General features: G+C 49.7%; 1 protein-coding gene, 5 non-coding genes and 3 pseudogenes across 6 annotated transcripts in view; all 9 read right to left on the bottom strand.

Moving 5' to 3' along the window:
- Positions 1-6,598: 6,598 nt before the first annotated feature.
- LOC146184395 (U1 spliceosomal RNA) lies at positions 6,599-6,762 on the bottom strand. The gene has a single exon (XR_014709028.1). It is a non-coding gene; the product is annotated as a U1 spliceosomal RNA (small nuclear RNA).
- A 5,840-nt stretch (positions 6,763-12,602) lies between these two features.
- Positions 12,603-12,766, bottom strand: LOC146184394 (U1 spliceosomal RNA). Its single transcript, XR_014709027.1, has one exon. It is a non-coding gene; the product is annotated as a U1 spliceosomal RNA (small nuclear RNA).
- Positions 12,767-18,603: 5,837 nt separating this feature from the next.
- LOC146184393 (U1 spliceosomal RNA) lies at positions 18,604-18,767 on the bottom strand. The gene has a single exon (XR_014709026.1). It is a non-coding gene; the product is annotated as a U1 spliceosomal RNA (small nuclear RNA).
- Positions 18,768-24,590: 5,823 nt separating this feature from the next.
- On the bottom strand, positions 24,591-24,770 carry LOC146184392 (U1 spliceosomal RNA; annotated as a pseudogene).
- Positions 24,771-35,702: 10,932 nt separating this feature from the next.
- Positions 35,703-35,842, bottom strand: LOC146184391 (U1 spliceosomal RNA; annotated as a pseudogene).
- Positions 35,843-46,818: 10,976 nt separating this feature from the next.
- Positions 46,819-46,982, bottom strand: LOC146184390 (U1 spliceosomal RNA). Its single transcript, XR_014709025.1, has one exon. It is a non-coding gene; the product is annotated as a U1 spliceosomal RNA (small nuclear RNA).
- A 5,841-nt stretch (positions 46,983-52,823) lies between these two features.
- On the bottom strand, positions 52,824-52,987 carry LOC146184389 (U1 spliceosomal RNA). Its single transcript, XR_014709024.1, has one exon. It is a non-coding gene; the product is annotated as a U1 spliceosomal RNA (small nuclear RNA).
- A 5,836-nt stretch (positions 52,988-58,823) lies between these two features.
- Positions 58,824-58,963, bottom strand: LOC146184388 (U1 spliceosomal RNA; annotated as a pseudogene).
- Positions 58,964-62,654: 3,691 nt separating this feature from the next.
- The window catches only part of LOC146184387 (uncharacterized), a 1,345-nt gene continuing 994 nt past the window's right edge, over positions 62,655-63,005 (bottom strand). The window contains exon 1 of the mRNA XM_084608531.1: positions 62,655-63,005. This exon is cut by the window's right edge and continues 994 nt beyond it. Coding sequence (XP_084464657.1) covers positions 62,655-63,005 — 351 coding nt within the window.

Below are 63,005 nucleotides of genomic sequence, written 5' to 3'. Positions count from 1 at the left end.
AGCAGCAGCAGCAGCAGCAGCAGCAGCAGCAGCAGCAGCAGCAGCAGCAGCAGCAGCAGCAGCAGCAGCAGCAGCAGCAGCAGCAGCAGCAGCAGCAGCAGCAGCAGCAGCAGCAGCAGCAGCAGCAGCAGCAGCAGCAGCAGCAGCAGCAGCAGCAGCAGCAGCAGCAGCAGCAGCAGCAGCAGCAGCAGCAGCAGCAGCAGCAGCAGCAGCAGCAGCAGCAGCAGCAGCAGCAGCAGCAGCAGCAGCAGCAGCAGCAGCAGCAGCAGCAGCAGCAGCAGCAGCAGCAGCAGCAGCAGCAGCAGCAGCAGCAGCAGCAGCAGCAGCAGCAGCAGCAGCAGCAGCAGCAGCAGCAGCAGCAGCAGCAGCAGCAGCAGCAGCAGCAGCAGCAGCAGCAGCAGCAGCAGCAGCAGCAGCAGCAGCAGCAGCAGCAGCAGCAGCAGCAGCAGCAGCAGCAGCAGCAGCAGCAGCAGCAGCAGCAGCAGCAGCAGCAGCAGCAGCAGCAGCAGCAGCAGCAGCAGCAGCAGCAGCAGCAGCAGCAGCAGCAGCAGCAGCAGCAGCAGCAGCAGCAGCAGCAGCAGCAGCAGCAGCAGCAGCAGCAGCAGCAGCAGCAGCAGCAGCAGCAGCAGCAGCAGCAGCAGCAGCAGCAGCAGCAGCAGCAGCAGCAGCAGCAGCAGCAGCAGCAGCAGCAGCAGCAGCAGCAGCAGCAGCAGCAGCAGCAGCAGCAGCAGCAGCAGCAGCAGCAGCAGCAGCAGCAGCAGCAGCAGCAGCAGCAGCAGCAGCAGCAGCAGCAGCAGCAGCAGCAGCAGCAGCAGCAGCAGCAGCAGCAGCAGCAGCAGCAGCAGCAGCAGCAGCAGCAGCAGCAGCAGCAGCAGCAGCAGCAGCAGCAGCAGCAGCAGCAGCAGCAGCAGCAGCAGCAGCAGCAGCAGCAGCAGCAGCAGCAGCAGCAGCAGCAGCAGCAGCAGCAGCAGCAGCAGCAGCAGCAGCAGCAGCAGCAGCAGCAGCAGCAGCAGCAGCAGCAGCAGCAGCAGCAGCAGCAGCAGCAGCAGCAGCAGCAGCAGCAGCAGCAGCAGCAGCAGCAGCAGCAGCAGCAGCAGCAGCAGCAGCAGCAGCAGCAGCAGCAGCAGCAGCAGCAGCAGCAGCAGCAGCAGCAGCAGCAGCAGCAGCAGCAGCAGCAGCAGCAGCAGCAGCAGCAGCAGCAGCAGCAGCAGCAGCAGCAGCAGCAGCAGCAGCAGCAGCAGCAGCAGCAGCAGCAGCAGCAGCAGCAGCAGCAGCAGCAGCAGCAGCAGCAGCAGCAGCAGCAGCAGCAGCAGCAGCAGCAGCAGCAGCAGCAGCAGCAGCAGCAGCAGCAGCAGCAGCAGCAGCAGCAGCAGCAGCAGCAGCAGCAGCAGCAGCAGCAGCAGCAGCAGCAGCAGCAGCAGCAGCAGCAGCAGCAGCAGCAGCAGCAGCAGCAGCAGCAGCAGCAGCAGCAGCAGCAGCAGCAGCAGCAGCAGCAGCAGCAGCAGCAGCAGCAGCAGCAGCAGCAGCAGCAGCAGCAGCAGCAGCAGCAGCAGCAGCAGCAGCAGCAGCAGCAGCAGCAGCAGCAGCAGCAGCAGCAGCAGCAGCAGCAGCAGCAGCAGCAGCAGCAGCAGCAGCAGCAGCAGCAGCAGCAGCAGCAGCAGCAGCAGCAGCAGCAGCAGCAGCAGCAGCAGCAGCAGCAGCAGCAGCAGCAGCAGCAGCAGCAGCAGCAGCAGCAGCAGCAGCAGCAGCAGCAGCAGCAGCAGCAGCAGCAGCAGCAGCAGCAGCAGCAGCAGCAGCAGCAGCAGCAGCAGCAGCAGCAGCAGCAGCAGCAGCAGCAGCAGCAGCAGCAGCAGCAGCAGCAGCAGCAGCAGCAGCAGCAGCAGCAGCAGCAGCAGCAGCAGCAGCAGCAGCAGCAGCAGCAGCAGCAGCAGCAGCAGCAGCAGCAGCAGCAGCAGCAGCAGCAGCAGCAGCAGCAGCAGCAGCAGCAGCAGCAGCAGCAGCAGCAGCAGCAGCAGCAGCAGCAGCAGCAGCAGCAGCAGCAGCAGCAGCAGCAGCAGCAGCAGCAGCAGCAGCAGCAGCAGCAGCAGCAGCAGCAGCAGCAGCAGCAGCAGCAGCAGCAGCAGCAGCAGCAGCAGCAGCAGCAGCAGCAGCAGCAGCAGCAGCAGCAGCAGCAGCAGCAGCAGCAGCAGCAGCAGCAGCAGCAGCAGCAGCAGCAGCAGCAGCAGCAGCAGCAGCAGCAGCAGCAGCAGCAGCAGCAGCAGCAGCAGCAGCAGCAGCAGCAGCAGCAGCAGCAGCAGCAGCAGCAGCAGCAGCAGCAGCAGCAGCAGCAGCAGCAGCAGCAGCAGCAGCAGCAGCAGCAGCAGCAGCAGCAGCAGCAGCAGCAGCAGCAGCAGCAGCAGCAGCAGCAGCAGCAGCAGCAGCAGCAGCAGCAGCAGCAGCAGCAGCAGCAGCAGCAGCAGCAGCAGCAGCAGCAGCAGCAGCAGCAGCAGCAGCAGCAGCAGCAGCAGCAGCAGCAGCAGCAGCAGCAGCAGCAGCAGCAGCAGCAGCAGCATTGCGGATGTTGTCAGCACCCTTGAAAACGCCCGCAACACCAGCCAAGTGGGATACCTCATCCTGCTCGACATCAGAAGCGCCTTCGATTGTCTTCCTCACTGGGCAGTGATCGACGCGCTAAAAAACATTGGTGCCACCGGCCGCCTCCTGAACTTCGTCAGTGCGTTCCTCAGCGAGCGAACACTCTCCGTGAAGGTGGGCAACACCTGTAGTGCCCCCCGTCCAGTGCCATGCGGTGTCCCTCAGGGAAGTGTGCTGAGCCCTTTCCTATTCAACATCGTGCTGGCCCAACTACCCTTGTGTCTCCCCCGTGCTGAGCGCGAGTTTGCGCGTGTGTGTGTATATGCGGACGATGTTGCCCTGTTCGCCTCATCAACAACCCGCAGCAACGCCTCATCGCTTCGCGACCTTCAGCGTGCGCTCGATGCTGTCACCGCGTTTATTCGCAGTGTCGGCCTCGCAGTGTCGGCCGAAAAAACTGAAGCCCTGCTCTACCATCCCCGTGGTGCTGCAGCCCGCAACAAAACACGCCCTCTTCGCCTGGACGGAACCCCCCTGCCTTGGCGCACAACGGTTGTTTACCTCGGCCTCAAAATTGATGCCCGCATCACCTGGCGCCTTGCGGTGGATAAAGTGTGCGCAGACACCAAGCGCATAGGTAAACTAGCGCTTCGTCTCCTTGCCAAAGGTGAAGGAGCCTCTCCCCCGCTCTGTGCAAGAATCCATGAAGCGATCGCCTCAGCCAGAGCATTGTATGCCCTTCCCCTGCTCAGCCTCAGCCCACTCCAATGGAAAAGGCTGGACACATGCCATAGGAACGCCATACGACACATATATGGTCTCCCCAACGGATCTCAGGTGGCAGCGACCTATGCAGAAACCCGCAACATCCCCCTCTCACTAAGAGCACTCAAAACTGCCCTCAACCACATCGAGCGGCTTCACCGAGCACAAGATGGCTCTGAACTTCTTCGCAGAATTTCAGCCAAACCTAACACACGCATCGGTCGTGTCATGTGCCTCTTCCGTGAGATACTGGGCCCCTCTCCACCGCCCCTTGCTGCTCCACAACCCCCACATGAAATCTGCCCGCCCCGCATCTATCAGGGTCTCCCAGGGGTGAAGAGCAAACGAAACACGCCCGTATGCGCCCTTCAGCAAGAGGCCGCATCCAAAATTCACACGGATTTTCGTCACCGAACCCTCATCTTTACTGATGGGTCAGTCCGTCAGCAAGAAAAATCCGCAGCTGCCGCATGTGTGATTCCCGACTTGGACACCTCTAAATTATGCAGGCTACACTTCCCTTCCTCGTCACAAACAGCTGAGATAGCTGCACTCAATCTGGCAGCCACCCTGCTCCTGGAAAGCCCTGAAATTAAAAATGCTGCCATTCTCACCGATTCGAGGGCAGCGCTTCAGGCCCTTGCGCAGCCTAGCAAAGGACCTCGCCTACTGCAAGTATGCGCACGCAACTTCCAACGCCTCGCCGAATCCGGCTGCGATACAGTCCTACAATGGATCCCATCGCACTGTGGGATAGGGGGCAACGAACTTGCTGATGAGCTCGCTCGATCAGCCCACCACCCGTCCGTTCCCATGTGCGCGGACAACACTACATATGACTGTGCTCGTCTTGCAATCGCGCGCACACCATTTCCCACCACCCTGACCCTCGCATCGCCAGCGGCCACCCCTTCCGTGCAGTTAATACTCGCCTCTTCGCCCGGAGAGACTATGTTCTGCTGTTGCGCCTCCGCATCGGATGTGTTTGGACCGGTGTGCGCGCTAGCCGACTACGAGGAATGTCTCCCCTGTATGCGTCGTGCGGTGACGCAGAAACACTCGAACACGTTCTGTGTATGTGCCCTGTGTACTCGCAACCGCGACACCTCCTTCGGGAAGGTTACCGAAATCTTGGACTTCCCTGTGCTAACACATGTGAGATCCTTCACCCGTCTGGCCCTCCCCACAAAGTGCAAAGTGCCCTAAAAGTGCTCCTGTTATTCCTACGGGACAGTGGACTATAAGTGCAAAACTGTGAACACTTTCCATCTTCCCCTAGTGCGCAAATTATTGCCAGCAACTCTCACCAATTCAGTGTGCCACTCCCGCGCTATTCCCCGCATAGCACCAGTTCCATTTTTTTTTTATTATCATTATTCTGTTTGTGTTTTTTTTTTTTTCTTTAAGTCCTATAAGGCCTTTTTGCACAAGGACCTTCTCTCACTCCTGCGCGCAACCAACTGCCCGCAAATCGTCTAACTTTTATCTCTACCAATTTATGTAATGCCCACAGAATCTTTTTTTTTTTTCTGTGTGTGTGTGTTTATCATTATCAATTCCTCCGTTACATATTCCATAAGGTCCCATGCACCTTCTGCAAAGGCCCTATCTCCTCCATCTCAAATAATCCCCTCAGACTACTTTTTTTTTTTTTTCTCCCTCCACTTATTATTTTTTTTTTTTTGTGGTGTTTATTATCATCAATTCTTCCTTTATATATCCCATAAGGTCCCATCCACCCTCTGCAAAGGCCCTTCCTTCACAGCCTATCTGTTGCATTTCAACTAATGCCCTCAGACTACTTTTTTTTTCCCTCTCTTCTTTTTTTTTTTTTTCTTTTGTCTGTTTAGTATCATCAATTGCTCCGTTACATATTCCATAAGGTCCCATCCACCTTCTGCAAAGGCCCTATCTCCTCCATCTCAAATAATCCCCTCAGACTACTTTTTTTTTTTTTTCTCCCTCCACTTATTATTTTTTTTTTTGTGGTGTTTATTATCATCAATTCTTCCTTTATATATCCCATAAGGTCCCATCCACCCTCTGCAAAGGCCCTTCCTTCACAGCCTATCTGTTGCATTTCAACTAATGCCCTCAGACTACTTTTTTTTTCCCTCTCTTCTTTTTTTTTTTTTTCTTTTGTCTGTTTAGTATCATCAATTGCTCCGTTACATATTCCATAAGGTCCCATCCACCTTCTGCAAAGGCCCTATCTCCTGCATTTCAAATAATCCCCTCAGACTTTTTTTTTTTCTCCCTCTTCTTTTTTTTTTTTTGTGGTGTTTATTATCATCAATTCTTCCTTTATATATCCCATAAGGTCCCATGCAACCTCTGCAAAGGCCCTTCCTTCCCAGCCTATCTGTCGCATTTCAAATATGCCCTCAGACTACTTTTTTTTTATTATTATTATTATTTTTTATTATTATTATTATCTTATCTCCTCCTATATTATCCCACAAGGCTCTTTGCCCCTTCTGCAAGGCCCCACTCCTCCCACCGCGCGCATCCAACTGCTAGCATAAGCATCCATGACATTCCAAATCTCCCTATCAGATTTTCTTTTTTTTTTTTTTCCCTTTCTTTAAACCTCATAATTATCTCTACATATGTCATGAAGGCTTTCTCCTTTGCGCGGCACGTCCCCGCTTCAAAATCCACCAATCCTTGTTGTACGAGTGTTTGCCCTTCCATGTTTGGCATTTTTCTCCAGGGGTCCTCGACATTGACTACCAACGACAACGCTTTCGCTCCCCCTTCCTCTCCCCTCTTTCATTCCCCCTTACCCTCTACTCGGCCCCGTAGCGGTGTATCCCTGCAAGTACAGGAGACAGTTATAGGGCCGTGTAATCCCCCCCCCCCTTCTCTTCCCCCCTCAACAAGAATCTCATTATTATTATCTGTCACACAGAGCAAGTGTGACAGATACTGCGCCTTTTTCTTCCAGCGACAGTAGCGATGGTGTACCTACAAACTTGCTCTAGGCGGATAAAGTGCGACTAATTAACGCCGATAAGAGGCAAATGATAGAGGAGAGGAGGGATTCCCCTGATACTTAATATCCGAAATAGACTGCTGAAGGTCATTTCTTACTAAGCAAACCTGTGCATTCCACGAGGTTTGTCTATTTATGATCTGAATTATTACGTAACTAAACTCTCCTTAAGCGAACGACCTCGCATTACCGAAGTGCCTGCAACGGAGCAGCACCAAAACAGCCGCCGATGAGTTATAAAATCTGACTTTTGATGGTATAGCGAGGGGGAAAGCGCGAACGCAGTCCCCCACTACCAAAAATTGCATGCCCCATCTGCCCCAGTTTGGGGTAGTGGCAGGGGTCAGCACGAGCGTAGTGCAATGCCCGCACCTCTCCCTGGAGGCACCGCCTTGCTGATCACGGTAGCCTCGGCACCAGGTAAGTATGCTTGGACGACGTCTCTGCCGCGGAGGCAACCTACAGAGACACCGCCTTCTGCTCAAGTTACGACCGTTGGGAAATAAAAGAACGTGCCTCTCCCTGCTCCGTGTTGCTTGTCCACCCGGAGAATAACAAATGTTTTCTTGCGAACTCTCAAGCTGTTAATTCAAAACTATTTTGTAGAAGCCTACTGACCATTATATGTGCACAAAATAGGCTACAAACTCGCACAACACGCTGGCGTATGTCTCAGTGTTGCTAATAGACATGTTTAACGGGTGGTGGCGCCACCTCACCAGCCTTCCAACTTCTCGCATTCCTCTACTGCGGCAATGCACTGCAGCGTATTGAGCGATTGAGCGTGCAGAGTTCGTGCCCCCAAGCAGTTCGTACCGGAGAAAGTCCCAGCGATTCGCGCGTTTCCGGCAAGAAACCATTCCCGTGAGTCTCGCAAGTGGCGTCACGGACTCCGATCGCATTGTAGTAGTGTGCCACGGGACTATCACTTGACAAGGGTAACGTTGAACCTGCGTCACGGCTACAATCCTCGCCCTCTCAGCAGTTTTTTCTTTTTTTTTACTCTTTTCCGGGCTTTTTCTTTCGAACTTTTTTCCTTGTCTTTTTTTTTTGCGCACATTCTTTGTAGAGGTCCCGTATTCCTTCCCGATATTCCGCTAACCACGCCCTACCTCCATTTCCCTCTTCGTGCTAACATACATTAAGTGTCCTAGGATTTAACGTGCTTTCTATACCTGCCGTGTTTTTTTTTTTCTTTTTTTTTTTCAATTCATTTCACCACCTTTCTACCTGTTTCTTTTCAACGCACTGACCTGTTTGCTCATCCACGACCCTCGCCTTGCTTTACATAGCGCAAATATGAAAAAGTTAACCCTCACGGTCTGCGTAGGGTTGTTCAATATGAAAAGCAGCAAAGTTATGCCATTCATTAAGTTACCCGTTCCTCTGTCGTTTATGTGTCAAGTATACTTTTTTGTGTGTTTTATTGATTATAAATGTAACGTCCAAAAGTAATTTTCGCCTTTACTTGAGAAAATAAAACGAACCGTCTTTTTGAGCAAACTGATAGTTCCCTTTCATACTCGGAGACAGTGTACAAAGACTACGTGGGGAAAGCAGCGTCAGAAATCGAGCAGGCAACGCAGCTTGTGGAGGTGGCACGCATACGTGCTTACTTGTTTTTTGTTTTTCCTTATAAACCACTTGGCTTAGACGACAATTACTATTTCGAATGAAATTAGAGCATTCTGCGTCTCTCGTACTATACTAAACAGTACCCTAATTTCGGCAATTTAACAAAAAGCACATGCAAATCTTCGTGTATTTCGCTTCGCTCCGAATATAATTCCTATCAGTTTAAACAAATCTAATAAACCACGTGGCGTAGACGGCCCCCGCCGTGAGTGAGTGATGCAGTGGTAAGACGCGCCCGACTACTGTGCCGGAGTTCCCGGGTCCGAACCCGACCACGGCGGCTGCGTTTTTCGATGGAGGCAAAACGAAGTGGCGTCCGTGTGCTGGTGCGATGTCAGCGCACGTTAAAGATCCTCAGGTGGTCGAAATTACTCCGTAGCCCTCCACAACGGCTCCCCTTTCTCTCATTCCACTTTCACTCCCACCTTCCTCCCTTCCCTTACGGCGCGGTTCAGAGTCAGAGTATTCGCGAGAGTTCAGAGAGTTCGCAGACTGGAGTGGCTTGCTACGGAAAGCGGGTGCTTGGCGCCTCAGCAGAGTGGTTTTCGCCCCTTACGAGCAACTGCTGACTGCATTGCGGATGTTGTCAGCACCCTTGAAAACGCCCGCAACACCAGCCAAGTGGGATACCTCATCCTGCTCGACATCAGAAGCGCCTTCGATTGTCTTCCTCACTGGGCAGTGATCGACGCGCTAAAAAACATTGGTGCCACCGGCCGCCTCCTGAACTTCGTCAGTGCGTTCCTCAGCGAGCGAACACTCTCCGTGAAGGTGGGCAACACCTGTAGTGCCCCCCGTCCAGTGCCATGCGGTGTCCCTCAGGGAAGTGTGCTGAGCCCTTTCCTATTCAACATCGTGCTGGCCCAACTACCCTTGTGTCTCCCCCGTGCTGAGCGCGAGTTTGCGCGTGTGTGTGTATATGCGGACGATGTTGCCCTGTTCGCCTCATCAACAACCCGCAGCAACGCCTCATCGCTTCGCGACCTTCAGCGTGCGCTCGATGCTGTCACCGCGTTTATTCGCAGTGTCGGCCTCGCAGTGTCGGCCGAAAAAACTGAAGCCCTGCTCTACCATCCCCGTGGTGCTGCAGCCCGCAACAAAACACGCCCTCTTCGCCTGGACGGAACCCCCCTGCCTTGGCGCACAACGGTTGTTTACCTCGGCCTCAAAATTGATGCCCGCATCACCTGGCGCCTTGCGGTGGATAAAGTGTGCGCAGACACCAAGCGCATAGGTAAACTAGCGCTTCGTCTCCTTGCCAAAGGTGAAGGAGCCTCTCCCCCGCTCTGTGCAAGAATCCATGAAGCGATCGCCTCAGCCAGAGCATTGTATGCCCTTCCCCTGCTCAGCCTCAGCCCACTCCAATGGAAAAGGCTGGACACATGCCATAGGAACGCCATACGACACATATATGGTCTCCCCAACGGATCTCAGGTGGCAGCGACCTATGCAGAAACCCGCAACATCCCCCTCTCACTAAGAGCACTCAAAACTGCCCTCAACCACATCGAGCGGCTTCACCGAGCACAAGATGGCTCTGAACTTCTTCGCAGAATTTCAGCCAAACCTAACACACGCATCGGTCGTGTCATGTGCCTCTTCCGTGAGATACTGGGCCCCTCTCCACCGCCCCTTGCTGCTCCACAACCCCCACATGAAATCTGCCCGCCCCGCATCTATCAGGGTCTCCCAGGGGTGAAGAGCAAACGAAACACGCCCGTATGCGCCCTTCAGCAAGAGGCCGCATCCAAAATTCACACGGATTTTCGTCACCGAACCCTCATCTTTACTGATGGGTCAGTCCGTCAGCAAGAAAAATCCGCAGCTGCCGCATGTGTGATTCCCGACTTGGACACCTCTAAATTATGCAGGCTACACTTCCCTTCCTCGTCACAAACAGCTGAGATAGCTGCACTCAATCTGGCAGCCACCCTGCTCCTGGAAAGCCCTGAAATTAAAAATGCTGCCATTCTCACCGATTCGAGGGCAGCGCTTCAGGCCCTTGCGCAGCCTAGCAAAGGACCTCGCCTACTGCAAGTATGCGCACGCAACTTCCAACGCCTCGCCGAATCCGGCTGCGATACAGTCCTACAATGGATCCCATCGCACTGTGGGATAGGGGGCAACGAACTTGCTGATGAGCTCGCTCGATCAGCCCACCACCCGTCCGTTCCCATGTGCGCGGACAACACTACATATGACTGTGCTCGTCTTGCAATCGCGCGACACACCATTTCCCACCACCCTGACCCTCGCATCGCCAGCGGCCACCCCTTCCGTGCAGTTAATACTCGCCTCTTCGCCCGGAGAGACTATGTTCTGCTGTTGCGCCTCCGCATCGGATGTGTTTGGACCGGTGTGCGCGCTAGCCGACTACGAGGAATGTCTCCCCTGTATGCGTCGTGCGGTGACGCAGAAACACTCGAACACGTTCTGTGTATGTGCCCTGTGTACTCGCAACCGCGACACCTCCTTCGGGAAGGTTACCGAAATCTTGGACTTCCCTGTGCTAACACATGTGAGATCCTTCACCCGTCTGGCCCTCCCCACAAAGTGCAAAGTGCCCTAAAAGTGCTCCTGTTATTCCTACGGGACAGTGGACTATAAGTGCAAAACTGTGAACACTTTCCATCTTCCCCTAGTGCGCAAATTATTGCCAGCAACTCTCACCAATTCAGTGTGCCACTCCCGCGCTATTCCCCGCATAGCACCAGTTCCATTTTTTTTTTTTATTATCATTATTCTGTTTGTGTTTTTTTTTTTTTCTTTAAGTCCTATAAGGCCTTTTTGCACAAGGACCTTCTCTCACTCCTGCGCGCAACCAACTGCCCGCAAATCGTCTAACTTTTATCTCTACCAATTTATGTAATGCCCACAGAATCTTTTTTTTTTTTTTCTGTGTGTGTGTGTTTATCATTATCAATTCCTCCGTTACATATTCCATAAGGTCCCATGCACCTTCTGCAAAGGCCCTATCTCCTCCATCTCAAATAATCCCCTCAGACTACTTTTTTTTTTTTTTCTCCCTCCACTTATTATTTTTTTTTTTTTTTTTGGTGTTTATTATCATCAATTCTTCCTTTATATATCCCATAAGGTCCCATCCACCCTCTGCAAAGGCCCTTCCTTCACAGCCTATCTGTTGCATTTCAACTAATGCCCTCAGACTACTTTTTTTTTCCCTCTCTTCTTTTTTTTTTTTTCTTTTGTCTGTTTAGTATCATCAATTGCTCCGTTACATATTCCATAAGGTCCCATCCACCTTCTGCAAAGGCCCTATCTCCTCCATCTCAAATAATCCCCTCAGACTACTTTTTTTTTTTTTCTCCCTCCACTTATTATTTTTTTTTTTTTTGTGGTGTTTATTATCATCAATTCTTCCTTTATATATCCCATAAGGTCCCATCCACCCTCTGCAAAGGCCCTTCCTTCACAGCCTATCTGTTGCATTTCAACTAATGCCCTCAGACTACTTTTTTTTTCCCTCTCTTCTTTTTTTTTTTTTCTTTTGTCTGTTTAGTATCATCAATTGCTCCGTTACATATTCCATAAGGTCCCATCCACCTTCTGCAAAGGCCCTATCTCCTGCATTTCAAATAATCCCCTCAGACTTTTTTTTTTTCTCCCTCTTCTTTTTTTTTTTTTTGTGGTGTTTATTATCATCAATTCTTCCTTTATATATCCCATAAGGTCCCATGCAACCTCTGCAAAGGCCCTTCCTTCCCAGCCTATCTGTCGCATTTCAAATATGCCCTCAGACTACTTTTTTTTTATTATTATTATTATTTTTTATTATTATTATTATCTTATCTCCTCCTATATTATCCCACAAGGCTCTTTGCCCCTTCTGCAAGGCCCCACTCCTCCCACCGCGCGCATCCAACTGCTAGCATAAGCATCCATGACATTCCAAATCTCCCTATCAGATTTTCTTTTTTTTTTTTTTCCCTTTCTTTAAACCTCATAATTATCTCTACATATGTCATGAAGGCTTTCTCCTTTGCGCGGCACGTCCCCGCTTCAAAATCCACCAATCCTTGTTGTACGAGTGTTTGCCCTTCCATGTTTGGCATTTTTCTCCAGGGGTCCTCGACATTGACTACCAACGACAACGCTTTCGCTCCCCCTTCCTCTCCCCTCTTTCATTCCCCCTTACCCTCTACTCGGCCCCGTAGCGGTGTATCCCTGCAAGTACAGGAGACAGTTATAGGGCCGTGTAATCCCCCCCCCCCCCCCTTCTCTTCCCCCCTCAACAAGAATCTCATTATTATTATCTGTCACACAGAGCAAGTGTGACAGATACTGCGCCTTTTTCTTCCAGCGACAGTAGCGATGGTGTACCTACAAACTTGCTCTAGGCGGATAAAGTGCGACTAATTAACGCCGATAAGAGGCAAATGATAGAGGAGAGGAGGGATTCCCCTGATACTTAATATCCGAAATAGACTGCTGAAGGTCATTTCTTACTAAGCAAACCTGTGCATTCCACGAGGTTTGTCTATTTATGATCTGAATTATTACGTAACTAAACTCTCCTTAAGCGAACGACCTCGCATTACCGAAGTGCCTGCAACGGAGCAGCACCAAAACAGCCGCCGATGAGTTATAAAATCTGACTTTTGATGGTATAGCGAGGGGGAAAGCGCGAACGCAGTCCCCCACTACCAAAAATTGCATGCCCCATCTGCCCCAGTTTGGGGTAGTGGCAGGGGTCAGCACGAGCGTAGTGCAATGCCCGCACCTCTCCCTGGAGGCACCGCCTTGCTGATCACGGTAGCCTCGGCACCAGGTAAGTATGCTTGGACGACGTCTCTGCCGCGGAGGCAACCTACAGAGACACCGCCTTCTGCTCAAGTTACGACCGTTGGGAAATAAAAGAACGTGCCTCTCCCTGCTCCGTGTTGCTTGTCCACCCGGAGAATAACAAATGTTTTCTTGCGAACTCTCAAGCTGTTAATTCAAAACTATTTTGTAGAAGCCTACTGACCATTATATGTGCACAAAATAGGCTACAAACTCGCACAACACGCTGGCGTATGTCTCAGTGTTGCTAATAGACATGTTTAACGGGTGGTGGCGCCACCTCACCAGCCTTCCAACTTCTCGCATTCCTCTACTGCGGCAATGCACTGCAGCGTATTGAGCGATTGAGCGTGCAGAGTTCGTGCCCCCAAGCAGTTCGTACCGGAGAAAGTCCCAGCGATTCGCGCGTTTCCGGCAAGAAACCATTCCCGTGAGTCTCGCAAGTGGCGTCACGGACTCCGATCGCATTGTAGTAGTGTGCCACGGGACTATCACTTGACAAGGGTAACGTTGAACCTGCGTCACGGCTACAATCCTCGCCCTCTCAGCAGTTTTTTCTTTTTTTTACTCTTTTCCGGGCTTTTTCTTTCGAACTTTTTTCCTTGTCTTTTTTTTTTGCGCACGTTCTTTGTAGAGGTCCCGTATTCCTTCCCGATATTCCGCTAACCACGCCCTACCTCCATTTCCCTCTTCGTGCTAACATACATTAAGTGTCCTAGGATTTAACGTGCTTTCTATACCTGCCGTGTTTTTTTTTTTCTTTTTTTTTTTTTCAATTCATTTCACCACCTTTCTACCTGTTTCTTTTCAACGCACTGACCTGTTTGCTCATCCACGACCCTCGCCTTGCTTTACATAGCGCAAATATGAAAAAGTTAACCCTCACGGTCTGCGTAGGGTTGTTCAATATGAAAAGCAGCAAAGTTATGCCATTCATTAAGTTACCCGTTCCTCTGTCGTTTATGTGTCAAGTATACTTTTTTGTGTGTTTTATTGATTATAAATGTAACGTCCAAAAGTAATTTTCGCCTTTACTTGAGAAAATAAAACGAACCGTCTTTTTGAGCAAACTGATAGTTCCCTTTCATACTCGGAGACAGTGTACAAAGACTACGTGGGGAAAGCAGCGTCAGAAATCGAGCAGGCAACGCAGCTTGTGGAGGTGGCACGCATACGTGCTTACTTGTTTTTTGTTTTTCCTTATAAACCACTTGGCTTAGACGACAATTACTATTTCGAATGAAATTAGAGCATTCTGCGTCTCTCGTACTATACTAAACAGTACCCTAATTTCGGCAATTTAACAAAAAGCACATGCAAATCTTCGTGTATTTCGCTTCGCTCCGAATATAATTCCTATCAGTTTAAACAAATCTAATAAACCACGTGGCGTAGACGGCCCCCGCCGTGAGTGAGTGATGCAGTGGTAAGACGCGCCCGACTACTGTGCCGGAGTTCCCGGGTCCGAACCCGACCACGGCGGCTGCGTTTTTCGATGGAGGCAAAACGAAGTGGCGTCCGTGTGCTGGTGCGATGTCAGCGCACGTTAAAGATCCTCAGGTGGTCGAAATTACTCCGTAGCCCTCCACAACGGCTCCCCTTTCTCTCATTCCACTTTCACTCCCACCTTCCTCCCTTCCCTTACGGCGCGGTTCAGAGTCAGAGTATTCGCGAGAGTTCAGAGAGTTCGCAGACTGGAGTGGCTTGCTACGGAAAGCGGGTGCTTGGCGCCTCAGCAGAGTGGTTTTCGCCCCTTACGAGCAACTGCTGACTGCATTGCGGATGTTGTCAGCACCCTTGAAAACGCCCGCAACACCAGCCAAGTGGGATACCTCATCCTGCTCGACATCAGAAGCGCCTTCGATTGTCTTCCTCACTGGGCAGTGATCGACGCGCTAAAAAACATTGGTGCCACCGGCCGCCTCCTGAACTTCGTCAGTGCGTTCCTCAGCGAGCGAACACTCTCCGTGAAGGTGGGCAACACCTGTAGTGCCCCCCGTCCAGTGCCATGCGGTGTCCCTCAGGGAAGTGTGCTGAGCCCTTTCCTATTCAACATCGTGCTGGCCCAACTACCCTTGTGTCTCCCCCGTGCTGAGCGCGAGTTTGCGCGTGTGTGTGTATATGCGGACGATGTTGCCCTGTTCGCCTCATCAACAACCCGCAGCAACGCCTCATCGCTTCGCGACCTTCAGCGTGCGCTCGATGCTGTCACCGCGTTTATTCGCAGTGTCGGCCTCGCAGTGTCGGCCGAAAAAACTGAAGCCCTGCTCTACCATCCCCGTGGTGCTGCAGCCCGCAACAAAACACGCCCTCTTCGCCTGGACGGAACCCCCCTGCCTTGGCGCACAACGGTTGTTTACCTCGGCCTCAAAATTGATGCCCGCATCACCTGGCGCCTTGCGGTGGATAAAGTGTGCGCAGACACCAAGCGCATAGGTAAACTAGCGCTTCGTCTCCTTGCCAAAGGTGAAGGAGCCTCTCCCCCGCTCTGTGCAAGAATCCATGAAGCGATCGCCTCAGCCAGAGCATTGTATGCCCTTCCCCTGCTCAGCCTCAGCCCACTCCAATGGAAAAGGCTGGACACATGCCATAGGAACGCCATACGACACATATATGGTCTCCCCAACGGATCTCAGGTGGCAGCGACCTATGCAGAAACCCGCAACATCCCCCTCTCACTAAGAGCACTCAAAACTGCCCTCAACCACATCGAGCGGCTTCACCGAGCACAAGATGGCTCTGAACTTCTTCGCAGAATTTCAGCCAAACCTAACACACGCATCGGTCGTGTCATGTGCCTCTTCCGTGAGATACTGGGCCCCTCTCCACCGCCCCTTGCTGCTCCACAACCCCCACATGAAATCTGCCCGCCCCGCATCTATCAGGGTCTCCCAGGGGTGAAGAGCAAACGAAACACGCCCGTATGCGCCCTTCAGCAAGAGGCCGCATCCAAAATTCACACGGATTTTCGTCACCGAACCCTCATCTTTACTGATGGGTCAGTCCGTCAGCAAGAAAAATCCGCAGCTGCCGCATGTGTGATTCCCGACTTGGACACCTCTAAATTATGCAGGCTACACTTCCCTTCCTCGTCACAAACAGCTGAGATAGCTGCACTCAATCTGGCAGCCACCCTGCTCCTGGAAAGCCCTGAAATTAAAAATGCTGCCATTCTCACCGATTCGAGGGCAGCGCTTCAGGCCCTTGCGCAGCCTAGCAAAGGACCTCGCCTACTGCAAGTATGCGCACGCAACTTCCAACGCCTCGCCGAATCCGGCTGCGATACAGTCCTACAATGGATCCCATCGCACTGTGGGATAGGGGGCAACGAACTTGCTGATGAGCTCGCTCGATCAGCCCACCACCCGTCCGTTCCCATGTGCGCGGACAACACTACATATGACTGTGCTCGTCTTGCAATCGCGCGACACACCATTTCCCACCACCCTGACCCTCGCATCGCCAGCGGCCACCCCTTCCGTGCAGTTAATACTCGCCTCTTCGCCCGGAGAGACTATGTTCTGCTGTTGCGCCTCCGCATCGGATGTGTTTGGACCGGTGTGCGCGCTAGCCGACTACGAGGAATGTCTCCCCTGTATGCGTCGTGCGGTGACGCAGAAACACTCGAACACGTTCTGTGTATGTGCCCTGTGTACTCGCAACCGCGACACCTCCTTCGGGAAGGTTACCGAAATCTTGGACTTCCCTGTGCTAACACATGTGAGATCCTTCACCCGTCTGGCCCTCCCCACAAAGTGCAAAGTGCCCTAAAAGTGCTCCTGTTATTCCTACGGGACAGTGGACTATAAGTGCAAAACTGTGAACACTTTCCATCTTCCCCTAGTGCGCAAATTATTGCCAGCAACTCTCACCAATTCAGTGTGCCACTCCCGCGCTATTCCCCGCATAGCACCAGTTCCATTTTTTTTTTTTTATTATCATTATTCTGTTTGTGTTTTTTTTTTTCTTTAAGTCCTATAAGGCCTTTTTGCACAAGGACCTTCTCTCACTCCTGCGCGCAACCAACTGCCCGCAAATCGTCTAACTTTTATCTCTACCAATTTATGTAATGCCCACAGAATCTTTTTTTTTTTTTCTGTGTGTGTGTGTTTATCATTATCAATTCCTCCGTTACATATTCCATAAGGTCCCATGCACCTTCTGCAAAGGCCCTATCTCCTCCATCTCAAATAATCCCCTCAGACTACTTTTTTTTTTTTTTCTCCCTCCACTTATTATTTTTTTTTTTTTGTGGTGTTTATTATCATCAATTCTTCCTTTATATATCCCATAAGGTCCCATCCACCCTCTGCAAAGGCCCTTCCTTCACAGCCTATCTGTTGCATTTCAACTAATGCCCTCAGACTACTTTTTTTTTCCCTCTCTTCTTTTTTTTTTTTTTCTTTTGTCTGTTTAGTATCATCAATTGCTCCGTTACATATTCCATAAGGTCCCATCCACCTTCTGCAAAGGCCCTATCTCCTCCATCTCAAATAATCCCCTCAGACTACTTTTTTTTTTTTTTTCTCCCTCCACTTATTATTTTTTTTTTTTTTGTGGTGTTTATTATCATCAATTCTTCCTTTATATATCCCATAAGGTCCCATCCACCCTCTGCAAAGGCCCTTCCTTCACAGCCTATCTGTTGCATTTCAACTAATGCCCTCAGACTACTTTTTTTTTCCCTCTCTTCTTTTTTTTTTTTTTCTTTTGTCTGTTTAGTATCATCAATTGCTCCGTTACATATTCCATAAGGTCCCATCCACCTTCTGCAAAGGCCCTATCTCCTGCATTTCAAATAATCCCCTCAGACTTTTTTTTTTTCTCCCTCTTCTTTTTTTTTTTTTTTTTGTGGTGTTTATTATCATCAATTCTTCCTTTATATATCCCATAAGGTCCCATGCAACCTCTGCAAAGGCCCTTCCTTCCCAGCCTATCTGTCGCATTTCAAATATGCCCTCAGACTACTTTTTTTTTATTATTATTATTATTTTTTATTATTATTATTATCTTATCTCCTCCTATATTATCCCACAAGGCTCTTTGCCCCTTCTGCAAGGCCCCACTCCTCCCACCGCGCGCATCCAACTGCTAGCATAAGCATCCATGACATTCCAAATCTCCCTATCAGATTTTCTTTTTTTTTTTTTTCCCTTTCTTTAAACCTCATAATTATCTCTACATATGTCATGAAGGCTTTCTCCTTTGCGCGGCACGTCCCCGCTTCAAAATCCACCAATCCTTGTTGTACGAGTGTTTGCCCTTCCATGTTTGGCATTTTTCTCCAGGGGTCCTCGACATTGACTACCAACGACAACGCTTTCGCTCCCCCTTCCTCTCCCCTCTTTCATTCCCCCTTACCCTCTACTCGGCCCCGTAGCGGTGTATCCCTGCAAGTACAGGAGACAGTTATAGGGCCGTGTAATCCCCCCCCTTCTCTTCCCCCCTCAACAAGAATCTCATTATTATTATCTGTCACACAGAGCAAGTGTGACAGATACTGCGCCTTTTTCTTCCAGCGACAGTAGCGATGGTGTACCTACAAACTTGCTCTAGGCGGATAAAGTGCGACTAATTAACGCCGATAAGAGGCAAATGATAGAGGAGAGGAGGGATTCCCCTGATACTTAATATCCGAAATAGACTGCTGAAGGTCATTTCTTACTAAGCAAACCTGTGCATTCCACGAGGTTTGTCTATTTATGATCTGAATTATTACGTAACTAAACTCTCCTTAAGCGAACGACCTCGCATTACCGAAGTGCCTGCAACGGAGCAGCACCAAAACAGCCGCCGATGAGTTATAAAATCTGACTTTTGATGGTATAGCGAGGGGGAAAGCGCGAACGCAGTCCCCCACTACCAAAAATTGCATGCCCCATCTGCCCCAGTTTGGGGTAGTGGCAGGGGTCAGCACGAGCGTAGTGCAATGCCCGCACCTCTCCCTGGAGGCACCGCCTTGCTGATCACGGTAGCCTCGGCACCAGGTAAGTATGCTTGGACGACGTCTCTGCCGCGGAGGCAACCTACAGAGACACCGCCTTCTGCTCAAGTTACGACCGTTGGGAAATAAAAGAACGTGCCTCTCCCTGCTCCGTGTTGCTTGTCCACCCGGAGAATAACAAATGTTTTCTTGCGAACTCTCAAGCTGTTAATTCAAAACTATTTTGTAGAAGCCTACTGACCATTATATGTGCACAAAATAGGCTACAAACTCGCACAACACGCTGGCGTATGTCTCAGTGTTGCTAATAGACATGTTTAACGGGTGGTGGCGCCACCTCACCAGCCTTCCAACTTCTCGCATTCCTCTACTGCGGCAATGCACTGCAGCGTATTGAGCGATTGAGCGTGCAGAGTTCGTGCCCCCAAGCAGTTCGTACCGGAGAAAGTCCCAGCGATTCGCGCGTTTCCGGCAAGAAACCATTCCCGTGAGTCTCGCAAGTGGCGTCACGGACTCCGATCGCATTGTAGTAGTGTGCCACGGGACTATCACTTGACAAGGGTAACGTTGAACCTGCGTCACGGCTACAATCCTCGCCCTCTCAGCAGTTTTTTCTTTTTTTTACTCTTTTCCGGGCTTTTTCTTTCGAACTTTTTTCCTTGTCTTTTTTTTTGCGCACGTTCTTTGTAGAGGTCCCGTATTCCTTCCCGATATTCCGCTAACCACGCCCTACCTCCATTTCCCTCTTCGTGCTAACATACATTAAGTGTCCTAGGATTTAACGTGCTTTCTATACCTGCCGTGTTTTTTTTTTTCTTTTTTTTTTTTTCAATTCATTTCACCACCTTTCTACCTGTTTCTTTTCAACGCACTGACCTGTTTGCTCATCCACGACCCTCGCCTTGCTTTACATAGCGCAAATATGAAAAAGTTAACCCTCACGGTCTGCGTAGGGTTGTTCAATATGAAAAGCAGCAAAGTTATGCCATTCATTAAGTTACCCGTTCCTCTGTCGTTTATGTGTCAAGTATACTTTTTTGTGTGTTTTATTGATTATAAATGTAACGTCCAAAAGTAATTTTCGCCTTTACTTGAGAAAATAAAACGAACCGTCTTTTTGAGCAAACTGATAGTTCCCTTTCATACTCGGAGACAGTGTACAAAGACTACGTGGGGAAAGCAGCGTCAGAAATCGAGCAGGCAACGCAGCTTGTGGAGGTGGCACGCATACGTGCTTACTTGTTTTTTGTTTTTCCTTATAAACCACTTGGCTTAGACGACAATTACTATTTCGAATGAAATTAGAGCATTCTGCGTCTCTCGTACTATACTAAACAGTACCCTAATTTCGGCAATTTAACAAAAAGCACATGCAAATCTGCGTGTATTTCGCTTCGCTCCGAATATAATTCCTATCAGTTTAAACAAATCTAATAAACCACGTGGCGTAGACGGCCCCCGCCGTGAGTGAGTGATGCAGTGGTAAGACGCGCCCGACTACTGTGCCGGAGTTCCCGGGTCCGAACCCGACCACGGCGGCTGCGTTTTTCGATGGAGGCAAAACGAAGTGGCGTCCGTGTGCTGGTGCGATGTCAGCGCACGTTAAAGATCCTCAGGTGGTCGAAATTACTCCGTAGCCCTCCACAACGGCTCCCCTTTCTCTCATTCCACTTTCACTCCCACCTTCCTCCCTTCCCTTACGGCGCGGTTCAGAGTCAGAGTATTCGCGAGAGTTCAGAGAGTTCGCAGACTGGAGTGGCTTGCTACGGAAAGCGGGTGCTTGGCGCCTCAGCAGAGTGGTTTTCGCCCCTTACGAGCAACTGCTGACTGCATTGCGGATGTTGTCAGCACCCTTGAAAACGCCCGCAACACCAGCCAAGTGGGATACCTCATCCTGCTCGACATCAGAAGCGCCTTCGATTGTCTTCCTCACTGGGCAGTGATCGACGCGCTAAAAAACATTGGTGCCACCGGCCGCCTCCTGAACTTCGTCAGTGCGTTCCTCAGCGAGCGAACACTCTCCGTGAAGGTGGGCAACACCTGTAGTGCCCCCCGTCCAGTGCCATGCGGTGTCCCTCAGGGAAGTGTGCTGAGCCCTTTCCTATTCAACATCGTGCTGGCCCAACTACCCTTGTGTCTCCCCCGTGCTGAGCGCGAGTTTGCGCGTGTGTGTGTATATGCGGACGATGTTGCCCTGTTCGCCTCATCAACAACCCGCAGCAACGCCTCATCGCTTCGCGACCTTCAGCGTGCGCTCGATGCTGTCACCGCGTTTATTCGCAGTGTCGGCCTCGCAGTGTCGGCCGAAAAAACTGAAGCCCTGCTCTACCATCCCCGTGGTGCTGCAGCCCGCAACAAAACACGCCCTCTTCGCCTGGACGGAACCCCCCTGCCTTGGCGCACAACGGTTGTTTACCTCGGCCTCAAAATTGATGCCCGCATCACCTGGCGCCTTGCGGTGGATAAAGTGTGCGCAGACACCAAGCGCATAGGTAAACTAGCGCTTCGTCTCCTTGCCAAAGGTGAAGGAGCCTCTCCCCCGCTCTGTGCAAGAATCCATGAAGCGATCGCCTCAGCCAGAGCATTGTATGCCCTTCCCCTGCTCAGCCTCAGCCCACTCCAATGGAAAAGGCTGGACACATGCCATAGGAACGCCATACGACACATATATGGTCTCCCCAACGGATCTCAGGTGGCAGCGACCTATGCAGAAACCCGCAACATCCCCCTCTCACTAAGAGCACTCAAAACTGCCCTCAACCACATCGAGCGGCTTCACCGAGCACAAGATGGCTCTGAACTTCTTCGCAGAATTTCAGCCAAACCTAACACACGCATCGGTCGTGTCATGTGCCTCTTCCGTGAGATACTGGGCCCCTCTCCACCGCCCCTTGCTGCTCCACAACCCCCACATGAAATCTGCCCGCCCCGCATCTATCAGGGTCTCCCAGGGGTGAAGAGCAAACGAAACACGCCCGTATGCGCCCTTCAGCAAGAGGCCGCATCCAAAATTCACACGGATTTTCGTCACCGAACCCTCATCTTTACTGATGGGTCAGTCCGTCAGCAAGAAAAATCCGCAGCTGCCGCATGTGTGATTCCCGACTTGGACACCTCTAAATTATGCAGGCTACACTTCCCTTCCTCGTCACAAACAGCTGAGATAGCTGCACTCAATCTGGCAGCCACCCTGCTCCTGGAAAGCCCTGAAATTAAAAATGCTGCCATTCTCACCGATTCGAGGGCAGCGCTTCAGGCCCTTGCGCAGCCTAGCAAAGGACCTCGCCTACTGCAAGTATGCGCACGCAACTTCCAACGCCTCGCCGAATCCGGCTGCGATACAGTCCTACAATGGATCCCATCGCACTGTGGGATAGGGGGCAACGAACTTGCTGATGAGCTCGCTCGATCAGCCCACCACCCGTCCGTTCCCATGTGCGCGGACAACACTACATATGACTGTGCTCGTCTTGCAATCGCGCGACACACCATTTCCCACCACCCTGACCCTCGCATCGCCAGCGGCCACCCCTTCCGTGCAGTTAATACTCGCCTCTTCGCCCGGAGAGACTATGTTCTGCTGTTGCGCCTCCGCATCGGATGTGTTTGGACCGGTGTGCGCGCTAGCCGACTACGAGGAATGTCTCCCCTGTATGCGTCGTGCGGTGACGCAGAAACACTCGAACACGTTCTGTGTATGTGCCCTGTGTACTCGCAACCGCGACACCTCCTTCGGGAAGGTTACCGAAATCTTGGACTTCCCTGTGCTAACACATGTGAGATCCTTCACCCGTCTGGCCCTCCCCACAAAGTGCAAAGTGCCCTAAAAGTGCTCCTGTTATTCCTACGGGACAGTGGACTATAAGTGCAAAACTGTGAACACTTTCCATCTTCCCCTAGTGCGCAAATTATTGCCAGCAACTCTCACCAATTCAGTGTGCCACTCCCGCGCTATTCCCCGCATAGCACCAGTTCCATTTTTTTTTTTTTTATTATCATTATTCTGTTTGTGTTTTTTTTTTTTCTTTAAGTCCTATAAGGCCTTTTTGCACAAGGACCTTCTCTCACTCCTGCGCGCAACCAACTGCCCGCAAATCGTCTAACTTTTATCTCTACCAATTTATGTAATGCCCACAGAATCTTTTTTTTTTTTTTCTGTGTGTGTGTGTTTATCATTATCAATTCCTCCGTTACATATTCCATAAGGTCCCATGCACCTTCTGCAAAGGCCCTATCTCCTCCATCTCAAATAATCCCCTCAGACTACTTTTTTTTTTTTTTCTCCCTCCACTTATTATTTTTTTTTTTTGTGGTGTTTATTATCATCAATTCTTCCTTTATATATCCCATAAGGTCCCATCCACCCTCTGCAAAGGCCCTTCCTTCACAGCCTATCTGTTGCATTTCAACTAATGCCCTCAGACTACTTTTTTTTTCCCTCTCTTCTTTTTTTTTTTTTTCTTTTGTCTGTTTAGTATCATCAATTGCTCCGTTACATATTCCATAAGGTCCCATCCACCTTCTGCAAAGGCCCTATCTCCTCCATCTCAAATAATCCCCTCAGACTACTTTTTTTTTTTTTCTCCCTCCACTTATTATTTTTTTTTTTTTGTGGTGTTTATTATCATCAATTCTTCCTTTATATATCCCATAAGGTCCCATCCACCCTCTGCAAAGGCCCTTCCTTCACAGCCTATCTGTTGCATTTCAACTAATGCCCTCAGACTACTTTTTTTTTCCCTCTCTTCTTTTTTTTTTTTTTCTTTTGTCTGTTTAGTATCATCAATTGCTCCGTTACATATTCCATAAGGTCCCATCCACCTTCTGCAAAGGCCCTATCTCCTGCATTTCAAATAATCCCCTCAGACTTTTTTTTTTTCTCCCTCTTCTTTTTTTTTTTTTTTGTGGTGTTTATTATCATCAATTCTTCCTTTATATATCCCATAAGGTCCCATGCAACCTCTGCAAAGGCCCTTCCTTCCCAGCCTATCTGTCGCATTTCAAATATGCCCTCAGACTACTTTTTTTTTATTATTATTATTATTTTTTATTATTATTATTATCTTATCTCCTCCTATATTATCCCACAAGGCTCTTTGCCCCTTCTGCAAGGCCCCACTCCTCCCACCGCGCGCATCCAACTGCTAGCATAAGCATCCATGACATTCCAAATCTCCCTATCAGATTTTCTTTTTTTTTTTTTTCCCTTTCTTTAAACCTCATAATTATCTCTACATATGTCATGAAGGCTTTCTCCTTTGCGCGGCACGTCCCCGCTTCAAAATCCACCAATCCTTGTTGTACGAGTGTTTGCCCTTCCATGTTTGGCATTTTTCTCCAGGGGTCCTCGACATTGACTACCAACGACAACGCTTTCGCTCCCCCTTCCTCTCCCCTCTTTCATTCCCCCTTACCCTCTACTCGGCCCCGTAGCGGTGTATCCAGGAGACAGTTATAGGGCCGTGTAATCCCCCCCCTTCTCTTCCCCCCTCAACAAGAATCTCATTATTATTATCTGTCACACAGAGCAAGTGTGACAGATACTGCGCCTTTTTCTTCCAGCGACAGTAGCGATGGTGTACCTACAAACTTGCTCTAGGCGGATAAAGTGCGACTAATTAACGCCGATAAGAGGCAAATGATAGAGGAGAGGAGGGATTCCCCTGATACTTAATATCCGAAATAGACTGCTGAAGGTCATTTCTTACTAAGCAAACCTGTGCATTCCACGAGGTTTGTCTATTTATGATCTGAATTATTACGTAACTAAACTCTCCTTAAGCGAACGACCTCGCATTACCGAAGTGCCTGCAACGGAGCAGCACCAAAACAGCCGCCGATGAGTTATAAAATCTGACTTTTGATGGTATAGCGAGGGGGAAAGCGCGAACGCAGTCCCCCACTACCAAAAATTGCATGCCCCATCTGCCCCAGTTTGGGGTAGTGGCAGGGGTCAGCACGAGCGTAGTGCAATGCCCGCACCTCTCCCTGGAGGCACCGCCTTCTTTGAAGAGAATTTTATTTTTCAAAAACATCTACAGAACAAAAATGTATTCGTCTGGGGCCTTAGCGGACAAAAATTGCAATAATTCTAGAGGTGTTCAATCGCATACATATACACAAGTATACATACAAATACACATACAAATATACATGATTTTTCGCTGATAACATTTCTGCACAGCTTTTTTGCTTTGTGGAACTATTTCATGATAACACCATCGAAACGTTTCTCTCACTTGCCTATCTTCCTAGTATGGAAGGATAGGCGCGGTCACTTTACTATTTGCAACAACAATGAATCTCGTTGACCAATGTCGGAGGAATTCTTCCTCCCCCAGCATGACAAGTTCCTCATTCAGGTGAGTGTATACTAATGTTCTTAATCTATGCAGCATCGGAAACATGGCTTTTTGCGGTCGCCCCCGCAAAACAGCCAGGCCTCTCCGCTTCCACAATACATACATACCTATACACATGACAAGCTCTATGAAAGTGTCTCTGTGGCGACTCTGCCACTGCATTCTGGCATGAAACATGCGCGTCACTAGGCGCCAGAATGTGCGCGCCACACAACATTCATGCAAGACATGATCTAAGGTTTCAGTGCGACCGCATTGCGGGCATAACGCGGAGCGCGCCACGCCCCACGCTGCAAGGCGGTCGGCTGTTGGTAGTGCCTGCCATTCTCGTAACCAAATGAAATCGCGGACATCCGCTGGAAGGGAGGCTGTGATCAACGGCCTCCGCTTTCTTTCGCAAACCTTCCTGCGCTGGTCATCATCCAGGCGCTGAATAGCTATGTTTTCACATATGTCTGTGGGGGACATTTCCTTGGGGTCACAATTGGGTAATGCATTCTGAACCATGCGTAGTGATTGTACAATATATGTGTAAAACACTGGTGGTCTCTCGGCTGCCGGACCTGTGCATGAGTCCATTCCAAAAAGACGGCGAGAGGTGCCCATAAAATACACAGTAAGTTGTTTGCCACGGTATACTACATCTGCGATGATATCCCAAGTGGCTCTCAGGGCCAGCACGCGGCACATTATTTCAAGGTCCGGGATGCTGAAGCCTCCCATTCTAGTCGGTAAGCGGACCAGAGCCCTTGAAACACTCTCGTTCTTTTCATTCCAAAGGAACGAACCACAAGCAGTAGCTAACCGCTGTAGGACTCTGCGAGGAGGACGGGCCACTTTGGCTACGTAAAAAAGGGACGCCACCACACTGCTTTTGATGAGGTATGCTCTCTCAGAGAAAGGTAAGTGAAACTTTTGAGCTACGTCGATCCGTTTCTCAGCTTTTTGTCTTATTTCTTTCCAGGTGCTACGAGCTACCTCACCGGACGCTAGGAATGTAACGCCCAGGACTTTCACACCATCTACCCAGGCAACACCATCAGGAAAGTCTTCGTTAAAAGCTCCGAAACGCAGTGCTTGGCTTTTTGCCGGATTGAGGCGTGCACCTGATAGGCAGCTATATATGTGAAAAAGACGCAGAAATGCGTTGTAACTATCAATATTTCTTATGAAAAGAGAAACATCATCAGCGTATGCTGCTACTTTCACCTCACCCTGGCCTGGGAGAGGGAACCCGCGTATTGACTTGCAGTTTTGAATCTGCTGCAACAAAGGGTCTATGCACAGCACGAAAAGGAGAGATGAGAGAGGACAACCTTGCCGTATTCCCCTGCTCACAGCAATTGGATCACTGGGCTGGCCGTTGATTACCAGGTAAGCTTCTAAATCGGTATACAGCAACCGAAGGGTTCCTATTAAACACTCCGGAAAGCCAAAACATTCTAGAACAGCAAAAAGATACTCTCGTTCTACACGATCAAATGCCTTTTCTTGGTCTAGGGATACAAAAGCGCCTGAAACCTGAGTATGTGTGGCAAAGGTAAAAAGATCGCGGGTTAGAGCTAGCGAAGAAAAGATTGTGCGCTCTGGTACACAGCATGTTTGGGCATTGCTGATCAGTTCGGGTAAGATAGCTGTTATACGATGTGCTAGTATTGCAGCAAATATTTTATAATCTGAGTTGAGTAAGGAGATGGGCCTCCATGCCTTCGGTTCAGACGGTTCACCGCCACTCTTTAGAATGAGTACGACTCTACTCTCGCGAAATGTTTCCGGTCTAATCCCTTCCCTGAGGAGCCCGTTGAGCATTGACAGTAGGTGTACTTGTATTACTTCGAAAAACGTCTTATAAAATATGATTGGAAGCCCGTCAGGGCCTGCGGCTGCAGAGGCATTCATTCCCTGTACCGCTATCCGAAGCTCATCCGAGGTAATTGGACTGCAAAGATCTTCCCGGAGTTCTTCAGGAATGCGAGCTATACCTGAACAAAATTCTCGAACATCACAGTTCAGGCTTTCGCTATCTCTACCTTCGGTCGTGAACAAGTGCGAAAAATGTGCGCTGAATACTTCCCTTATGTCTTCGGCGTTGTCAGACTGTGTCCCGTTCGGCAGTACAACAAAGGGAATCGATGTACCTCTTTCTAAAGAGCCGCTGCGAACACTGCGAAGGACCGCGGGGTCAGCAACAGGCCTCCCCTTTACAAACAATTCTGCGGCTGTGCGCGAGCTAAGGCGAAGCAGGAGTTCGTAACGAGCTTTTAACTGATTTAAATAGTCCTGCATGGTGAAAGTGAGAGGCTCACCACGCCGCACTATACGTGCTCTCCGAAGGGTGTCGTTTATTTCAGCTGTCAGCCTCAACTTTCTTTCCCGACCTCCTTTCATTAGCTCTGCACGCCAGCTGGCCTTCAAGGCATCCCAACATCGCGGCTCTACTGGGCGGCTGCACGTGTACTCGAGTGCCACACGCAGGGTGGCAACGCTCACCGGATCATATATGAGTGTTGTGTCCATTTTCCAGTAATTCTTAAATGGAGCTGACTGGTGGAATGTTAACTTTACAGATACGGGGAAGTGATCAGAGATGCGTGGGACATCAGGCGGGAATCTGAGGACGTCACAGCTGGTAACATGAGTGGCTAGATTTTCAGGGAAGTAGAATCGGTCTAATCGGCTCATGTTAGAGCCGCGTTGCCACGTTGCTTCAAATTCGTTACCATGCAGATCGATCCACGCATCTCTAAGCCTGAAGCTACGTATGAGTCGTTTTAGTGCTCGTACACCTGTGTAAGGCCTGCCCTGTCTGCGACCACTGACATCTCTGTGAGGGTCCTCAACACAGTTGAAATCCCCAACCAGAAAAGTGGGATAGCTATCAAACATGTAGGCATCGAGTGAATCAAAAAATTCAGAGGTGCAGGAGCGCTGCGCTGGAGCGTAGATTACAAGTGCCCTCACACGACGACCATGCAGGCTAAAGTCAACTGCCAACGTGCGTCCATCAAACCGAAATGACAGTGAGCACCGCGTCGATAAGCAGGCGTAAGAAATACAACTCCGACTCCACTCATAAATGCATCAGTTAACGTAAAAAATGCTTCAACACAAAACCGGGAACAAAAAGACTGAACATCATACGGGGAACTAAAGTTGCATTCTTGTAAAAAGAGAATATCTACGTTACGTGCTCGTGCGAAGTTCACGATCTCCCTCTGTTTGTCTAGGCTGCGCAAGCCTGAGCATTCAGAGATAGAAAGTGTACAATCGCCATTATGAGAAGAGCGCACGCAGATATTCTGAAACTAAGAAAAAGAGGAAAACACTGAAATGAGGCCATTATTCTAGGGAGAAGTGTGCCCTGACTGTGCCGGGGCACTTGCAATCTTGTGGGGCTTACTGGTTTCAGAGGAGCTGTCGCTTTCCGCTGAGGCAGGGTGTCCCCGTTTCATGCCGTGGCGATCTTCTTCCATGGCGATGTCCAAGGGCGGTGGACTGATGCGGTGGCTGGGTGGGTGGTTCAAGTCCATTTTTCTGCTTTCGACGCGTAGCTTGCCGACACGAGGAGGCTGAGGCACACACGCAGGCATGCTGTGGCGGGATGTTTGGCCCTCTCGTTCAGCTGCACGGGAGCCGCGTTCATCAGGGTTGTGCGGTGGCTCGCTAGTACTTGAAGCACTGCTATCGTGGGGGATTGCAGCACTATGTGACGCTGGTACGGTGACTGACTTGGGCGAGCTTTGGTGAGTGGCCTCGTCGCTTGTGGTTTCTTCAGAGGTCGTTGGCAGTGCTGGGAAGTATGTGTCAACTGATTCTGTGCCGCTCTCGCTCGGGCATTCGTTGTCTTCCGATTTTTCATCAATTTTGAAGGTGTCAGCGTTGAATTCATCTTCTGTGTTGCCATCCGAGGTGGTAGCTGGCACTTCAGGCGTTTCTTGAGCCTCCGTGGCCGCTGCCGCAGCAAAAGATCTTGGTCTGATGCAGTCAACCGTGGCGTGACTGCCAGCACACTTACGGCACGGTTCTTCGCAGCCCTCCGTTTCGTGTCCGAAAATGCCACACCTACTGCAGCGGGGGGTGTGGCAGTCCTTTCCGATGTGGCCTGTCAGGCGGCAACGTGAGCACAGCTTCTCTACACCGCGGTAGTCGCACATTACAGTGTAGCCCTGGACTTTTAGAAAATTCGGGATGGGCTTTTTCATCTCTATCCGAGCGACTCGAATGCTGTACCAACACCTGGCCGCCCTTTGAAAGCCGGCTCATGGACATTTTGGACGTTGCCGTAAGCTGATAACGCTGCGGCGAGCGACGCATCGGCCACCCACAGCGGCACTCGAAACACTGATACGTGAACAATTTCTGGACCAACGCTGACTAGTGGTACTGAAACGCCATTAAGCAAAATAGCGCCTCGGGTCTTGAGTTTCATGGCAGCGCTGTTAGAGGCAGCAGCGACACCAAACTTTACTCCTCCCATGTGTTGGAGGGACTTAATTCCGGCTGGGCCGGTGACTATTTCAAGTGCATCGATGACATCATCTACGGTGCTGCCATCTGGTGCATTGATTATGAAGCAATGAGCTTTGGGCGGGGGGGCCGAGTAGACCATCTTACGGCACGGCGGAGCCCTGGCTCCCACGGCGAACTGCTGTGGTGCCCGGGCGGTCGACTCGGCGAAAGGACTCCTGGCCTGAAACGTTGGGCAGAATCCAGGGTCTGCCTTGAAGATCTGGTCGCAATCCGGCAGAGTAACACCTCGCACGGTAACCTCGGCACCAGGTAAGTATGCTTGGACGACGTCTCTGCCGCGGAGGCAACCTACAGAGACACCGCCTTCTGCTCAAGTTACGACCGTTGGGAAATAAAAGAACGTGCCTCTCCCTGCTCCGTGTTGCTTGTCCACCCGGAGAATAACAAATGTTTTCTTGCGAACTCTCAAGCTGTTAATTCAAAACTATTTTGTAGAAGCCTACTGACCATTATATGTGCACAAAATAGGCTACAAACTCGCACAACACGCTGGCGTATGTCTCAGTGTTGCTAATAGACATGTTTAACGGGTGGTGGCGCCACCTCACCAGCCTTCCAACTTCTCGCATTCCTCTACTGCGGCAATGCACTGCAGCGTATTGAGCGATTGAGCGTGCAGAGTTCGTGCCCCCAAGCACTTCGTACCGGAGAAAGTCCCAGCGATTCGCGCGTTTCCGGCAAGAAACCATTCCCGTGAGTCTCGCAAGTGGCGTCACGGACTCCGATCGCATTGTAGTAGTGTGCCACGGGACTATCACTTGACAAGGGTAACGTTGAACCTGCGTCACGGCTACAATCCTCGCCCTCTCAGCAGTTTTTTCTTTTTTTTACTCTTTTCCGGGCTTTTTCTTTCGAACTTTTTTCCTTGTCTTTTTTTTTGCGCACGTTCTTTGTAGAGGTCCCGTATTCCTTCCCGATATTCCGCTAACCACGCCCTACCTCCATTTCCCTCTTCGTGCTAACATACATTAAGTGTCCTAGGATTTAACGTGCTTTCTATACCTGCCGTGTTTTTTTTTTTTCTTTTTTTTTTTTTCAATTCATTTCACCACCTTTCTACCTGTTTCTTTTCAACGCACTGACCTGTTTGCTCATCCACGACCCTCGCCTTGCTTTACATAGCGCAAATATGAAAAAGTTAACCCTCACGGTCTGCGTAGGGTTGTTCAATATGAAAAGCAGCAAAGTTATGCCATTCATTAAGTTACCCGTTCCTCTGTCGTTTATGTGTCAAGTATACTTTTTTGTGTGTTTTATTGATTATAAATGTAACGTCCAAAAGTAATTTTCGCCTTTACTTGAGAAAATAAAACGAACCGTCTTTTTGAGCAAACTGATAGTTCCCTTTCATACTCGGAGACAGTGTACAAAGACTACGTGGGGAAAGCAGCGTCAGAAATCGAGCAGGCAACGCAGCTTGTGGAGGTGGCACGCATACGTGCTTACTTGTTTTTTGTTTTTCCTTATAAACCACTTGGCTTAGACGACAATTACTATTTCGAATGAAATTAGAGCATTCTGCGTCTCTCGTACTATACTAAACAGTACCCTAATTTCGGCAATTTAACAAAAAGCACATGCAAATCTGCGTGTATTTCGCTTCGCTCCGAATATAATTCCTATCAGTTTAAACAAATCTAATAAACCACGTGGCGTAGACGGCCCCCGCCGTGAGTGAGTGATGCAGTGGTAAGACGCGCCCGACTACTGTGCCGGAGTTCCCGGGTCCGAACCCGACCACGGCGGCTGCGTTTTTCGATGGAGGCAAAACGAAGTGGCGTCCGTGTGCTGGTGCGATGTCAGCGCACGTTAAAGATCCTCAGGTGGTCGAAATTACTCCGTAGCCCTCCACAACGGCTCCCCTTTCTCTCATTCCACTTTCACTCCCACCTTCCTCCCTTCCCTTACGGCGCGGTTCAGAGTCAGAGTATTCGCGAGAGTTCAGAGAGTTCGCAGACTGGAGTGGCTTGCTACGGAAAGCGGGTGCTTGGCGCCTCAGCAGAGTGGTTTTCGCCCCTTACGAGCAACTGCTGACTGCATTGCGGATGTTGTCAGCACCCTTGAAAACGCCCGCAACACCAGCCAAGTGGGATACCTCATCCTGCTCGACATCAGAAGCGCCTTCGATTGTCTTCCTCACTGGGCAGTGATCGACGCGCTAAAAAACATTGGTGCCACCGGCCGCCTCCTGAACTTCGTCAGTGCGTTCCTCAGCGAGCGAACACTCTCCGTGAAGGTGGGCAACACCTGTAGTGCCCCCCGTCCAGTGCCATGCGGTGTCCCTCAGGGAAGTGTGCTGAGCCCTTTCCTATTCAACATCGTGCTGGCCCAACTACCCTTGTGTCTCCCCCGTGCTGAGCGCGAGTTTGCGCGTGTGTGTGTATATGCGGACGATGTTGCCCTGTTCGCCTCATCAACAACCCGCAGCAACGCCTCATCGCTTCGCGACCTTCAGCGTGCGCTCGATGCTGTCACCGCGTTTATTCGCAGTGTCGGCCTCGCAGTGTCGGCCGAAAAAACTGAAGCCCTGCTCTACCATCCCCGTGGTGCTGCAGCCCGCAACAAAACACGCCCTCTTCGCCTGGACGGAACCCCCCTGCCTTGGCGCACAACGGTTGTTTACCTCGGCCTCAAAATTGATGCCCGCATCACCTGGCGCCTTGCGGTGGATAAAGTGTGCGCAGACACCAAGCGCATAGGTAAACTAGCGCTTCGTCTCCTTGCCAAAGGTGAAGGAGCCTCTCCCCCGCTCTGTGCAAGAATCCATGAAGCGATCGCCTCAGCCAGAGCATTGTATGCCCTTCCCCTGCTCAGCCTCAGCCCACTCCAATGGAAAAGGCTGGACACATGCCATAGGAACGCCATACGACACATATATGGTCTCCCCAACGGATCTCAGGTGGCAGCGACCTATGCAGAAACCCGCAACATCCCCCTCTCACTAAGAGCACTCAAAACTGCCCTCAACCACATCGAGCGGCTTCACCGAGCACAAGATGGCTCTGAACTTCTTCGCAGAATTTCAGCCAAACCTAACACACGCATCGGTCGTGTCATGTGCCTCTTCCGTGAGATACTGGGCCCCTCTCCACCGCCCCTTGCTGCTCCACAACCCCCACATGAAATCTGCCCGCCCCGCATCTATCAGGGTCTCCCAGGGGTGAAGAGCAAACGAAACACGCCCGTATGCGCCCTTCAGCAAGAGGCCGCATCCAAAATTCACACGGATTTTCGTCACCGAACCCTCATCTTTACTGATGGGTCAGTCCGTCAGCAAGAAAAATCCGCAGCTGCCGCATGTGTGATTCCCGACTTGGACACCTCTAAATTATGCAGGCTACACTTCCCTTCCTCGTCACAAACAGCTGAGATAGCTGCACTCAATCTGGCAGCCACCCTGCTCCTGGAAAGCCCTGAAATTAAAAATGCTGCCATTCTCACCGATTCGAGGGCAGCGCTTCAGGCCCTTGCGCAGCCTAGCAAAGGACCTCGCCTACTGCAAGTATGCGCACGCAACTTCCAACGCCTCGCCGAATCCGGCTGCGATACAGTCCTACAATGGATCCCATCGCACTGTGGGATAGGGGGCAACGAACTTGCTGATGAGCTCGCTCGATCAGCCCACCACCCGTCCGTTCCCATGTGCGCGGACAACACTACATATGACTGTGCTCGTCTTGCAATCGCGCGACACACCATTTCCCACCACCCTGACCCTCGCATCGCCAGCGGCCACCCCTTCCGTGCAGTTAATACTCGCCTCTTCGCCCGGAGAGACTATGTTCTGCTGTTGCGCCTCCGCATCGGATGTGTTTGGACCGGTGTGCGCGCTAGCCGACTACGAGGAATGTCTCCCCTGTATGCGTCGTGCGGTGACGCAGAAACACTCGAACACGTTCTGTGTATGTGCCCTGTGTACTCGCAACCGCGACACCTCCTTCGGGAAGGTTACCGAAATCTTGGACTTCCCTGTGCTAACACATGTGAGATCCTTCACCCGTCTGGCCCTCCCCACAAAGTGCAAAGTGCCCTAAAAGTGCTCCTGTTATTCCTACGGGACAGTGGACTATAAGTGCAAAACTGTGAACACTTTCCATCTTCCCCTAGTGCGCAAATTATTGCCAGCAACTCTCACCAATTCAGTGTGCCACTCCCGCGCTATTCCCCGCATAGCACCAGTTCCATTTTTTTTTTTTTATTATCATTATTCTGTTTGTGTTTTTTTTTTCTTTAAGTCCTATAAGGCCTTTTTGCACAAGGACCTTCTCTCACTCCTGCGCGCAACCAACTGCCCGCAAATCGTCTAACTTTTATCTCTACCTATTTATGTAATGCCCACAGAATCTTTTTTTTTTTTTTTCTGTGTGTGTGTGTTTATCATTATCAATTCCTCCGTTACATATTCCATAAGGTCCCATGCACCTTCTGCAAAGGCCCTATCTCCTCCATCTCAAATAATCCCCTCAGACTACTTTTTTTTTTTTTTCTCCCTCCACTTATTATTTTTTTTTTTTTTGTGGTGTTTATTATCATCAATTCTTCCTTTATATATCCCATAAGGTCCCATCCACCCTCTGCAAAGGCCCTTCCTTCACAGCCTATCTGTTGCATTTCAACTAATGCCCTCAGACTACTTTTTTTTTCCCTCTCTTCTTTTTTTTTTTTCTTTTGTCTGTTTAGTATCATCAATTGCTCCGTTACATATTCCATAAGGTCCCATCCACCTTCTGCAAAGGCCCTATCTCCTCCATCTCAAATAATCCCCTCAGACTACTTTTTTTTTTCTTTTTTCTCCCTCCACTTATTATTTTTTTTTTTTTTGTGGTGTTTATTATCATCAATTCTTCCTTTATATATCCCATAAGGTCCCATCCACCCTCTGCAAAGGCCCTTCCTTCACAGCCTATCTGTTGCATTTCAACTAATGCCCTCAGACTACTTTTTTTTTCCCTCTCTTCTTTTTTTTTTTTTCTTTTGTCTGTTTAGTATCATCAATTGCTCCGTTACATATTCCATAAGGTCCCATCCACCTTCTGCAAAGGCCCTATCTCCTGCATTTCAAATAATCCCCTCAGACTTTTTTTTTTTCTCCCTCTTCTTTTTTTTTTTTTTTTGTGGTGTTTATTATCATCAATTCTTCCTTTATATATCCCATAAGGTCCCATGCAACCTCTGCAAAGGCCCTTCCTTCCCAGCCTATCTGTCGCATTTCAAATATGCCCTCAGACTACTTTTTTTTTATTATTATTATTATTTTTTATTATTATTATTATCTTATCTCCTCCTATATTATCCCACAAGGCTCTTTGCCCCTTCTGCAAGGCCCCACTCCTCCCACCGCGCGCATCCAACTGCTAGCATAAGCATCCATGACATTCCAAATCTCCCTATCAGATTTTCTTTTTTTTTTTTTTCCCTTTCTTTAAACCTCATAATTATCTCTACATATGTCATGAAGGCTTTCTCCTTTGCGCGGCACGTCCCCGCTTCAAAATCCACCAATCCTTGTTGTACGAGTGTTTGCCCTTCCATGTTTGGCATTTTTCTCCAGGGGTCCTCGACATTGACTACCAACGACAACGCTTTCGCTCCCCCTTCCTCTCCCCTCTTTCATTCCCCCTTACCCTCTACTCGTCCCCGTAGCGGTGTATCCCTGCAAGTACAGGAGACAGTTATAGGGCCGTGTAATCCCCCCCCTTCTCTTCCCCCCTCAACAAGAATCTCATTATTATTATCTGTCACACAGAGCAAGTGTGACAGATACTGCGCCTTTTTCTTCCAGCGACAGTAGCGATGGTGTACCTACAAACTTGCTCTAGGCGGATAAAGTGCGACTAATTAACGCCGATAAGAGGCAAATGATAGAGGAGAGGAGGGATTCCCCTGATACTTAATATCCGAAATAGACTGCTGAAGGTCATTTCTTACTAAGCAAACCTGTGCATTCCACGAGGTTTGTCTATTTATGATCTGAATTATTACGTAACTAAACTCTCCTTAAGCGAACGACCTCGCATTACCGAAGTGCCTGCAACGGAGCAGCACCAAAACAGCCGCCGATGAGTTATAAAATCTGACTTTTGATGGTATAGCGAGGGGGAAAGCGCGAACGCAGTCCCCCACTACCAAAAATTGCATGCCCCATCTGCCCCAGTTTGGGGTAGTGGCAGGGGTCAGCACGAGCGTAGTGCAATGCCCGCACCTCTCCCTGGAGGCACCGCCTTTGAAGAGAATTTTATTTTTCAAAAACATCTACAGAACAAAAATGTATTCGTCTGGGGCCTTAGCGGACAAAAATTGCAATAATTCTAGAGGTGTTCAATCGCATACATATACACAAGTATACATACAAATACACATACAAATATACATGCTTTTTCGCTGATAACATTTCTGCACAGCTTTTTTGCTTTGTGGAACTATTTCATGATAACACCATCGAAACGTTTCTCTCACTTGCCTATCTTCCTAGTATGGAAGGATAGGCGCGGTCACTTTACTATTTGCAACAACAATGAATCTCGTTGACCAATGTCGGAGGAATTCTTCCTCCCCCAGCATGACAAGTTCCTCATTCAGGTGAGTGTATACTAATGTTCTTAATCTATGCAGCATCGGAAACATGGCTTTTTGCGGTCGCCCCCGCAAAACAGCCAGGCCTCTCCGCTTCCACAATACATACATACCTATACACATGACAAGCTCTATGAAAGTGTCTCTGTGGCGACTCTGCCACTGCATTCTGGCATGAAACATGCGCGTCACTAGGCGCCAGAATGTGCGCGCCACACAACATTCATGCAAGACATGATCTAAGGTTTCAGTGCGACCGCATTGCGGGCATAACGCGGAGCGCGCCACGCCCCACGCTGCAAGGCGGTCGGCTGTTGGTAGTGCCTGCCATTCTCGTAACCAAATGAAATCGCGGACATCCGCTGGAAGGGAGGCTGTGATCAACGGCCTCCGCTTTCTTTCGCAAACCTTCCTGCGCTGGTCATCATCCAGGCGCTGAATAGCTATGTTTTCACATATGTCTGTGGGGGACATTTCCTTGGGGTCACAATTGGGTAATGCATTCTGAACCATGCGTAGTGATTGTACAATATATGTGTAAAACACTGGTGGTCTCTCGGCTGCCGGACCTGTGCATGAGTCCATTCCAAAAAGACGGCGAGAGGTGCCCATAAAATACACAGTAAGTTGTTTGCCACGGTATACTACATCTGCGATGATATCCCAAGTGGCTCTCAGGGCCAGCACGCGGCACATTATTTCAAGGTCCGGGATGCTGAAGCCTCCCATTCTAGTCGGTAAGCGGACCAGAGCCCTTGAAACACTCTCGTTCTTTTCATTCCAAAGGAACGAACCACAAGCAGTAGCTAACCGCTGTAGGACTCTGCGAGGAGGACGGGCCACTTTGGCTACGTAAAAAAGGGACGCCACCACACTGCTTTTGATGAGGTATGCTCTCTCAGAGAAAGGTAAGTGAAACTTTTGAGCTACGTCGATCCGTTTCTCAGCTTTTTGTCTTATTTCTTTCCAGGTGCTACGAGCTACCTCACCGGACGCTAGGAATGTAACGCCCAGGACTTTCACACCATCTACCCAGGCAACACCATCAGGAAAGTCTTCGTTAAAAGCTCCGAAACGCAGTGCTTGGCTTTTTGCCGGATTGAGGCGTGCACCTGATAGGCAGCTATATATGTGAAAAAGACGCAGAAATGCGTTGTAACTATCAATATTTCTTATGAAAAGAGAAACATCATCAGCGTATGCTGCTACTTTCACCTCACCCTGGCCTGGGAGAGGGAACCCGCGTATTGACTTGCAGTTTTGAATCTGCTGCAACAAAGGGTCTATGCACAGCACGAAAAGGAGAGATGAGAGAGGACAACCTTGCCGTATTCCCCTGCTCACAGCAATTGGATCACTGGGCTGGCCGTTGATTACCAGGTAAGCTTCTAAATCGGTATACAGCAACCGAAGGGTTCCTATTAAACACTCCGGAAAGCCAAAACATTCTAGAACAGCAAAAAGATACTCTCGTTCTACACGATCAAATGCCTTTTCTTGGTCTAGGGATACAAAAGCGCCTGAAACCTGAGTATGTGTGGCAAAGGTAAAAAGATCGCGGGTTAGAGCTAGCGAAGAAAAGATTGTGCGCTCTGGTACACAGCATGTTTGGGCATTGCTGATCAGTTCGGGTAAGATAGCTGTTATACGATGTGCTAGTATTGCAGCAAATATTTTATAATCTGAGTTGAGTAAGGAGATGGGCCTCCATGCCTTCGGTTCAGACGGTTCACCGCCACTCTTTAGAATGAGTACGACTCTACTCTCGCGAAATGTTTCCGGTCTAATCCCTTCCCTGAGGAGCCCGTTGAGCATTGACAGTAGGTGTACTTGTATTACTTCGAAAAACGTCTTATAAAATATGATTGGAAGCCCGTCAGGGCCTGCGGCTGCAGAGGCATTCATTCCCTGTACCGCTATCCGAAGCTCATCCGAGGTAATTGGACTGCAAAGATCTTCCCGGAGTTCTTCAGGAATGCGAGCTATACCTGAACAAAATTCTCGAACATCACAGTTCAGGCTTTCGCTATCTCTACCTTCGGTCGTGAACAAGTGCGAAAAATGTGCGCTGAATACTTCCCTTATGTCTTCGGCGTTGTCAGACTGTGTCCCGTTCGGCAGTACAACAAAGGGAATCGATGTACCTCTTTCTAAAGAGCCGCTGCGAACACTGCGAAGGACCGCGGGGTCAGCAACAGGCCTCCCCTTTACAAACAATTCTGCGGCTGTGCGCGAGCTAAGGCGAAGCAGGAGTTCGTAACGAGCTTTTAACTGATTTAAATAGTCCTGCATGGTGAAAGTGAGAGGCTCACCACGCCGCACTATACGTGCTCTCCGAAGGGTGTCGTTTATTTCAGCTGTCAGCCTCAACTTTCTTTCCCGACCTCCTTTCATTAGCTCTGCACGCCAGCTGGCCTTCAAGGCATCCCAACATCGCGGCTCTACTGGGCGGCTGCACGTGTACTCGAGTGCCACACGCAGGGTGGCAACGCTCACCGGATCATATATGAGTGTTGTGTCCATTTTCCAGTAATTCTTAAATGGAGCTGACTGGTGGAATGTTAACTTTACAGATACGGGGAAGTGATCAGAGATGCGTGGGACATCAGGCGGGAATCTGAGGACGTCACAGCTGGTAACATGAGTGGCTAGATTTTCAGGGAAGTAGAATCGGTCTAATCGGCTCATGTTAGAGCCGCGTTGCCACGTTGCTTCAAATTCGTTACCATGCAGATCGATCCACGCATCTCTAAGCCTGAAGCTACGTATGAGTCGTTTTAGTGCTCGTACACCTGTGTAAGGCCTGCCCTGTCTGCGACCACTGACATCTCTGTGAGGGTCCTCAACACAGTTGAAATCCCCAACCAGAAAAGTGGGATAGCTATCAAACATGTAGGCATCGAGTGAATCAAAAAATTCAGAGGTGCAGGAGCGCTGCGCTGGAGCGTAGATTACAAGTGCCCTCACACGACGACCATGCAGGCTAAAGTCAACTGCCAACGTGCGTCCATCAAACCCGAAATGACAGTGAGCACCGCGTCGATAAGCAGGCGTAAGAAATACAACTCCGACTCCACTCATAAATGCATCAGTTAACGTAAAAAATGCTTCAACACAAAACCGGGAACAAAAAGACTGAACATCATACGGGGAACTAAAGTTGCATTCTTGTAAAAAGAGAATATCTACGTTACGTGCTCGTGCGAAGTTCACGATCTCCCTCTGTTTGTCTAGGCTGCGCAAGCCCTGAGCATTCAGAGATAGAAAGTGTACAATCGCCATTATGAGAAGAGCGCACGCAGATATTCTGAAACTAAGAAAAAGAGGAAAACACTGAAATGAGGCCATTATTCTAGGGAGAAGTGTGCCCTGACTGTGCCGGGGCACTTGCAATCTTGTGGGGCTTACTGGTTTCAGAGGAGCTGTCGCTTTCCGCTGAGGCAGGGTGTCCCCGTTTCATGCCGTGGCGATCTTCTTCCATGGCGATGTCCAAGGGCGGTGGACTGATGCGGTGGCTGGGTGGGTGGTTCAAGTCCATTTTTCTGCTTTCGACGCGTAGCTTGCCGACACGAGGAGGCTGAGGCACACACGCAGGCATGCTGTGGCGGGATGTTTGGCCCTCTCGTTCAGCTGCACGGGAGCCGCGTTCATCAGGGTTGTGCGGTGGCTCGCTAGTACTTGAAGCACTGCTATCGTGGGGGATTGCAGCACTATGTGACGCTGGTACGGTGACTGACTTGGGCGAGCTTTGGTGAGTGGCCTCGTCGCTTGTGGTTTCTTCAGAGGTCGTTGGCAGTGCTGGGAAGTATGTGTCAACTGATTCTGTGCCGCTCTCGCTCGGGCATTCGTTGTCTTCCGATTTTTCATCAATTTTGAAGGTGTCAGCGTTGAATTCATCTTCTGTGTTGCCATCCGAGGTGGTAGCTGGCACTTCAGGCGTTTCTTGAGCCTCCGTGGCCGCTGCCGCAGCAAAAGATCTTGGTCTGATGCAGTCAACCGTGGCGTGACTGCCAGCACACTTACGGCACGGTTCTTCGCAGCCCTCCGTTTCGTGTCCGAAAATGCCACACCTACTGCAGCGGGGGGTGTGGCAGTCCTTTCCGATGTGGCCTGTCAGGCGGCAACGTGAGCACAGCTTCTCTACACCGCGGTAGTCGCACATTACAGTGTAGCCCTGGACTTTTAGAAAATTCGGGATGGGCTTTTTCATCTCTATCCGAGCGACTCGAATGCCTGTACCAACACCTGGCCGCCCTTTGAAAGCCGGCTCATGGACATTTTGGACGTTGCCGTAAGCTGATAACGCTGCGGCGAGCGACGCATCGGCCACCCACAGCGGCACTCGAAACACTGATACGTGAACAATTTCTGGACCAACGCTGACTAGTGGTACTGAAACGCCATTAAGCAAAATAGCGCCTCGGGTCTTGAGTTTCATGGCAGCGCTGTTAGAGGCAGCAGCGACACCAAACTTTACTCCTCCCATGTGTTGGAGGGACTTAATTCCGGCTGGGCCGGTGACTATTTCAAGTGCATCGATGACATCATCTACGGTGCTGCCATCTGGTGCATTGATTATGAAGCAATGAGCTTTGGGCGGGGGGGCCGAGTAGACCATCTTACGGCACGGCGGAGCCCTGGCTCCCACGGCGAACTGCTGTGGTGCCCGGGCGGTCGACTCGGCGAAAGGACTCCTGGCCTGAAACGTTGGGCAGAATCCAGGGTCTGCCTTGAAGATCTGGTCGCAATCCGGCAGAGTAACACCTCACACGGTAACCTCGGCACCAGGTAAGTATGCTTGGACGACGTCTCTGCCGCGGAGGCAACCTACAGAGACACCGCCTTCTGCTCAAGTTACGACCGTTGGGAAATAAAAGAACGTGCCTCTCCCTGCTCCGTGTTGCTTGTCCACCCGGAGAATAACAAATGTTTTCTTGCGAACTCTCAAGCTGTTAATTCAAAACTATTTTGTAGAAGCCTACTGACCATTATATGTGCACAAAATAGGCTACAAACTCGCACAACACGCTGGCGTATGTCTCAGTGTTGCTAATAGACATGTTTAACGGGTGGTGGCGCCACCTCACCAGCCTTCCAACTTCTCGCATTCCTCTACTGCGGCAATGCACTGCAGCGTATTGAGCGATTGAGCGTGCAGAGTTCGTGCCCCCAAGCAGTTCGTACCGGAGAAAGTCCCAGCGATTCGCGCGTTTCCGGCAAGAAACCATTCCCGTGAGTCTCGCAAGTGGCGTCACGGACTCCGATCGCATTGTAGTAGTGTGCCACGGGACTATCACTTGACAAGGGTAACGTTGAACCTGCGTCACGGCTACAATCCTCGCCCTCTCAGCAGTTTTTTCTTTTTTTTACTCTTTTCCGGGCTTTTTCTTTCGAACTTTTTTCCTTGTCTTTTTTTTTGCGCACGTTCTTTGTAGAGGTCCCGTATTCCTTCCCGATATTCCGCTAACCACGCCCTACCTCCATTTCCCTCTTCGTGCTAACATACATTAAGTGTCCTAGGATTTAACGTGCTTTCTATACCTGCCGTGTTTTTTTTTTTTCTTTTTTTTTTTTTCAATTCATTTCACCACCTTTCTACCTGTTTCTTTTCAACGCACTGACCTGTTTGCTCATCCACGACCCTCGCCTTGCTTTACATAGCGCAAATATGAAAAAGTTAACCCTCACGGTCTGCGTAGGGTTGTTCAATATGAAAAGCAGCAAAGTTATGCCATTCATTAAGTTACCCGTTCCTCTGTCGTTTATGTGTCAAGTATACTTTTTTGTGTGTTTTATTGATTATAAATGTAACGTCCAAAAGTAATTTTCGCCTTTACTTGAGAAAATAAAACGAACCGTCTTTTTGAGCAAACTGATAGTTCCCTTTCATACTCGGAGACAGTGTACAAAGACTACGTGGGGAAAGCAGCGTCAGAAATCGAGCAGGCAACGCAGCTTGTGGAGGTGGCACGCATACGTGCTTACTTGTTTTTTGTTTTTCCTTATAAACCACTTGGCTTAGACGACAATTACTATTTCGAATGAAATTAGAGCATTCTGCGTCTCTCGTACTATACTAAACAGTACCCTAATTTCGGCAATTTAACAAAAAGCACATGCAAATCTTCGTGTATTTCGCTTCGCTCCGAATATAATTCCTATCAGTTTAAACAAATCTAATAAACCACGTGGCGTAGACGGCCCCCGCCGTGAGTGAGTGATGCAGTGGTAAGACGCGCCCGACTACTGTGCCGGAGTTCCCGGGTCCGAACCCGACCACGGCGGCTGCGTTTTTCGATGGAGGCAAAACGAAGTGGCGTCCGTGTGCTGGTGCGATGTCAGCGCACGTTAAAGATCCTCAGGTGGTCGAAATTACTCCGTAGCCCTCCACAACGGCTCCCCTTTCTCTCATTCCACTTTCACTCCCACCTTCCTCCCTTCCCTTACGGCGCGGTTCAGAGTCAGAGTATTCGCGAGAGTTCAGAGAGTTCGCAGACTGGAGTGGCTTGCTACGGAAAGCGGGTGCTTGGCGCCTCAGCAGAGTGGTTTTCGCCCCTTACGAGCAACTGCTGACTGCATTGCGGATGTTGTCAGCACCCTTGAAAACGCCCGCAACACCAGCCAAGTGGGATACCTCATCCTGCTCGACATCAGAAGCGCCTTCGATTGTCTTCCTCACTGGGCAGTGATCGACGCGCTAAAAAACATTGGTGCCACCGGCCGCCTCCTGAACTTCGTCAGTGCGTTCCTCAGCGAGCGAACACTCTCCGTGAAGGTGGGCAACACCTGTAGTGCCCCCCGTCCAGTGCCATGCGGTGTCCCTCAGGGAAGTGTGCTGAGCCCTTTCCTATTCAACATCGTGCTGGCCCAACTACCCTTGTGTCTCCCCCGTGCTGAGCGCGAGTTTGCGCGTGTGTGTGTATATGCGGACGATGTTGCCCTGTTCGCCTCATCAACAACCCGCAGCAACGCCTCATCGCTTCGCGACCTTCAGCGTGCGCTCGATGCTGTCACCGCGTTTATTCGCAGTGTCGGCCTCGCAGTGTCGGCCGAAAAAACTGAAGCCCTGCTCTACCATCCCCGTGGTGCTGCAGCCCGCAACAAAACACGCCCTCTTCGCCTGGACGGAACCCCCCTGCCTTGGCGCACAACGGTTGTTTACCTCGGCCTCAAAATTGATGCCCGCATCACCTGGCGCCTTGCGGTGGATAAAGTGTGCGCAGACACCAAGCGCATAGGTAAACTAGCGCTTCGTCTCCTTGCCAAAGGTGAAGGAGCCTCTCCCCCGCTCTGTGCAAGAATCCATGAAGCGATCGCCTCAGCCAGAGCATTGTATGCCCTTCCCCTGCTCAGCCTCAGCCCACTCCAATGGAAAAGGCTGGACACATGCCATAGGAACGCCATACGACACATATATGGTCTCCCCAACGGATCTCAGGTGGCAGCGACCTATGCAGAAACCCGCAACATCCCCCTCTCACTAAGAGCACTCAAAACTGCCCTCAACCACATCGAGCGGCTTCACCGAGCACAAGATGGCTCTGAACTTCTTCGCAGAATTTCAGCCAAACCTAACACACGCATCGGTCGTGTCATGTGCCTCTTCCGTGAGATACTGGGCCCCTCTCCACCGCCCCTTGCTGCTCCACAACCCCCACATGAAATCTGCCCGCCCCGCATCTATCAGGGTCTCCCAGGGGTGAAGAGCAAACGAAACACGCCCGTATGCGCCCTTCAGCAAGAGGCCGCATCCAAAATTCACACGGATTTTCGTCACCGAACCCTCATCTTTACTGATGGGTCAGTCCGTCAGCAAGAAAAATCCGCAGCTGCCGCATGTGTGATTCCCGACTTGGACACCTCTAAATTATGCAGGCTACACTTCCCTTCCTCGTCACAAACAGCTGAGATAGCTGCACTCAATCTGGCAGCCACCCTGCTCCTGGAAAGCCCTGAAATTAAAAATGCTGCCATTCTCACCGATTCGAGGGCAGCGCTTCAGGCCCTTGCGCAGCCTAGCAAAGGACCTCGCCTACTGCAAGTATGCGCACGCAACTTCCAACGCCTCGCCGAATCCGGCTGCGATACAGTCCTACAATGGATCCCATCGCACTGTGGGATAGGGGGCAACGAACTTGCTGATGAGCTCGCTCGATCAGCCCACCACCCGTCCGTTCCCATGTGCGCGGACAACACTACATATGACTGTGCTCGTCTTGCAATCGCGCGACACACCATTTCCCACCACCCTGACCCTCGCATCGCCAGCGGCCACCCCTTCCGTGCAGTTAATACTCGCCTCTTCGCCCGGAGAGACTATGTTCTGCTGTTGCGCCTCCGCATCGGATGTGTTTGGACCGGTGTGCGCGCTAGCCGACTACGAGGAATGTCTCCCCTGTATGCGTCGTGCGGTGACGCAGAAACACTCGAACACGTTCTGTGTATGTGCCCTGTGTACTCGCAACCGCGACACCTCCTTCGGGAAGGTTACCGAAATCTTGGACTTCCCTGTGCTAACACATGTGAGATCCTTCACCCGTCTGGCCCTCCCCACAAAGTGCAAAGTGCCCTAAAAGTGCTCCTGTTATTCCTACGGGACAGTGGACTATAAGTGCAAAACTGTGAACACTTTCCATCTTCCCCTAGTGCGCAAATTATTGCCAGCAACTCTCACCAATTCAGTGTGCCACTCCCGCGCTATTCCCCGCATAGCACCAGTTCCATTTTTTTTTTTTATTATCATTATTCTGTTTGTGTTTTTTTTTTTTTCTTTAAGTCCTATAAGGCCTTTTTGCACAAGGACCTTCTCTCACTCCTGCGCGCAACCAACTGCCCGCAAATCGTCTAACTTTTATCTCTACCAATTTATGTAATGCCCACAGAATCTTTTTTTTTTTTTTCTGTGTGTGTGTGTTTATCATTATCAATTCCTCCGTTACATATTCCATAAGGTCCCATGCACCTTCTGCAAAGGCCCTATCTCCTCCATCTCAAATAATCCCCTCAGACTACTTTTTTTTTTTTTTCTCCCTCCACTTATTATTTTTTTTTTTTTTTTTGGTGTTTATTATCATCAATTCTTCCTTTATATATCCCATAAGGTCCCATCCACCCTCTGCAAAGGCCCTTCCTTCACAGCCTATCTGTTGCATTTCAACTAATGCCCTCAGACTACTTTTTTTTTCCCTCTCTTCTTTTTTTTTTTTTCTTTTGTCTGTTTAGTATCATCAATTGCTCCGTTACATATTCCATAAGGTCCCATCCACCTTCTGCAAAGGCCCTATCTCCTCCATCTCAAATAATCCCCTCAGACTACTTTTTTTTTTTTTCTCCCTCCACTTATTATTTTTTTTTTTTTTGTGGTGTTTATTATCATCAATTCTTCCTTTATATATCCCATAAGGTCCCATCCACCCTCTGCAAAGGCCCTTCCTTCACAGCCTATCTGTTGCATTTCAACTAATGCCCTCAGACTACTTTTTTTTTCCCTCTCTTCTTTTTTTTTTTTTCTTTTGTCTGTTTAGTATCATCAATTGCTCCGTTACATATTCCATAAGGTCCCATCCACCTTCTGCAAAGGCCCTATCTCCTGCATTTCAAATAATCCCCTCAGACTTTTTTTTTTTCTCCCTCTTCTTTTTTTTTTTTTTGTGGTGTTTATTATCATCAATTCTTCCTTTATATATCCCATAAGGTCCCATGCAACCTCTGCAAAGGCCCTTCCTTCCCAGCCTATCTGTCGCATTTCAAATATGCCCTCAGACTACTTTTTTTTTATTATTATTATTATTTTTTATTATTATTATTATCTTATCTCCTCCTATATTATCCCACAAGGCTCTTTGCCCCTTCTGCAAGGCCCCACTCCTCCCACCGCGCGCATCCAACTGCTAGCATAAGCATCCATGACATTCCAAATCTCCCTATCAGATTTTCTTTTTTTTTTTTTTCCCTTTCTTTAAACCTCATAATTATCTCTACATATGTCATGAAGGCTTTCTCCTTTGCGCGGCACGTCCCCGCTTCAAAATCCACCAATCCTTGTTGTACGAGTGTTTGCCCTTCCATGTTTGGCATTTTTCTCCAGGGGTCCTCGACATTGACTACCAACGACAACGCTTTCGCTCCCCCTTCCTCTCCCCTCTTTCATTCCCCCTTACCCTCTACTCGGCCCCGTAGCGGTGTATCCCTGCAAGTACAGGAGACAGTTATAGGGCCGTGTAATCCCCCCCCCCCCCCCTTCTCTTCCCCCCTCAACAAGAATCTCATTATTATTATCTGTCACACAGAGCAAGTGTGACAGATACTGCGCCTTTTTCTTCCAGCGACAGTAGCGATGGTGTACCTACAAACTTGCTCTAGGCGGATAAAGTGCGACTAATTAACGCCGATAAGAGGCAAATGATAGAGGAGAGGAGGGATTCCCCTGATACTTAATATCCGAAATAGACTGCTGAAGGTCATTTCTTACTAAGCAAACCTGTGCATTCCACGAGGTTTGTCTATTTATGATCTGAATTATTACGTAACTAAACTCTCCTTAAGCGAACGACCTCGCATTACCGAAGTGCCTGCAACGGAGCAGCACCAAAACAGCCGCCGATGAGTTATAAAATCTGACTTTTGATGGTATAGCGAGGGGGAAAGCGCGAACGCAGTCCCCCACTACCAAAAATTGCATGCCCCATCTGCCCCAGTTTGGGGTAGTGGCAGGGGTCAGCACGAGCGTAGTGCAATGCCCGCACCTCTCCCTGGAGGCACCGCCTTGCTGATCACGGTAGCCTCGGCACCAGGTAAGTATGCTTGGACGACGTCTCTGCCGCGGAGGCAACCTACAGAGACACCGCCTTCTGCTCAAGTTACGACCGTTGGGAAATAAAAGAACGTGCCTCTCCCTGCTCCGTGTTGCTTGTCCACCCGGAGAATAACAAATGTTTTCTTGCGAACTCTCAAGCTGTTAATTCAAAACTATTTTGTAGAAGCCTACTGACCATTATATGTGCACAAAATAGGCTACAAACTCGCACAACACGCTGGCGTATGTCTCAGTGTTGCTAATAGACATGTTTAACGGGTGGTGGCGCCACCTCACCAGCCTTCCAACTTCTCGCATTCCTCTACTGCGGCAATGCACTGCAGCGTATTGAGCGATTGAGCGTGCAGAGTTCGTGCCCCCAAGCAGTTCGTACCGGAGAAAGTCCCAGCGATTCGCGCGTTTCCGGCAAGAAACCATTCCCGTGAGTCTCGCAAGTGGCGTCACGGACTCCGATCGCATTGTAGTAGTGTGCCACGGGACTATCACTTGACAAGGGTAACGTTGAACCTGCGTCACGGCTACAATCCTCGCCCTCTCAGCAGTTTTTTCTTTTTTTTACTCTTTTCCGGGCTTTTTCTTTCGAACTTTTTTCCTTGTCTTTTTTTTTTGCGCACGTTCTTTGTAGAGGTCCCGTATTCCTTCCCGATATTCCGCTAACCACGCCCTACCTCCATTTCCCTCTTCGTGCTAACATACATTAAGTGTCCTAGGATTTAACGTGCTTTCTATACCTGCCGTGTTTTTTTTTTTCTTTTTTTTTTTTTCAATTCATTTCACCACCTTTCTACCTGTTTCTTTTCAACGCACTGACCTGTTTGCTCATCCACGACCCTCGCCTTGCTTTACATAGCGCAAATATGAAAAAGTTAACCCTCACGGTCTGCGTAGGGTTGTTCAATATGAAAAGCAGCAAAGTTATGCCATTCATTAAGTTACCCGTTCCTCTGTCGTTTATGTGTCAAGTATACTTTTTTGTGTGTTTTATTGATTATAAATGTAACGTCCAAAAGTAATTTTCGCCTTTACTTGAGAAAATAAAACGAACCGTCTTTTTGAGCAAACTGATAGTTCCCTTTCATACTCGGAGACAGTGTACAAAGACTACGTGGGGAAAGCAGCGTCAGAAATCGAGCAGGCAACGCAGCTTGTGGAGGTGGCACGCATACGTGCTTACTTGTTTTTTGTTTTTCCTTATAAACCACTTGGCTTAGACGACAATTACTATTTCGAATGAAATTAGAGCATTCTGCGTCTCTCGTACTATACTAAACAGTACCCTAATTTCGGCAATTTAACAAAAAGCACATGCAAATCTTCGTGTATTTCGCTTCGCTCCGAATATAATTCCTATCAGTTTAAACAAATCTAATAAACCACGTGGCGTAGACGGCCCCCGCCGTGAGTGAGTGATGCAGTGGTAAGACGCGCCCGACTACTGTGCCGGAGTTCCCGGGTCCGAACCCGACCACGGCGGCTGCGTTTTTCGATGGAGGCAAAACGAAGTGGCGTCCGTGTGCTGGTGCGATGTCAGCGCACGTTAAAGATCCTCAGGTGGTCGAAATTACTCCGTAGCCCTCCACAACGGCTCCCCTTTCTCTCATTCCACTTTCACTCCCACCTTCCTCCCTTCCCTTACGGCGCGGTTCAGAGTCAGAGTATTCGCGAGAGTTCAGAGAGTTCGCAGACTGGAGTGGCTTGCTACGGAAAGCGGGTGCTTGGCGCCTCAGCAGAGTGGTTTTCGCCCCTTACGAGCAACTGCTGACTGCATTGCGGATGTTGTCAGCACCCTTGAAAACGCCCGCAACACCAGCCAAGTGGGATACCTCATCCTGCTCGACATCAGAAGCGCCTTCGATTGTCTTCCTCACTGGGCAGTGATCGACGCGCTAAAAAACATTGGTGCCACCGGCCGCCTCCTGAACTTCGTCAGTGCGTTCCTCAGCGAGCGAACACTCTCCGTGAAGGTGGGCAACACCTGTAGTGCCCCCCGTCCAGTGCCATGCGGTGTCCCTCAGGGAAGTGTGCTGAGCCCTTTCCTATTCAACATCGTGCTGGCCCAACTACCCTTGTGTCTCCCCCGTGCTGAGCGCGAGTTTGCGCGTGTGTGTGTATATGCGGACGATGTTGCCCTGTTCGCCTCATCAACAACCCGCAGCAACGCCTCATCGCTTCGCGACCTTCAGCGTGCGCTCGATGCTGTCACCGCGTTTATTCGCAGTGTCGGCCTCGCAGTGTCGGCCGAAAAAACTGAAGCCCTGCTCTACCATCCCCGTGGTGCTGCAGCCCGCAACAAAACACGCCCTCTTCGCCTGGACGGAACCCCCCTGCCTTGGCGCACAACGGTTGTTTACCTCGGCCTCAAAATTGATGCCCGCATCACCTGGCGCCTTGCGGTGGATAAAGTGTGCGCAGACACCAAGCGCATAGGTAAACTAGCGCTTCGTCTCCTTGCCAAAGGTGAAGGAGCCTCTCCCCCGCTCTGTGCAAGAATCCATGAAGCGATCGCCTCAGCCAGAGCATTGTATGCCCTTCCCCTGCTCAGCCTCAGCCCACTCCAATGGAAAAGGCTGGACACATGCCATAGGAACGCCATACGACACATATATGGTCTCCCCAACGGATCTCAGGTGGCAGCGACCTATGCAGAAACCCGCAACATCCCCCTCTCACTAAGAGCACTCAAAACTGCCCTCAACCACATCGAGCGGCTTCACCGAGCACAAGATGGCTCTGAACTTCTTCGCAGAATTTCAGCCAAACCTAACACACGCATCGGTCGTGTCATGTGCCTCTTCCGTGAGATACTGGGCCCCTCTCCACCGCCCCTTGCTGCTCCACAACCCCCACATGAAATCTGCCCGCCCCGCATCTATCAGGGTCTCCCAGGGGTGAAGAGCAAACGAAACACGCCCGTATGCGCCCTTCAGCAAGAGGCCGCATCCAAAATTCACACGGATTTTCGTCACCGAACCCTCATCTTTACTGATGGGTCAGTCCGTCAGCAAGAAAAATCCGCAGCTGCCGCATGTGTGATTCCCGACTTGGACACCTCTAAATTATGCAGGCTACACTTCCCTTCCTCGTCACAAACAGCTGAGATAGCTGCACTCAATCTGGCAGCCACCCTGCTCCTGGAAAGCCCTGAAATTAAAAATGCTGCCATTCTCACCGATTCGAGGGCAGCGCTTCAGGCCCTTGCGCAGCCTAGCAAAGGACCTCGCCTACTGCAAGTATGCGCACGCAACTTCCAACGCCTCGCCGAATCCGGCTGCGATACAGTCCTACAATGGATCCCATCGCACTGTGGGATAGGGGGCAACGAACTTGCTGATGAGCTCGCTCGATCAGCCCACCACCCGTCCGTTCCCATGTGCGCGGACAACACTACATATGACTGTGCTCGTCTTGCAATCGCGCGACACACCATTTCCCACCACCCTGACCCTCGCATCGCCAGCGGCCACCCCTTCCGTGCAGTTAATACTCGCCTCTTCGCCCGGAGAGACTATGTTCTGCTGTTGCGCCTCCGCATCGGATGTGTTTGGACCGGTGTGCGCGCTAGCCGACTACGAGGAATGTCTCCCCTGTATGCGTCGTGCGGTGACGCAGAAACACTCGAACACGTTCTGTGTATGTGCCCTGTGTACTCGCAACCGCGACACCTCCTTCGGGAAGGTTACCGAAATCTTGGACTTCCCTGTGCTAACACATGTGAGATCCTTCACCCGTCTGGCCCTCCCCACAAAGTGCAAAGTGCCCTAAAAGTGCTCCTGTTATTCCTACGGGACAGTGGACTATAAGTGCAAAACTGTGAACACTTTCCATCTTCCCCTAGTGCGCAAATTATTGCCAGCAACTCTCACCAATTCAGTGTGCCACTCCCGCGCTATTCCCCGCATAGCACCAGTTCCATTTTTTTTTTTTATTATCATTATTCTGTTTGTGTTTTTTTTTTTCTTTAAGTCCTATAAGGCCTTTTTGCACAAGGACCTTCTCTCACTCCTGCGCGCAACCAACTGCCCGCAAATCGTCTAACTTTTATCTCTACCAATTTATGTAATGCCCACAGAATCTTTTTTTTTTTTCTGTGTGTGTGTGTTTATCATTATCAATTCCTCCGTTACATATTCCATAAGGTCCCATGCACCTTCTGCAAAGGCCCTATCTCCTCCATCTCAAATAATCCCCTCAGACTACTTTTTTTTTTTTTTTTTCTCCCTCCACTTATTATTTTTTTTTTTTTTTGTGGTGTTTATTATCATCAATTCTTCCTTTATATATCCCATAAGGTCCCATCCACCCTCTGCAAAGGCCCTTCCTTCACAGCCTATCTGTTGCATTTCAACTAATGCCCTCAGACTACTTTTTTTTTCCCTCTCTTCTTTTTTTTTTTTTTCTTTTGTCTGTTTAGTATCATCAATTGCTCCGTTACATATTCCATAAGGTCCCATCCACCTTCTGCAAAGGCCCTATCTCCTCCATCTCAAATAATCCCCTCAGACTACTTTTTTTTTTTTTTTCTCCCTCCACTTATTATTTTTTTTTTTTGTGGTGTTTATTATCATCAATTCTTCCTTTATATATCCCATAAGGTCCCATCCACCCTCTGCAAAGGCCCTTCCTTCACAGCCTATCTGTTGCATTTCAACTAATGCCCTCAGACTACTTTTTTTTTCCCTCTCTTCTTTTTTTTTTTTTTCTTTTGTCTGTTTAGTATCATCAATTGCTCCGTTACATATTCCATAAGGTCCCATCCACCTTCTGCAAAGGCCCTATCTCCTGCATTTCAAATAATCCCCTCAGACTTTTTTTTTTTCTCCCTCTTCTTTTTTTTTTTTTTTTTTTTGTGGTGTTTATTATCATCAATTCTTCCTTTATATATCCCATAAGGTCCCATGCAACCTCTGCAAAGGCCCTTCCTTCCCAGCCTATCTGTCGCATTTCAAATATGCCCTCAGACTACTTTTTTTTTATTATTATTATTATTTTTTATTATTATTATTATCTTATCTCCTCCTATATTATCCCACAAGGCTCTTTGCCCCTTCTGCAAGGCCCCACTCCTCCCACCGCGCGCATCCAACTGCTAGCATAAGCATCCATGACATTCCAAATCTCCCTATCAGATTTTCTTTTTTTTTTTTCCCCCTTTCTTTAAACCTCATAATTATCTCTACATATGTCATGAAGGCTTTCTCCTTTGCGCGGCACGTCCCCGCTTCAAAATCCACCAATCCTTGTTGTACGAGTGTTTGCCCTTCCTTGTTTGGCATTTTTCTCCAGGGGTCCTCGACATTGACTACCAACGACAACGCTTTCGCTCCCCCTTCCTCTCCCCTCTTTCATTCCCCCTTACCCTCTACTCGGCCCCGTAGCGGTGTATCCCTGCAAGTACAGGAGACAGTTATAGGGCCGTGTAATCCCCCCCCTTCTCTTCCCCCCTCAACAAGAATCTCATTATTATTATCTGTCACACAGAGCAAGTGTGACAGATACTGCGCCTTTTTCTTCCAGCGACAGTAGCGATGGTGTACCTACAAACTTGCTCTAGGCGGATAAAGTGCGACTAATTAACGCCGATAAGAGGCAAATGATAGAGGAGAGGAGGGATTCCCCTGATACTTAATATCCGAAATAGACTGCTGAAGGTCATTTCTTACTAAGCAAACCTGTGCATTCCACGAGGTTTGTCTATTTATGATCTGAATTATTACGTAACTAAACTCTCCTTAAGCGAACGACCTCGCATTACCGAAGTGCCTGCAACGGAGCAGCACCAAAACAGCCGCCGATGAGTTATAAAATCTGACTTTTGATGGTATAGCGAGGGGGAAAGCGCGAACGCAGTCCCCCACTACCAAAAATTGCATGCCCCATCTGCCCCAGTTTGGGGTAGTGGCAGGGGTCAGCACGAGCGTAGTGCAATGCCCGCACCTCTCCCTGGAGGCACCGCCTTGCTGATCACGGTAGCCTCGGCACCAGGTAAGTATGCTTGGACGACGTCTCTGCCGCGGAGGCAACCTACAGAGACACCGCCTTCTGCTCAAGTTACGACCGTTGGGAAATAAAAGAACGTGCCTCTCCCTGCTCCGTGTTGCTTGTCCACCCGGAGAATAACAAATGTTTTCTTGCGAACTCTCAAGCTGTTAATTCAAAACTATTTTGTAGAAGCCTACTGACCATTATATGTGCACAAAATAGGCTACAAACTCGCACAACACGCTGGCGTATGTCTCAGTGTTGCTAATAGACATGTTTAACGGGTGGTGGCGCCACCTCACCAGCCTTCCAACTTCTCGCATTCCTCTACTGCGGCAATGCACTGCAGCGTATTGAGCGATTGAGCGTGCAGAGTTCGTGCCCCCAAGCAGTTCGTACCGGAGAAAGTCCCAGCGATTCGCGCGTTTCCGGCAAGAAACCATTCCCGTGAGTCTCGCAAGTGGCGTCACGGACTCCGATCGCATTGTAGTAGTGTGCCACGGGACTATCACTTGACAAGGGTAACGTTGAACCTGCGTCACGGCTACAATCCTCGCCCTCTCAGCAGTTTTTTCTTTTTTTTACTCTTTTCCGGGCTTTTTCTTTCGAACTTTTTTCCTTGTCTTTTTTTTTTGCGCACGTTCTTTGTAGAGGTCCCGTATTCCTTCCCGATATTCCGCTAACCACGCCCTACCTCCATTTCCCTCTTCGTGCTAACATACATTAAGTGTCCTAGGATTTAACGTGCTTTCTATACCTGCCGTGTTTTTTTTTTTCTTTTTTTTTTTTTCAATTCATTTCACCACCTTTCTACCTGTTTCTTTTCAACGCACTGACCTGTTTGCTCATCCACGACCCTCGCCTTGCTTTACATAGCGCAAATATGAAAAAGTTAACCCTCACGGTCTGCGTAGGGTTGTTCAATATGAAAAGCAGCAAAGTTATGCCATTCATTAAGTTACCCGTTCCTCTGTCGTTTATGTGTCAAGTATACTTTTTTGTGTGTTTTATTGATTATAAATGTAACGTCCAAAAGTAATTTTCGCCTTTACTTGAGAAAATAAAACGAACCGTCTTTTTGAGCAAACTGATAGTTCCCTTTCATACTCGGAGACAGTGTACAAAGACTACGTGGGGAAAGCAGCGTCAGAAATCGAGCAGGCAACGCAGCTTGTGGAGGTGGCACGCATACGTGCTTACTTGTTTTTTGTTTTTCCTTATAAACCACTTGGCTTAGACGACAATTACTATTTCGAATGAAATTAGAGCATTCTGCGTCTCTCGTACTATACTAAACAGTACCCTAATTTCGGCAATTTAACAAAAAGCACATGCAAATCTGCGTGTATTTCGCTTCGCTCCGAATATAATTCCTATCAGTTTAAACAAATCTAATAAACCACGTGGCGTAGACGGCCCCCGCCGTGAGTGAGTGATGCAGTGGTAAGACGCGCCCGACTACTGTGCCGGAGTTCCCGGGTCCGAACCCGACCACGGCGGCTGCGTTTTTCGATGGAGGCAAAACGAAGTGGCGTCCGTGTGCTGGTGCGATGTCAGCGCACGTTAAAGATCCTCAGGTGGTCGAAATTACTCCGTAGCCCTCCACAACGGCTCCCCTTTCTCTCATTCCACTTTCACTCCCACCTTCCTCCCTTCCCTTACGGCGCGGTTCAGAGTCAGAGTATTCGCGAGAGTTCAGAGAGTTCGCAGACTGGAGTGGCTTGCTACGGAAAGCGGGTGCTTGGCGCCTCAGCAGAGTGGTTTTCGCCCCTTACGAGCAACTGCTGACTGCATTGCGGATGTTGTCAGCACCCTTGAAAACGCCCGCAACACCAGCCAAGTGGGATACCTCATCCTGCTCGACATCAGAAGCGCCTTCGATTGTCTTCCTCACTGGGCAGTGATCGACGCGCTAAAAAACATTGGTGCCACCGGCCGCCTCCTGAACTTCGTCAGTGCGTTCCTCAGCGAGCGAACACTCTCCGTGAAGGTGGGCAACACCTGTAGTGCCCCCCGTCCAGTGCCATGCGGTGTCCCTCAGGGAAGTGTGCTGAGCCCTTTCCTATTCAACATCGTGCTGGCCCAACTACCCTTGTGTCTCCCCCGTGCTGAGCGCGAGTTTGCGCGTGTGTGTGTATATGCGGACGATGTTGCCCTGTTCGCCTCATCAACAACCCGCAGCAACGCCTCATCGCTTCGCGACCTTCAGCGTGCGCTCGATGCTGTCACCGCGTTTATTCGCAGTGTCGGCCTCGCAGTGTCGGCCGAAAAAACTGAAGCCCTGCTCTACCATCCCCGTGGTGCTGCAGCCCGCAACAAAACACGCCCTCTTCGCCTGGACGGAACCCCCCTGCCTTGGCGCACAACGGTTGTTTACCTCGGCCTCAAAATTGATGCCCGCATCACCTGGCGCCTTGCGGTGGATAAAGTGTGCGCAGACACCAAGCGCATAGGTAAACTAGCGCTTCGTCTCCTTGCCAAAGGTGAAGGAGCCTCTCCCCCGCTCTGTGCAAGAATCCATGAAGCGATCGCCTCAGCCAGAGCATTGTATGCCCTTCCCCTGCTCAGCCTCAGCCCACTCCAATGGAAAAGGCTGGACACATGCCATAGGAACGCCATACGACACATATATGGTCTCCCCAACGGATCTCAGGTGGCAGCGACCTATGCAGAAACCCGCAACATCCCCCTCTCACTAAGAGCACTCAAAACTGCCCTCAACCACATCGAGCGGCTTCACCGAGCACAAGATGGCTCTGAACTTCTTCGCAGAATTTCAGCCAAACCTAACACACGCATCGGTCGTGTCATGTGCCTCTTCCGTGAGATACTGGGCCCCTCTCCACCGCCCCTTGCTGCTCCACAACCCCCACATGAAATCTGCCCGCCCCGCATCTATCAGGGTCTCCCAGGGGTGAAGAGCAAACGAAACACGCCCGTATGCGCCCTTCAGCAAGAGGCCGCATCCAAAATTCACACGGATTTTCGTCACCGAACCCTCATCTTTACTGATGGGTCAGTCCGTCAGCAAGAAAAATCCGCAGCTGCCGCATGTGTGATTCCCGACTTGGACACCTCTAAATTATGCAGGCTACACTTCCCTTCCTCGTCACAAACAGCTGAGATAGCTGCACTCAATCTGGCAGCCACCCTGCTCCTGGAAAGCCCTGAAATTAAAAATGCTGCCATTCTCACCGATTCGAGGGCAGCGCTTCAGGCCCTTGCGCAGCCTAGCAAAGGACCTCGCCTACTGCAAGTATGCGCACGCAACTTCCAACGCCTCGCCGAATCCGGCTGCGATACAGTCCTACAATGGATCCCATCGCACTGTGGGATAGGGGGCAACGAACTTGCTGATGAGCTCGCTCGATCAGCCCACCACCCGTCCGTTCCCATGTGCGCGGACAACACTACATATGACTGTGCTCGTCTTGCAATCGCGCGACACACCATTTCCCACCACCCTGACCCTCGCATCGCCAGCGGCCACCCCTTCCGTGCAGTTAATACTCGCCTCTTCGCCCGGAGAGACTATGTTCTGCTGTTGCGCCTCCGCATCGGATGTGTTTGGACCGGTGTGCGCGCTAGCCGACTACGAGGAATGTCTCCCCTGTATGCGTCGTGCGGTGACGCAGAAACACTCGAACACGTTCTGTGTATGTGCCCTGTGTACTCGCAACCGCGACACCTCCTTCGGGAAGGTTACCGAAATCTTGGACTTCCCTGTGCTAACACATGTGAGATCCTTCACCCGTCTGGCCCTCCCCACAAAGTGCAAAGTGCCCTAAAAGTGCTCCTGTTATTCCTACGGGACAGTGGACTATAAGTGCAAAACTGTGAACACTTTCCATCTTCCCCTAGTGCGCAAATTATTGCCAGCAACTCTCACCAATTCAGTGTGCCACTCCCGCGCTATTCCCCGCATAGCACCAGTTCCATTTTTTTTTTTTTTATTATCATTATTCTGTTTGTGTTTTTTTTTTTTCTTTAAGTCCTATAAGGCCTTTTTGCACAAGGACCTTCTCTCACTCCTGCGCGCAACCAACTGCCCGCAAATCGTCTAACTTTTATCTCTACCAATTTATGTAATGCCCACAGAATCTTTTTTTTTTTTTTCTGTGTGTGTGTGTTTATCATTATCAATTCCTCCGTTACATATTCCATAAGGTCCCATGCACCTTCTGCAAAGGCCCTATCTCCTCCATCTCAAATAATCCCCTCAGACTACTTTTTTTTTTTTTTCTCCCTCCACTTATTATTTTTTTTTTTTTTGTGGTGTTTATTATCATCAATTCTTCCTTTATATATCCCATAAGGTCCCATCCACCCTCTGCAAAGGCCCTTCCTTCACAGCCTATCTGTTGCATTTCAACTAATGCCCTCAGACTACTTTTTTTTTCCCTCTCTTCTTTTTTTTTTTTTTCTTTTGTCTGTTTAGTATCATCAATTGCTCCGTTACATATTCCATAAGGTCCCATCCACCTTCTGCAAAGGCCCTATCTCCTCCATCTCAAATAATCCCCTCAGACTACTTTTTTTTTTTTTTTCTCCCTCCACTTATTATTTTTTTTTTTTTGTGGTGTTTATTATCATCAATTCTTCCTTTATATATCCCATAAGGTCCCATCCACCCTCTGCAAAGGCCCTTCCTTCACAGCCTATCTGTTGCATTTCAACTAATGCCCTCAGACTACTTTTTTTTTCCCTCTCTTCTTTTTTTTTTTTCTTTTGTCTGTTTAGTATCATCAATTGCTCCGTTACATATTCCATAAGGTCCCATCCACCTTCTGCAAAGGCCCTATCTCCTGCATTTCAAATAATCCCCTCAGACTTTTTTTTTTTCTCCCTCTTCTTTTTTTTTTTTTTTGTGGTGTTTATTATCATCAATTCTTCCTTTATATATCCCATAAGGTCCCATGCAACCTCTGCAAAGGCCCTTCCTTCCCAGCCTATCTGTCGCATTTCAAATATGCCCTCAGACTACTTTTTTTTTATTATTATTATTATTTTTTATTATTATTATTATCTTATCTCCTCCTATATTATCCCACAAGGCTCTTTGCCCCTTCTGCAAGGCCCCACTCCTCCCACCGCGCGCATCCAACTGCTAGCATAAGCATCCATGACATTCCAAATCTCCCTATCAGATTTTCTTTTTTTTTTTTTTCCCTTTCTTTAAACCTCATAATTATCTCTACATATGTCATGAAGGCTTTCTCCTTTGCGCGGCACGTCCCCGCTTCAAAATCCACCAATCCTTGTTGTACGAGTGTTTGCCCTTCCATGTTTGGCATTTTTCTCCAGGGGTCCTCGACATTGACTACCAACGACAACGCTTTCGCTCCCCCTTCCTCTCCCCTCTTTCATTCCCCCTTACCCTCTACTCGGCCCCGTAGCGGTGTATCCCTGCAAGTACAGGAGACAGTTATAGGGCCGTGTAATCCCCCCCCTTCTCTTCCCCCCTCAACAAGAATCTCATTATTATTATCTGTCACACAGAGCAAGTGTGACAGATACTGCGCCTTTTTCTTCCAGCGACAGTAGCGATGGTGTACCTACAAACTTGCTCTAGGCGGATAAAGTGCGACTAATTAACGCCGATAAGAGGCAAATGATAGAGGAGAGGAGGGATTCCCCTGATACTTAATATCCGAAATAGACTGCTGAAGGTCATTTCTTACTAAGCAAACCTGTGCATTCCACGAGGTTTGTCTATTTATGATCTGAATTATTACGTAACTAAACTCTCCTTAAGCGAACGACCTCGCATTACCGAAGTGCCTGCAACGGAGCAGCACCAAAACAGCCGCCGATGAGTTATAAAATCTGACTTTTGATGGTATAGCGAGGGGGAAAGCGCGAACGCAGTCCCCCACTACCAAAAATTGCATGCCCCATCTGCCCCAGTTTGGGGTAGTGGCAGGGGTCAGCACGAGCGTAGTGCAATGCCCGCACCTCTCCCTGGAGGCACCGCCTTTGAAGAGAATTTTATTTTTCAAAAACATCTACAGAACAAAAATGTATTCGTCTGGGGCCTTAGCGGACAAAAATTGCAATAATTCTAGAGGTGTTCAATCGCATACATATACACAAGTATACATACAAATACACATACAAATATACATGCTTTTTCGCTGATAACATTTCTGCACAGCTTTTTTGCTTTGTGGAACTATTTCATGATAACACCATCGAAACGTTTCTCTCACTTGCCTATCTTCCTAGTATGGAAGGATAGGCGCGGTCACTTTACTATTTGCAACAACAATGAATCTCGTTGACCAATGTCGGAGGAATTCTTCCTCCCCCAGCATGACAAGTTCCTCATTCAGGTGAGTGTATACTAATGTTCTTAATCTATGCAGCATCGGAAACATGGCTTTTTGCGGTCGCCCCCGCAAAACAGCCAGGCCTCTCCGCTTCCACAATACATACATACCTATACACATGACAAGCTCTATGAAAGTGTCTCTGTGGCGACTCTGCCACTGCATTCTGGCATGAAACATGCGCGTCACTAGGCGCCAGAATGTGCGCGCCACACAACATTCATGCAAGACATGATCTAAGGTTTCAGTGCGACCGCATTGCGGGCATAACGCGGAGCGCGCCACGCCCCACGCTGCAAGGCGGTCGGCTGTTGGTAGTGCCTGCCATTCTCGTAACCAAATGAAATCGCGGACATCCGCTGGAAGGGAGGCTGTGATCAACGGCCTCCGCTTTCTTTCGCAAACCTTCCTGCGCTGGTCATCATCCAGGCGCTGAATAGCTATGTTTTCACATATGTCTGTGGGGGACATTTCCTTGGGGTCACAATTGGGTAATGCATTCTGAACCATGCGTAGTGATTGTACAATATATGTGTAAAACACTGGTGGTCTCTCGGCTGCCGGACCTGTGCATGAGTCCATTCCAAAAAGACGGCGAGAGGTGCCCATAAAATACACAGTAAGTTGTTTGCCACGGTATACTACATCTGCGATGATATCCCAAGTGGCTCTCAGGGCCAGCACGCGGCACATTATTTCAAGGTCCGGGATGCTGAAGCCTCCCATTCTAGTCGGTAAGCGGACCAGAGCCCTTGAAACACTCTCGTTCTTTTCATTCCAAAGGAACGAACCACAAGCAGTAGCTAACCGCTGTAGGACTCTGCGAGGAGGACGGGCCACTTTGGCTACGTAAAAAAGGGACGCCACCACACTGCTTTTGATGAGGTATGCTCTCTCAGAGAAAGGTAAGTGAAACTTTTGAGCTACGTCGATCCGTTTCTCAGCTTTTTGTCTTATTTCTTTCCAGGTGCTACGAGCTACCTCACCGGACGCTAGGAATGTAACGCCCAGGACTTTCACACCATCTACCCAGGCAACACCATCAGGAAAGTCTTCGTTAAAAGCTCCGAAACGCAGTGCTTGGCTTTTTGCCGGATTGAGGCGTGCACCTGATAGGCAGCTATATATGTGAAAAAGACGCAGAAATGCGTTGTAACTATCAATATTTCTTATGAAAAGAGAAACATCATCAGCGTATGCTGCTACTTTCACCTCACCCTGGCCTGGGAGAGGGAACCCGCGTATTGACTTGCAGTTTTGAATCTGCTGCAACAAAGGGTCTATGCACAGCACGAAAAGGAGAGATGAGAGAGGACAACCTTGCCGTATTCCCCTGCTCACAGCAATTGGATCACTGGGCTGGCCGTTGATTACCAGGTAAGCTTCTAAATCGGTATACAGCAACCGAAGGGTTCCTATTAAACACTCCGGAAAGCCAAAACATTCTAGAACAGCAAAAAGATACTCTCGTTCTACACGATCAAATGCCTTTTCTTGGTCTAGGGATACAAAAGCGCCTGAAACCTGAGTATGTGTGGCAAAGGTAAAAAGATCGCGGGTTAGAGCTAGCGAAGAAAAGATTGTGCGCTCTGGTACACAGCATGTTTGGGCATTGCTGATCAGTTCGGGTAAGATAGCTGTTATACGATGTGCTAGTATTGCAGCAAATATTTTATAATCTGAGTTGAGTAAGGAGATGGGCCTCCATGCCTTCGGTTCAGACGGTTCACCGCCACTCTTTAGAATGAGTACGACTCTACTCTCGCGAAATGTTTCCGGTCTAATCCCTTCCCTGAGGAGCCCGTTGAGCATTGACAGTAGGTGTACTTGTATTACTTCGAAAAACGTCTTATAAAATATGATTGGAAGCCCGTCAGGGCCTGCGGCTGCAGAGGCATTCATTCCCTGTACCGCTATCCGAAGCTCATCCGAGGTAATTGGACTGCAAAGATCTTCCCGGAGTTCTTCAGGAATGCGAGCTATACCTGAACAAAATTCTCGAACATCACAGTTCAGGCTTTCGCTATCTCTACCTTCGGTCGTGAACAAGTGCGAAAAATGTGCGCTGAATACTTCCCTTATGTCTTCGGCGTTGTCAGACTGTGTCCCGTTCGGCAGTACAACAAAGGGAATCGATGTACCTCTTTCTAAAGAGCCGCTGCGAACACTGCGAAGGACCGCGGGGTCAGCAACAGGCCTCCCCTTTACAAACAATTCTGCGGCTGTGCGCGAGCTAAGGCGAAGCAGGAGTTCGTAACGAGCTTTTAACTGATTTAAATAGTCCTGCATGGTGAAAGTGAGAGGCTCACCACGCCGCACTATACGTGCTCTCCGAAGGGTGTCGTTTATTTCAGCTGTCAGCCTCAACTTTCTTTCCCGACCTCCTTTCATTAGCTCTGCACGCCAGCTGGCCTTCAAGGCATCCCAACATCGCGGCTCTACTGGGCGGCTGCACGTGTACTCGAGTGCCACACGCAGGGTGGCAACGCTCACCGGATCATATATGAGTGTTGTGTCCATTTTCCAGTAATTCTTAAATGGAGCTGACTGGTGGAATGTTAACTTTACAGATACGGGGAAGTGATCAGAGATGCGTGGGACATCAGGCGGGAATCTGAGGACGTCACAGCTGGTAACATGAGTGGCTAGATTTTCAGGGAAGTAGAATCGGTCTAATCGGCTCATGTTAGAGCCGCGTTGCCACGTTGCTTCAAATTCGTTACCATGCAGATCGATCCACGCATCTCTAAGCCTGAAGCTACGTATGAGTCGTTTTAGTGCTCGTACACCTGTGTAAGGCCTGCCCTGTCTGCGACCATTGACATCTCTGTGAGGGTCCTCAACACAGTTGAAATCCCCAACCAGAAAAGTGGGATAGCTATCAAACATGTAGGCATCGAGTGAATCAAAAAATTCAGAGGTGCAGGAGCGCTGCGCTGGAGCGTAGATTACAAGTGCCCTCACACGACGACCATGCAGGCTAAAGTCAACTGCCAACGTGCGTCCATCAAACCCGAAATGACAGTGAGCACCGCGTCGATAAGCAGGCGTAAGAAATACAACTCCGACTCCACTCATAAATGCATCAGTTAACGTAAAAAATGCTTCAACACAAAACCGGGAACAAAAAGACTGAACATCATACGGGGAACTAAAGTTGCATTCTTGTAAAAAGAGAATATCTACGTTACGTGCTCGTGCGAAGTTCACGATCTCCCTCTGTTTGTCTAGGCTGCGCAAGCCCTGAGCATTCAGAGATAGAAAGTGTACAATCGCCATTATGAGAAGAGCGCACGCAGATATTCTGAAACTAAGAAAAAGAGGAAAACACTGAAATGAGGCCATTATTCTAGGGAGAAGTGTGCCCTGACTGTGCCGGGGCACTTGCAATCTTGTGGGGCTTACTGGTTTCAGAGGAGCTGTCGCTTTCCGCTGAGGCAGGGTGTCCCCGTTTCATGCCGTGGCGATCTTCTTCCATGGCGATGTCCAAGGGGGGTGGACTGATGCGGTGGCTGGGTGGGTGGTTCAAGTCCATTTTTCTGCTTTCGACGCGTAGCTTGCCGACACGAGGAGGCTGAGGCACACACGCAGGCATGCTGTGGCGGGATGTTTGGCCCTCTCGTTCAGCTGCACGGGAGCCGCGTTCATCAGGGTTGTGCGGTGGCTCGCTAGTACTTGAAGCACTGCTATCGTGGGGGAT

Source organism: Amblyomma maculatum, chromosome 7 (genome assembly GCF_055883805.1).
Source record: "Amblyomma maculatum isolate TAMU_Amacu chromosome 7, ASM5588380v1, whole genome shotgun sequence".
Taxonomy (NCBI): Eukaryota; Metazoa; Arthropoda; class Arachnida; order Ixodida; family Ixodidae; genus Amblyomma; species Amblyomma maculatum.
Note: the sequence above shows the minus strand (reverse complement) of the source record. Positions and strands in the feature narration are given on the sequence as shown.